This window comes from Peromyscus leucopus, chromosome 1 (genome assembly GCF_004664715.2).
Source record: "Peromyscus leucopus breed LL Stock chromosome 1, UCI_PerLeu_2.1, whole genome shotgun sequence".
NCBI classification, from domain to species: domain Eukaryota; kingdom Metazoa; phylum Chordata; class Mammalia; order Rodentia; family Cricetidae; genus Peromyscus; species Peromyscus leucopus.
In genome coordinates, this window is record NC_051063.1 from 118,864,022 (window position 1) to 118,936,110 (window position 72,089).

General features: G+C 37.2%; 1 protein-coding gene across 1 annotated transcript; it reads left to right on the plus strand.

Moving 5' to 3' along the window:
- The first annotated feature begins 10,977 nt into the window (after positions 1 to 10,977).
- Positions 10,978 to 29,638, plus strand: LOC114686437 (vomeronasal type-2 receptor 116-like). The gene is made up of 6 exons (XM_028861114.1): positions 10,978 to 11,177; positions 22,735 to 23,014; positions 23,383 to 24,189; positions 24,898 to 25,122; positions 25,532 to 25,655; positions 28,719 to 29,638. Exons 1-6 carry the CDS (start codon positions 10,981 to 10,983, stop codon positions 29,636 to 29,638), a joined length of 2,553 nt encoding a protein of 850 aa, XP_028716947.1. The 5' UTR covers positions 10,978 to 10,980.
- The last annotated feature ends 42,451 nt before the right edge of the window (positions 29,639 to 72,089 follow it).

Here is a 72,089-nt window from a genome sequence, read left to right on the forward strand (position 1 = left end):
TGAGAACAGGAGAGCTGGCCCCACCCATTCCCTCCAGCATGTGTTGAGAGAAAATATGTCACCTTTTCTTCATCCATCACCTGCTGTGGCAGATGAGAGGGGTGGCCCCTGGTCACAATAGTCAGAGGACTAAGGCTGACCATCACCTGCTGCAGAATGTGTGAGAGTAGGCTCTGTTTCCCATCTTGGCAGCACACTAGAGCAGACTCTGTTGTTGGGAATGGAATTGAGCCAGCCCTGAGAATGTGAGAGAAAGGGATCATAACCCACTGCACCCCATATGACCCCTACAGCAATCAGGAGAGAAGGCCCTCCACTTCCCCTCAGCAAAAGAGTAGAGCTGGTCCTGCTTGTGTGAGTGTGGATGAACCAAATATGAGGACCAGAGAGCAGGAGAACTGGTCCCATTCCTTGCTTCAGGCTGCATTGGTTGAACTAGCCAAGGCAGTGCTGGAGAGCTTACCTAGGTAGTGATGATGAGGGAAAGCTGGCAGGCTGATCAACCCAGCTACCACCCAGGCACAGAAGCAGGACTATGAGATTGACCACTCCAACATCCAGTGAATCTATGAATCTATGTTGGAGTATGTAAACAGGATGGACCTATAGGTCCAAAACAGGAGGATCTCAATGACACAAGAAAACAGCAGGACATTTGAGAGGAGCCCAAGTGAGAGCCCAATATCAGAAGTATAACAGAAACAAGAGATCTCTAGCCAGATCAATGACCCCAGGTAATGAACACTTGCAAGTAAAGATGAATGAACTAAAGGGATAACTGTGACTCAATAGATATAAAATCTGGCAGCTCTCATTGGACCAAGAAAGGCTTCCTGAGACACAGAATCTGTTACCTCTGACTGGACTGAGAGCCCCAATACGACCAAGAACAGCTCCACAAGTCACAGAAGCAAATAGCTTAGGTTAGGCAAAGAGCAGCTCCCTGAGATACAGAATCTGCCAGCTCTACTTACACCAAGAACCAAGATTGGACCCAGAGGGGCCCCCTGAGACACAGACACAAAAAAGCACAGAGTGGATCAATAGCAACTCAATCAGACACAGGCACCTCTTATACCTATTAGAGAAGGAGATGGGCAGATATTAAGGCAAAAATACATACAATAACAGGAAGAGCAATATGGCATCAACAGAACCTAGCACTCCTCGATCAGCAAGACCTGAAAATCACAATGTAGAAGAAGCAGAACAAATCTACCTCTACAAAAGCTTCATGAAGATGCTAGCAGCCTTGCAAGAAAAAATGAAAAATAAATTGAGGACAAAACAAATAAATTATTAGAATAAATCAATTAATCCCTTAAAGAAAGCCAAGAAAACCCTGAAAAAGCAATAAAAAGGTGAGGGAAACAGTTCAAGACCTGAAAAGTGAAAAAGAAACAATGAAGAAGACACAAACAGAGGGAATGCTGGAAACAGAAAATCTGAGTAAATGAACACGAAATACAGATGTAAGCATAACCCACAAAATTCAAGAGATGAAGCCGGGCGGTGGTGGTGCATGCCTTTAATCCCAACACTCGGGAGGCAGAGCCAGGCGGATCTCTGTGAGTTCAAGGCCAGCCTGGGCTACCAAGTGAGTCCCAGGAAAGGCACAAAGCTACACAGAGAAACCCTGTCTTGAAAAACCAAAATAAATAAATAAATAAATAAATAAATAAATAAATAAATAAAAAATTCAAGAGATTGAAGAGAGAATCTCTGGTGTAGAGGATACAATAGAGGAAATAGTTTCATCAGTCAAAGAAAATACCAAAGCCAAAAAAGTCATAACACAAAATGTCCAAGAAATATGGGACACCATTGCCACACCAACTCCAGTGTCATTCATGTGACATGAACAATTATGTCTATAATAGTGGATGGGAGATATGTGTTCCACAGGACTAAACTCCATGGAGGTCACTGGCAGAGTGCCTATATTATGCCTCCTTCTTGGAGAAGACATACTTCATGTATCATGAGCTCCCTGGGCTATGGGTTCTGTATAATTGCTTTTCTGATAATGTTCTAATTAATCTATGAAGCACAACCAAAATTAATAAATGCTTGGGTTGTGAACTATGGAGGAAAAGGGAATCTGGACATGGATTTTAATCAGCTATAACAGAATGAGCTATTTTTCAAGACCCCAAGCCACTAGATAAAGAAAGTATAATAGTTCAGGCAATTCTAGGGAATGAACACTCACCCACTAGGAATCCTTTAGGAATCCCAACTATAGTGATTTATGGCAAAAGACATTATCTCACAGGAGGCAGATGGTGGGCCTCTCTATTGAGGAAGTTCAGCGTGGAAAACTTAAGGACTACAGCAAAATCCCTTCCCCTTACAGGAGTAAAAGTACAAGAGTCCATATTCCAACAGATAAAAAGGTTTTATATTAAAAGAGATATGTGATAAAAAAGAAACTAAAGAAAGACTTAGAGAGGGTCTACAGAATCCAAATTGGCTAAGTGGGTCATGAGAACCAAAAAAGTAGAATTACATAATAAACTAGATAAGTTGAAGGACACAGCTGCAACCGCAAAGAAGTCTATACAAGTCTAGGGACTATACTAAGTTTGAAAAACACAGACTGCTCTTTGGGTCATAATGTTCTTGTGGGTAAAAGGATATGTCTAGCACAGATTAATAATTGTGTGCTTGCTGTTTTTTTAAAGATGATGTAATTGAATTATTGCCAAGCTCTTGTTCCTTGTATGACTTGATAGATTTCTTTTCTGTATATAAACTGCTGATTTGCAGAAGTAAAATTGCATCAGGTTCAAACCACTTCTGAGTGTGTTGTCTGTCTGTCATTCGCTGAATCCTTGCCTTCCTGACTACCCAAGCCATGGTTCCCCTATGGTTGTGGTACCCCCATGGGCCAGTCCATGGCACAACATGAAAAAACCAAACCTAAGAATAATAGAGATAAAAGAAGAAGAATACCAACTCAAAGACACAGAAAATACATTCAACAAGATCATAGAAGATAACTTTCCCAAATTAAAGAAGGAAATACCTATGAAGATACAAGAAGCCTATAGAACACCAAACAGACTAGAAGGCCTCAAAAAGTCCCCTCACCACATAATAATTACACAACTAAACCTACAGAATAAAGAAAGAATATTAAGAGCAGTGAAAGAAAAAGGCCAAGTGACTTACAATGGCAGACTGATCAGAATATCAACCAAATTGTCAATGTAGACTTTGAAAGCCAGAAGGACCTGGACAAATGTAATGCAGACACTGAGAGACCATGGATGCCAGCCTAGACTAATATACCCAGCAAACTCTTCAATCAATATAGATGGAGTAAATAAGATATTCCAAGACAAAACCAAATTTAAACAATACCTATCCACAAATCCAGCCCTACAAAAAGCACTAGAAGGGAAATTCCAACTTAAGGAATTCAGATACACCCATGAAAACACAGGCAATAGATAACACCACAGCAGTAAACCCCAAAGAAGAGAAGTACATACACACTACCACCAAAAGACAACAGGGACTTACAATCACTGGTCATTAATATCAGTGGATTTAATTCACCTATAAAAAGACACAGGCTAACAGAATGGATATAAAAGCAGGACCCATCTTTCTGCTGCATACAAGAAACACACCTTAATTTCAAAGATAGACACTACCTCAGAATAAAAGGCTGGGAAAAGTCTTTCCAATCAAATGGTCTTAAGAAGCAAGCTGGTGTGGGTATCCTAATATACAACAAAATAGAATTCTAACTAAAATAAACCCAGGACCAGAGGGTTTCAATGCAGAATTCTACCAGAACTTCAAAAAAGAGTTAATACAAATACAATTTAAATTGTTCCACACAATAGAAACAGAGGAACATTACCAAAATCCTTCTATGAGGCTACAGTTACTCTGTTTCCCAAGTCAAACAAAGATGCAACAAAGAAGGAAAATTACAGACCAATCTCCTTCAAGAACATTGATACAAAAACACTCAATAAAATACTGGCAAACAGACTCCAAGAACATATCAAAAATATTATCCATCATGATCAAGTAGGCTTTATCCCAGAGATGCAAGGTTGGTTCAACATATGAAAATCTGTCAATGTAATACACTATATAAACAAAACTGCAAGAAAAAAAAAAAACATATGATCATTTCATTAGATGCTGAAAGGACCTTTGACAAAATCCAACACCACTGCATGATGAAGGTCTTGGAGATCAGGAATACAGAGAATGTACATAAACTTAATAAAGCCATTTACAGCAAGTCAACAGCCAACATCAAATTAAATTGACAGAAACCAAAAGCGATCCCAGTAAAATCAGGAACAAGACAAGGCTGTCTACTCTCCCCATATTTATTCAATATGGTATAGAAGTTCTAGATAGGGCAATAAGACAACAAAAAGAGATCAAGGGGATAAAATTGGAAAGGAAGAAATCAAACTTTCACTATTTGCTGATGACATGATAGTATACATAAGTCACCCCAGAAATTTGACCAAGGAACACTTATAGCTGATAAACACCTTCAGTAATGTGGCACAATACAATAACTCAAAAAATAAGTAGCCCTCATATACACAAATGACAAATGGGTTGAGAAAGAAATCAGAGAATCATCACCATTTACAATAGCCACAAATAATATAAACTACTTTGGGGTAACTCCAATTAAGCAAATGAAGAACCTCTATGACAAGAACTTTAAGTATTTGAAGAAAGAAATTGAAGAAGATATCGGGAAAATGAAAGATCTCCCATGCTCATGTATAAGTAAATTAACATAGTAAAAATGGCAATCTTACCAAAAAGCAATCTACAGATTCAATGCAATCCCCATCAAAATTCCAACACAGTTCTTCACAGAACAGGAAAGAACAATACTCAGCTTCATGTGGAAAAAACAGAAAACTCAGGATAGCTCAAAGAATCTTGTACAACAAAGCAACCTCTGGAGGCATCAAAATCCCTGACTACAAACTCTACTATAGAGCTACAGTAATAAAAACAGCTTGGTACTGGCATAAAAACCAACATGTGGACCAATGGAATCGAATTGAAGACCCTCACATTAATCCACACACATATGAACACCTAATTTTTGACAAAGAATCCAAAACTATACAATAGAAAAACAGAAAGCAACTTCAATAAATGGTGCTGGCTTAAATGGATGTCAACTGTAGAAGACTGTAAATAGATCCATATCTGTCACTGTGCACAAAACTTAAATCCAAGTGGAACAAAGGCCTCAACATAAACCCAGTTACTCTGAACCTGATAGAAGAGAAATTAGGAAGTAGTTTTGATCGTAATGGCACCTGAGATCACTTCGTAAATATGACACCAGTAGCACAGACACTGAGAGCATTAATAAATTGGACCTCTTGAAACTGAGAATCTTTTGTAGGGTAAAGGACATGGTCAGTGAGACAAAATGCCAGCCTATAGAATGGGAAAAGATTTTCACCAACTCCATACCCGACAGAGGGTTGGTGTGATGGTATTGTGTTCCCCAAAACTTTGTGAACCCTAATAAACTTATCTGGAGTCAGAGACAAAATAGCCACAATATTAAACATAGAAGTTAGGTAATGGTAGCACATGCCTTTAATCCTAGCATTCCAGAGGCAGAAATCCATCTGTTCAAGGATACAGCTAAGCATGGTGACTCATGCCTTTAATCCCAGAAAGCAAGCCTTTAATCCCAGGGAGTGATAGTAGAAAGCAGAAAGGTATATAAGGCATGAGGACTAGAAACTAGAAGCATTTGCCTGGTTAAGCTTCAGGCTTTCGAGCAGCAGTTCAGCTGAGAGCCATTGGGATGAGGACATAGAGGCCTCCAGTCTAAGGAAACAAGACCAGCTGAGGATCCGGCGAGGTGAGGTTACATGTGGCTTGTTCTGTCTCTCTGACCTTCCAGCAGTTCACCCCAATACCTGACCCAGGTTTATTTAATTAATAAGACTTGCTAAGATTCATGCTACAGGTTGGTGTCCAGAATATATAAAGAACACAAGGAACTAGACATCAAAATACCTAACAGTCCAATTAAAAAATGGACTATAGAGCTAAACAGAGAACTCTCAACAGAAGAATCTCAAATGGCTGAAAGACATTGCTTAACATCCTTAGACATCAGGGAAATGTAAATCAAAACAACTCTGAGATACCATCTTATACCTGTCAGAATAGCTAAGATCAAAAACACTGATGACAGCTGATGTTGGGGAGGTTGTGGAGAAAAGGGATCACTCCTCCACTCTTGGTGGGAATTCAAACTTGTACAGCCACTCTAGAAATCAGTATGGCGGTTTCTCTGAAAATTGGGAATCAATCTTCCTCAAGGTCCAGCTATTCCACTTTTGGTCATATATCCAAGGAATGCTCGATCATATCATAAGGACACATGCTCAACTATGTTCATAGCAGCATTATTTGTAATAGACAGAATGTGGAAACAACCTAGATGCCCCTCAACTGAAGAATGGATTAAGAAAATGTGGTACATATACACAATGGAGTACTACTCAGCAGAGAAAAACAATGATATCATGAGGGTTGCAGGCAAATGGGGAGAACTAGAAAATATCATCCTGAGAGAGACAACCCAGACTCAGAAAGACAAACATGGTATGTAGTCACTCATGAATGGATACTAGATGTAAAGCAAAGGACACCCAGACTGCAACCCACACCTCCATGGAGACTAGCTTGTAAGTACGACCCCAGGATAGAAAAAGGGATCACTCAGTGATAGAGAAATGGATGAGATCTACATGAGAAAACTGGGGGTTTGGAGGTTTATGGAGCACAAGTGTCAGAGGAAAGAGAGCTTAGGGGAGCGGGGAGTACTAGCTGAATCAGGAATAGAGTAGGAGAACAAGGAAAGAAAGAACATGATAAATAAAGAAACCATGGGAATGGGGAGAAGCAGAGTGCTAGAGAGGTCCCCAAGAATCCACAAAGATGACTCCACTATAGACTACTGGCCTGGCAATGGTCAACAGGTTGCCTGACCAGACCTACTGTGGTGACTGGATGAGCAAACACCCTAACTGTCATGATAGAACCCTCATCCAGTGACTGATGGAAACAGATGCAGAGATCCACAGCCGGGTCCAAGATCGAGCTCCAGGAGCACATTTGACCAGAGAGAGGAGGAATGCTATGAGCAAGAAATATTGAGACCATGATTGGAAAAAGTACAGAGACAACTAGCCAAACTAGTGGAAACACATAAACTGTGGACCAATAGCTGAGGAGCCCCCATGGCACTGGACTAGGTCCTCTGGATAAGCAATACAGTTGTTTAGATTGAACTCTTTAGGGGGCCCCATGCAGTGGGACCAGGACCTCTCCTTAGTGCATTTTGGATACTGGTGCCTATGGTGAGACACTGTGCAGCCTTGGTGATTGGACCTGCCTCAACTGAGTGTACCAGGCTCTGCTGACTCCCCAGGAGAGACCTTTCCTTGGAGGAGGTGGGAATGGGTGGTGTATTTTTGGGAAAGAATGGGGGTGGGTTGAGGGAAGACAGGGGAATCTGTGCTTGATATGTAACATGAATAGAAAATCTCTTAATAAAAAATTTTTAATTTTTTTTAAATTAAAAAAAAGATTCATGTTACATTAGACAATACAAATCAAGAGAAGGAATAAAGCCCAAGAGAAAGCACAAGAATCAAAGACCCACTCATTCAGCCACCTGGGATTCACAGAAATAACACTAAACTGGGAGCCATAATGCAAATACAAAGGACCTGGTCCTGATCCATGCAGGTCGTGTGTATGCTATCTCTGTCTCTGAGTTCTTATGAGCTTTGGACATGTTGAATTTGGAGGGGATTGTTTTCTTGTCTTCCAAACCTTCTGACTCTTAGTCTTTTTCCTCCCCCCTGTGAGGAGCCCTGAGCTCTGAATGGAGAGATATATTTAGTGCTGGTTGTTTCAAGATCTCTCACCTTCTTTATATTTTCTGATGGTAGATCTCACTATTGGTAGCCATCAGCTGTAGGAAGAACCTTTTCTAATGACAAGAAAAGAGACACTGGTTTTTAAGATAGCAGAATATAATTAGGAGCCATCTTATCACTTACTTTTTTCTTTTCATAAATTGTATTACTTAATTTTATCCAATGTATCTGTGTTATCTAGACTCAGGGTCTTGAGCATGTAAGCAGTGTACGGTAAGTTCTCTCTTGTGGAGTGTGCCTTAAGTAAAATTAGTTATCTGTTGGTACTAGCTTTTTGTCACCATTGCCCCAGCTTATATTTCAGGCAGTATAGCATTGTGTGTATAAGGTTTGTAGTTGGCCAAGTGTTTACATTTTTCTTTTATGAGCTTACAGAGTAGCTCCTATAACAAATACACTGGAACATGGGAGAAAAGCCTCTATGTAGGGACTAGCTTGATGTCTCCATCTTCAATGAGTTCTGTAGGTGCCCTCTTCAGCAATGGAACCTTGGTGTCAGTTTGTGGAGAGCAATCTTTACTCTTAGCAACATCCTGGTTTTTTCTGGATCCCAGTGGGTCACTTTTGGCCAACAACTCAATTAGAAGTAACCCAATCCAGGTACAAAAAAAGCTTCATTTGGAGAAAAAAAAAGATGAGCAGTTGGGACTCTGTTATGGGGATACTTTATTTGTGCTGAAATGTGATTTTATTTGTATGTTAATAAATAAAGTTCCTGGAGATCAGAGGACATAGTGAGCCAGCAATAGCAGTCAGGCGGTGGAAGCCCATGCCTTTAATTGATCACTTGGCAGGCAGAGACTCTGTGTGGTCAAGGACACAGCCAAACCTGGTGAGAAGAGCCTTTAATCCCATTACCAACCATAGAGACCTGGAGATCTGTATAGAAAGGTAGTGACGAGGAAGTCATATGGTTGGGTTTAGAGCCAATGAAAAGGCATCAGAGAAAGGTACTAAAAACACAAGTCAGGCAGAAAGAAACTCTCTCTGTGGGGAAGCTATAACAGCATGACAGCAAGGTGGTAAGATAAAGTAGTTGTGCTGGGCACTGGTGGCACACTCCCTTAAATCCCAGCACTCAGGAGTCAGAGGCAAGCAGATCTCTATGAGTTGGAGACTAGACTGGTCTACAGAGTGAGTTCCAGGAAAGGCACAAAGCTACACAGAGAAACCCTGTCTCAAAAAAAAAAAGAAAAAAAAAGATAAGGTAGTTTTGACTCTCTGATCTCTTTGGCTATTTAACTCTGTATTTGGCTCCATGTTTCTTATTTACTAAGACTCTTTAGAATTCTGTCTACACTCTGTGTACTGTAATATTGACAATTTCATTAAAATACCTTTATGTACATATGTATTTGAGGAAGTTTAAACTGTAATAGGGTTCTATACTAACCTTCAAATGGCCCTTGATTTTAGATATTTCTCTCCATATTCTCTCCCATAACCTCTTCCCCCTTCCTTTCCCCACTTGATTCTCCCATTCTAGCCTACTACACTCAGCCATCCCTAATTGTCTATTCAATATTACTTTTCTAATGAGATCTAACTAATCCCTCCAGTCCCCTATCATGTGCATACTCCCTGTGGTTCCATCAATTTTAGCATTGTTATCAATGACTTCACAGCTAATATCCACATATAAGCAAATATATGCAATATTTATATCTCTGATTCTAGAATACCTCACTTGGTATATTTTTTTCTCATTCCACTCATTTTCCTTCCAAGTTCATGATGTCACTATTTTATCAGCTGAGTACTCCATTGTAGAAATGTTCCACTTTTCTTTATCTATTCTTCTGTTTATGAGAATCTATGATGGTTTTTAAATTCTGACTATTAATGGAGAAACAAGGAACATAGATGAGCAAGTGTTTCAGTGGTAGGATAAACATCCTTTGGATATATGCCCAAGCATGGTTTAGCTAGATCTTTTTTTTTTTTTTTTTGGTTTTTCGAGACAGGGTTTCTTTGTGTAGCTTTGCGCCTTTCCTGGAGCTCACTTGGTAGCCCAGGCTGGCCTCGAATTCACAGAGATCAGCCTGGCTCTGCCTCCCAAGTGCTGGGATTAAAGGCGTGTGCCACCACTGCCCAGTCTAGCTAGATCTTGAGGTGGATTGATTGCTATCTTCTAGACAAGCTGCCACACTGATTTTCATAGTGACTCTGTGGTTTTGCACTCCTATCTGCAATGTATGAATGCTCTTACTTCACATTCCTGCCAGCTCTACTTTCCTTTGTGTTGTGGATCTTTGCCATTTTGACAGGTGTAAGATGAAATCTCAGTGTAGACTGGATTTGTAATGATATGACTGCTAATGATGGTGAACTTTTCCTTAAGTGTTTCTCAGCCATTTGTGTTTCCTCTTTCTCATTCTGAAGGCTACTGCATGGTCTGAATGGCATTGTCCTTTGCCATGCACAAGCTTCTCAGACAGACAGACAAAACAGCATTCAAGCAGGCAAAGAACCTCCTCAATACAAACAGACAGCAAAGATACTTCTTCCTATCATGAACATTGCAGATCATATTTCCTGTATGTCTGTAATAAGCTCTGTCTAAGAAGAACTGTTTTTGATACAAAATTCATCTGTAATATCTGATGTGATCCAAGTCAACTACTACCAATGATAATCAGAGCTTGTTAGGAAATTTGCCTAAAAGGAATTGTGTCTGTGAGCTTCATGTCCAATTACATAGATCTAATCATAAGGGATATGGAGCAGAAGAATTATCATAAATGAAATTATTATCTTTTAGTTATCCCCTGGAATTAGGGACTCATACACAGAGCCACAGGCCAGAGAGTGATTATGAAACCCACAGAGACAAACAGTGTAATAAAAAAAATTACTTTTTGAAAAGTACTTCACTCCTTGCAGTAACTTGAATAATAAAAAGAGTCACATGGATGGGTTCATGCATAATTGATACACGGGCTTCTCCATGACACTTCATGCTGCACTTTGCTCAGGCTCTCTTCTCAGCTACATTACAAAGATGTTGTCTTTGATCTTTGTCTTCCTGGTCCTGAAGCCTGCCTTAATTCTCTGCAGTTTGACTGACCCTGTGTGCTTTTTCAGAGTAAAAGACAAGGAAAACCCAGAAGGAGATAAAGACATTGATTGTTCCTTTTTCATTTATACAGAACATGGAAACATGAAAAATGATTATTTCAGTGGGAATCTTGATAAGCAGTAAGTGGCTCTTTCACAAAGTAATTTTTGTTTATCATGGTAGATGATACATTCTAGGGCTGCGGATAGTTAGACCATTATTCTGTGTGTCGTCTTTCTGTCTTGTCCTCCCTCTTTTAGGACATTAACCAAATTTCTTTCATATTTAATGAAAGTTATTGTCCTGTTTCTTATGGTATAGGGGTTAACTTTTTTGTATTTCTCTCTCCTTCTCTCTCTCTCTCTCTCTCTCTCTCTCTCTCTCTCTCTATATATATATATATATATATATATATATATATATATATATATATATATATATATATATATCTGGTTTTTTTGAGACAGGGTTTCTCTTTGTAGCTTTGGATCTGTCCTGGAACCTGGAACTCATTCTGTAGCCCAGGCTGGCCTCCAACTCACAGATATCAGACTGCCTCTGCCCCCGAGTGCTGGGATTAAAGGCGTGTGCCACCACCACCCTGCTAACTTTTTTGTATTTCTCAAGTCACAGATTCTAGACAGGAAGCTGAATGAATGATCCATGCTATCAACTTTGCTTTTAGAGAAAATCCATTAATATGAAAATTCCCAATTGGTGTCATGTGATGTTCCTAAAAAAACATAGAACTAAACACTGCTCTTAGTTTATTTCATAGAGGCTACAATAAAGTGGTCTTTCTTTTGCCTGCTACAGTTTGTGTGTGTGTGTGTGTGTGTGTGTATGTGTGTGTGTGTTTTCATGAGCACAAAATGCCAAATTCCTATACAGTGGACCTTGGTATATTTGCCCTGACTTTTAGTTAAATATATTAAAAAGGTGGGGAGATATTATTCAAATAACATATTTGTCATAATTTTACAGCTGTTGTGTTCTTTGATTCCTGCTGCTGAAATCAGGTGTGGAAAAACCATATCTATTCCCTATTATAGTTTTATGCCACCTTTTCCTCTACAGTCGGTTACATATGCACATTCATCATTTTTGTTGAATAAACAATGTCAGAACTTCTTTCAAAGTTCTAGGTTAGAACCACATGAATCATTCCATTAGAGTGCCCCAGTAGTCAGTTTGTTCATCGCTAGAATAGATGGTACCGCTTCAAGCAATGATTTACTATTTTACTTTAGATGTGCTAGAATATAATGTGTTGTCTGTGGTACCTGCTAACAGTTGAGAGAGAAGTACTAAGGTAATAAATTCATCCAAATTTCTCAGGGATGAAGCCCATTTATTGATTACAAATTGCATATTTCATTTTGCTGAATATGCTTTCATTTATTAATTTTATTCCACATTTGAATCTCTTTCTCCCCATTCCCTAATTATATAAAATAAATTTGTTTATTGCAAGAATGAGTACACTACACAATAATTGTTTTATATTTTTGACCATAATTTTCCTTCATCAATGAGGTTACTGATTGATATTTCAGCTGACAGAATTGGTACAATGTCTCTTGGAGTTTGATAGGGAAGCTATCAAAAATAACATTCTAAATTTGGGTAAAAACACATCTCTAGGTGTGGCATTGTATATGTTTGAGAATTATCACAGTTTTTAGTTTTAGATAAAGGTTATGTTCAGTTTTTGATATCATATCTTAGTATGAAATTCTACACAGAGAAGAAAGTTTGTGGCTGTATTACAAAATAGAAAAATTTCAGAAGAATTTAAAAACCATAGAAGAAGTAAAACAAAGTGTTTTACTATGTGTTGATCATTCATCTGTTTATCAAAAATATCCTTAGGTTTCAAGGAGAATTTAGAGCAATGAGCAAGTGATCATATAATAGTTATAAAATAATTTTCATGGTAATACGGAATATGGAGAAGATGACCCAGACATCCAAATGATCAGATACAAATGAGGAAAAATGAGGCAATTTGAGTAGAATTTGAACTAAAAAATGTTCACCAATACCTATATCATGTCTTCCATAAACCTATGATTGTCTCCACATTGCAGGCAGGCTGTGCCTTGAAAGTCATGGACAGGATGTTTTTAATTCATTTCACTCACTCAAATTTCACCAGCTAATGAATTAATATGCCTCAGTGATGTGACCTCCTATTTTAAGATGATGGGGAATTTTATGTCTGAAATTCTGGAACTTGAAATTGCATAATCATTCTACATCTATGCTTATATATTTACATGACACAAGATGAGCATGGTCCAGAGAAATGTTTTAATTTCTCTTAATTTATGATGATTAATGAAGAAAATGGCAAGGCAAATGTCTTCTTCCTAGATTCCTTTGTCTGGATTTTTACTAATACAAAGTAATTGATTAGTATAGAAACTTTCTCATGGAGGCATAAATGCCTCACTTCTTAAACAATGGTTCTGACCATATCCTGAATTTTCTTCATATACTTATATCCTTATTACAGACAAGATATTTTGTATCTTAATAGCTATTAAGTCTTATTTATTATATAGCAAACATGTTTCCAGATTAATGTATGTTTCTCTTTCTGTATTGTGATTAAACAGCAGTTTTTCTTTTATGGCTATTCGATATGATTTTCTAAGCATTGTTTACATGGTTCTACCATGATTAGAAACAAAGATATCACATTTGTAAAGCAAATGAATTTACAGAAGTAAAATATGTGATTATTTATGCACCTACATGGTTTATTATCTGAATAAATAAATATATAATTTAGACCATTGTGAATAAAATATGAAATTCTGAAACATGGCCAGGATGAATGAGATTCAGCAAAACTAAACACATATTCATCATCTCAAATAAGACTCTTCTGTGGAACTATAAATTGGTATTACAAAGAGACATTCTGCCTATGTATCTATTAGTAAAATCTTTAAGGTTATTGTTTAGCTCTATGTGAATAGCATGGATAAGGAAAGCAGCACACGAATTTTAATGGAAATTACAATATCATACATATTTTGTCACACTATTACTACTAATGTCCTATACCATCACAGTGAACATAGAGGAGAAGTGGTAGTCCAGTGATTTGTTTTCATGTGCTTTGTAGAACATCTGGAACTTACTTTGTGGCGTTAGAAAATTTAATATAAATTTATTGTATATGTATACACTTTAATGTAGAAAATGAATAGTATGTTCCATTAATTCGCTAAATTCTATGGATCATCATAGCTGTCATCAGATGTAATTTGTCAGTAGTATTGTTTGTTTATACAGTTCCTGGTCATTTTACAACACTTATTTGAATGAGCATTTAGATGTGTCATTTAACAAGCAAAATTTCAAATACTCCAATTCCTCTGTTGACATTCATAATGAGAATTTATGACTGAGAAAAGGATTCTTCTTGTGGTATCTATTATTCTTTATAAGCTGGAATTTGATTGACATAAGAGAGGAAAGTAAGGTTATTATATGTATATATTCTGTATATTTCTAAAGTTGTTGGAGACTAAATGTGAGGGATACACAAATGCTTGAACTGTATATCATGATCTTCATGTTAGCATTGTTTGTATATAACAGGAAACTAACTCCCTCCACTGGAGTTAGGATCACAATTTTGCCTATAATTTTCTACTATTTGTCCAAACCATGCTGAAAATGTTCTAGTCATACATATTTCCCATATGGATGTATAGTGATGAGAGGTAACCAAAGCAATCAATCAATCTCCATTCAGATTGAGTTCAATCTCCAAAACTGTGAGCTTTCCTGAACAATGCAGGAAGGATTCACTTATTTTCTCACATAACTACACCAACTGTGTTACATATCTAAAATTTATTACTAAGTTGAGGGTTGAATGAAATGTGTTATGATCATATTTCCAACCTTCCAACAACTTCCTAAGATCCATGCCACTTTCTCCAACCACCCTACTTTGTCTCACTTCTTTTAATGCATCACAGGTCTAAAATGTACCGTCCAATTTCTCTTGAAAAAATGGCTTCCACTGGAAAATGTTTAACCATCAAAGTGCGATAAACTTTAAAAAAAATTAAAAACTGGCCTCCATCTTTCAGTTATTTATCAATTGCCAATATTGTTTTAGTTTCTAGTCATCTGTGTGAAGAAAACATTGGAGTAAGTTTCTTTCTTTTTTCTAAATATAGTGATATTTTACAGAATGGTAGGGGGCTTGTGACTCATTAGAACATTTAAGTTATAAAGTTCACAATGCCACTTCACTTTCATAGATAGTGTCCTGCATCCCAGAGGAAAACCTTATCTGATAAACTCCAGGATTTTTAAGGTTAAAAAGAAAAATAACAACTGATAAGTAGAGGCATCCCAAGCAGATGAAAAAATGTAGCATCATTGATGATGGCACAAGGTAGCAATGGATACTTTTTGAAATAAAGCAATAAACCTTTGAAGATTTTATATAGAAAACTCTCAATATAAAATTATTAAATAATAAAATTGTTAATTTAAATTGACCTATGATTCCAAAGGGGAAAAACACAAATCTAAAATAGGTAATTTGTTTAAGCCTTTTGTTTTTGTTTCTGTTACGATACATTTTATAGTCTACTTGTTTAAAAGAATGAGTGAAATGAAGTACAGATGTGTGCATCCATCCCCACAGTCATGTTCAAAATATATAGAACATTTCACAAGGAATTATGAATAATGTACTGCTCAGCTGTCAACATTTTTCCCCTTATTTCTACATATTCCTGAATCTACATTCTATCCTATAAAGTTCCAGTTGGGCTTTTCACATGAATGAGATAATCTGCTTTTTTAACCTAATATGATATTTTCCCAGGGCTATCTACATTACAACACGGATCAAACTTATATCCCCTGTATTTTTTATTGAAAAATCATTTTCATGCATTATATTCTGATTATAGGTTTCACACCCCCAACTCCTCTGAGATCCTCTGCACTGCCCCTCCTCTCTGAAACCATACCCTTTCTTTCTCTTGATGGAAAACAAAGAATCTTCTAAATAAGAGTTAGAAAATAAGATGAAACATATAACAAATCAAATGGGTAACACAATCATCAAACAGAAGAAATAAAAAGAATGAGATACACAAATAGATAATAAGAGACACACATTCTTACGTACAGGAATCCCATAAAAACACAAAACTGGAAGACATAATACAAATCCAAAGGATCTTAAGGATAAATAATTTTAAAGTCATGAAAAATATATTATTATACAATGAAGTCGCACAGATACCATTGAGTTTATATTCGTTTGGCCATTTACTGCCCTTTGGGCCAGCCCCAAATGGTGGTTTGTGTCCCCAGGGACACTCTTTTCAAGAGAACTAAATTTCTGTTTGCAAGTAGATATTGATAGGAGATACTTTCTGAATTTAGGATAGTTTTTCCACTGAGCAATGGACTCCATCTGACACTGATGTGAGCAGGTCTTGTGTATGCCGCCTAAGCTTCTGTGAGGTCATGTGCATTAGTCCTGAGCATAGTATACCATATTTATTTTGTGTTCTCAATCCACTCTAGCTCTTACAAATCTTTCCACCTCTTCTGCCATGGAGTTTCTTCAGCTCTGTGGGATGTGTTGGTGCATTTGTTGGAGACATCACATGTAAAAGTTGTGCAAGGTCTCTCATTCTATGTACACTGTACAGCCGTGGATCTTGGTATATATATCTATATACTCTGGAGGAAGAAACTTTTCTGACAATGTCTGAGTAAGGAACACGTCAATCACCATGTTTGAATGAAATTAGCATTCATTTTATGTCCTTTACCAGAGCAATGGTCTTTGGTTTTTCCCCCTAGGTCCCTGTCCTATCTTTTGTGAGGTTCTTAGCCAGCATTGCAGTGTCAGACATATATTTGATCCCTTGGAATGGACCTAAACCAAGTCATTTATTATTTGGTTACTCCCATCAGCTTCATGCCACTGTTTCACTAGCACATCTTGCAGGCAGTCACCATTGTAGATGTTTAGGTTTGTGTTTACCTTTCTTGTTTTTCAGAGAACTTTGAGTACTATGAGCAGTAGTTAGCAGACATAAACACTCTAGGAAGGCAACAACAACTTGATTTCTTCATTTTTACTCAGTTGTGTAGGTGTCATCTTCAGCCATAGGGCCTTATCCCCAGTTTAAAAAGAGGAGCCTATAGCCTTGGTAGCAGCCTGTGCTATTGGAAAGTCCTTTTGGGGCTGATTGGCTAACTATTCAATAAAATGTAACCCATTCTTGGTGCTATAAGCTCCCTGTGTTTATAAGTCCTGTCTGTATATTTGCTGCTTGATCTCAACTGGTATTTCTCAGTTTCATTCAGGTTGCCTTCATAAATGCATGTTAGGAATGTTACACTATTTTAGATTTCCATCCTATGAACACAGGCAAAAAATATCTCTATAGTAGGAAGCAGAGTCTTTTGGGTGTATGAACAAGAGTGGAATGCTAAAAATTTATGTCAACTAGACACAAGCTAAAGTCATCTAAGATGAGGTACACTCAGTTAAGATAGTATCTCCATGATATTGGTTGTGGGCATGTCTGTGGAACATTTTCTTAATTAGGGATTGTTGTGGGAGGGCCCAGCCCATTGTGAGTTGTGCCATCTCTGGACTCGTAGTCCTGGGTCTATAAGAAAGCAGGCTGAACAAACCATGAGAAGAAAGCCAATAAGTAGTACCCCTCTATGGCTTCTTCAACAGCTCCTTTCTCCAGTTTCTTACACTATTGGTGTTGTGTCCTGACTTTCTTCTTTCATGAACAGGGATATGGAAGTATATGACAAATATACTCTTTCTCTATTAGTTTCCTTCTTGGTCATGGTGTTCCACTGCAGCATTAGAAACCCTGACTAAGACAGGTCAGATATCTGGATCTTGAAGTAGATCTATACCAAGATTCCTGAGGAAATACTGCATTAATCTTCATAAGGCTCTACAGGTTTGCATTCCCACAAGCAATGGGTGAGTCTTCCCATTAGTATGCATTCTTGCAGCATAAACTAGAATTTGTTTGATTGATGTTGGCCATACTGTATATAGTTGGATAAACTTTCAAAGTACATTTAATATAGGTACCCTGATAAGTAAGGATCTTTTCTCATTTTCCAGTCTGCCACTCTATCCTAATGGTGGTAGGTTTTTGGTTTGTTGTTGTTGTTATTGTTGTTGTTGTTTTGCCATACAAAAGGTTTTCAGTTTCATGAGGTCTCATTTACATATCGCCATTTTGGTACCTTTGCTATCAGTGTTCTGTTCAGAAAAAAAAAAAACTTTCATGGAAACCATGAGTACAAGACTATTCCTCAATTTTCTCTTTTAAGAGCTCTAGCATATCTGGTCTTAAACTGAGGTCTTCTATCCACTTGAATTTGAGTTTTGTGCTGGGTGATAGGTATAGATAAATTTGTGTTCTCCATGCATCCATTCAGTTTGGCTAGCACCATTTATTAAAGATGTTTAGTTTTGCACAGTGTATTTCTGGCCTCTTTATCATAAAATAGATATCCATAGGTGTGGGAGAATTCAATTTTAACAATGCATACCCATCTCCAGTGGAATGGCAAGGGCCTCGATAATGTGACTTAACTTCAAGTCTTTCTGAAAGAGATAATTGTAAGAAATAAAAGAATATGACAAAGCTAAAGAAAAAGATTCAAACACAAACATGAAGAAATTATGAGAAAAATAATCATTCAATCAATTCCATGCTAGCTTCACAGCCCATGTCATGTCTAGTTACTTGAACATGTATTTAGTCACAAAGCAATACAGAAAATATGGATCATGCTAACACAACTTGTGAATCCAGCTCCTAGAACTGCTCTAGGGTTGTAAATAGAATGCCTTCAGACTAGTGGGATTTTAAAAAACTTTTTTTTTTATCTGAGGGTCTTTAGGAATAAGTCTCTATCTATTTGAGGGAAGCAGACTCATATATAGGATATGAGGGTCATGCTCTTTATTTCTCCACAGCTTCAAATCTATCTCAAGTTGCAATTCTCTTGCTCTCTTTGTCGTACACAGCTATATACATGTTTAACTAGAGGCTTTTTGCAATAAAAAGGAAAGTTACAAAATCTGCATCTGAAGGTCATAGCAGATCCATTTACTATGACTATGCTTAGGTCGCAAATGTAAAAATATGTTTCTTTGTCCTGGAGCTAGAGAGTTTCTCTCAGGGTCCTGCCAAGCCCTGGCAGTCTGACATCAGACTTATAAAATAAACACACAGACGTTTATAGTTTTTAAACTGTTTGGCCTAATGGCTCAGGCTTCTTGTTAACTGTTCTTATATCTTAAATTAATCCATTTCTATTATTCTATAAGTTGCCACGTGGCTCATGGCATACTGGTATCTTAAGATCTTCTCATGACAGTGGCTGGCAGCATCTCTCTGACTCAGCCTTCCACTTTCCAGAATTCCCCTCTCTGCTTGTCTTGCCTATGCTTCCTCCCAGCTACTGGCCAATCAGCATTTCATTTATACAGAGCAATATCCAAAGCATTTCCCCTTTTCTTTTTGTTTCAAAAAGGAAGGTTTTAACTTTCACATAGTAAAATTACAGATAACAAAATAATTATCAAGCAAGAATTATAGTTATACTGTTTAGTCTATTAATAATGTCTAGTCTATTTCTATTTGGCAAAATTAAAGAAGACATCCTATCTATCTTATATTTGTGAGTTTAAGGTTTTATATCTAACTTATCTTTTGTCATAACTAAGGAAAATTGTAACTATCTAGCTTCAACTACATCAAAGACCTCAGAAGGATATACTATTACCTGAGAAACAGGAGAAGGATGAAAACAATTTCGGTAGTCTTGCAGGATAGACAGAGACAGCTGGCAGCCTGGCCAGTCACCTAATGTTGCTTTGTAAAGTTGAGGCCCCTCAGTCATTTTTCTCAGTGTCCTGTAGAATGTCTGGCACTTTCCTCTGTGAAGCAGGAACTTGAAGGACCATTTTGTCAAGCAAAGTTCAGTGGTCACCTTTCTATGGGTCCTGCATGTCCAGTCAACCAAGCAGTCCAGGAAAGAACAGTTTATTACCCAAATGGCTATTTTTGCCAAGGTGAAGATAAATTCCATATGGAGTGTCTTTGATGTTCATCCTTCTCTCTGAAGTAAATCGGTACTGCCAGGAGCAGACATGTCTCATTGTCTAGAAAGTCTGAATTTTTTTTTTTTTGATTTTTCGAGACAGGGTTTCTCTGTGTAGCTTTGCGCCTTTCCTGGGACTCACTTGGTAGCCCAGGCTGGCCTCGAACTCACAGAGATCCGCCTGGCTCTGCCTCCCGAGTGCTGGGATTAAAGGCGTGCGCCACCACCACCCGGCTTGAAAGTCTGAATTTTTAAAACATTTTAAATTTCATATTCTGTAAGTCTTTGAAGTATTTGAAGATTACCTATCTCTCTGAAATATATCTATGTATACCTAGAAAACTTAACTAACATGTTACAAGTTTGACTATCATAGACGACTAATTATTAATCTGTATTTCTTAATTATCCTTTACAATCTAAATGAGTTACATAAACATAATACCTCAAACATACATATATATATATATATATATATATATATATATATATATATATATACTGTATAACAAAATTAAGGTTAAACTTGTATCTATGGACTAAAATCTATACCAATGTAAAACATTTTAAACAAGTTGTTGCTCTTTAAAAGTAGGTTTGACAATCTGCCCTTTTATCCTATCGTATCTATATCCTATATATCTATATCATTATCCTCTTTGTAACCCCCAATCATAAGAAAAGGACTTGTAATTCTATATAGAAGGCTGTGAAGCCAGACCATTTTCTGTAGCCCTTCCTAATTTTGATTTTTTTTTCCACATAAAGCTGTTTCCTTTGTGACTTGGTTAATTGTTACTTGTTATTTGGGACTTAAACAATAAACAATTACTTAGCTGAAAGTTTAGTTTTATTTATATATTGAGGTTAGGAGTTTGTAAAAGTGTTAATTACCAAAGAATGTAGTAGGGAGTAAATGCTGGACTCTGTGATCAATGAGGCCTGACTAGAGAAACTAGGATATTATTTTAGTTTACTTTGTGATGAATAACCTTGGTTAGACTTCTGTAACTCTCTCTTTGTGCATATCTATGATGTTTAACTTATGGTCCATTTCCAGAAACATTCAGTCTAGTTTGAATTTGATCTGAGGCCAAAAATCAGCCAAAAGTATGTGGCTCCTCTTAGAACTGAGAAGAAATTGCTGTTTTTTAGGTCAGTCTTGCTAGTGATAAAAAAAAAAACAGGTCCTAAAAGATTTATAAACCTTGTAGAATAATAATCTTTTTATGCAGCATATCCTAATATATTTTCTGTATATTTAAATTATACAACTTAATGAGAAGCCATCTTCCTGACCATCCACAGATATATGTGCCCATAATATTGAGATGGAATCAAGAGATTACATATACACATCAGTTGAGATTACACATTACATTTTAGGTATTGGGGAGATACCATAGCTATTTATGCACAAGTGAAATTACAGACAGAAGCAACAATGTCCAGAGTCTGTGGCCCTTTAAGCTGCGTCTGAAGAGGTTCTGCCATCAGAGAATTATTGATCTGGTGAGATGACACCTGAACTATGAATTGCCATCTGCTGTATATACTTGAGCTTCTAGTAAAACCATTGATACCAGCAGCTCTCAGAATGAGGCAATATCTAAAATACTCATAAACAACAAACACACTGAAATGAGATGTTAATGTTAAATAAGATCAAACTCTATATAAATGTATCAACACATTTACATTCTATCAAAATAACTCAATGAAAGAGAGACGCTAAAGTAAGTGTATTACACAGGACATAACAGGACAAGTCTAAAACAACTCTATGCAAGACCTGTTCTGTAATACAAAGCTGAGTATAGAGGTTGAAAGGCATCAGAACAGGCTAAGGGTCCACATAAAGAGAAGGTAATTCATTCCTCACTGGAAGCAGGTATAGTTATATACAGTCTTATATCACTAAATATTGGACATCCTCAAATACAAAATGAAATTAAGAAAGAATGTGAAAGGAAAGAGGGAGTATAAGAATTATTATGCTATTTGCATTACCTATGAATCCTTCAGCCTTTTCAGAGCTCTTGACACAGGAAGTTGGTGTACCCAGTCTTCATATCCTTACCAAAAAATATCTTTGTCCAGTGATGCCTGTGTATAAAAGTATAGCATTGGAGATAGCAGATAATACCCATTTATTTTCCACATATGTTCAATGTTAGAAGTACAAGATGATGGCATGAACAGATTCAATGGTAGCCAGTACAATATTTTCTAGTCCCTGATGGCATGCATACATTTTATGATGGTTACAGAAAATAGGCTGGAACTTTAAGAAAATTCAAAGTAAAAGAATCAATCACATTGGTATGAAATCCACCCCCCCAACACACACACACCAAAAAAGCCTTGAGAATCCTAATATTCTCTCAAAGGTATCACATCCTCATACATCAAAGAAATAGTACTTATGTGACCTACTAAAGAGACAAAGACAGACAAAAAATCAGTGCAATTCTTACATTGAGTGTGATTTAAAATTGTCATGCTGGAACCTAATCTCTCATGAATAGTGTGCTCTGTTTTCAGGATGACACCAAAGAATGTCCACTTGATTTTCTCTCTTTATTTTGCCATGGAAGAAATCAATAGGAACCGTCTTATTTTACCAAACATTTCTCTGCTAGTTAACATCAAATGTAACATGATGGAGGAGAAGAATAAATATGGTCTATCTCCAAAAAGAAGTGAAAACTTTCCTAACTACTACTGCAAAAATCAGAGAAAATATTTAATTGTACTTACAGGACCCACATGGGGAGTTTCTGCAAATTTTGGACCATTCCAGTACATGTCTAGAACTCCAGAGGTGAGTTGAGGTGGGATAATTTTAATGAAATACTTTCTCCTTCAAGTTGACTTTCTGAGTACCAAAAAGTTTAAAAGGCAGAGACTGAGTTTATATCTATTCAGTTCTATCAAAAATAGAAGGTCAGATACTTTCAGCATAAAACATAACAACTTTATCACAAAAAGACAGCAGAAGTCTGAAATATTTAACCAGAAAATTTAGTGTATTTGTAGTTTTTAGACAATCACAAGAAATGAGATTTTAATAATGAGGATAAGAATTCACATTTTCTAACACCCCCAGCATTTGCTTAGTACATGTAGGTCTTAGACCAAACATTATTTATTATATCTTCTTCATTTATGCTTATGTTCTATGTCCTCTAGCTCTACTATGGTTATTTTCAACCTCTCCTGAATGTCCATGAACAATTTCCTCATCTCTACCAGATGTCTCCCAAGGACACATCTCTACCACTAGCCATGGTGTCCCTACTGGTTCACTTCAGATGGAACTGGGTGGGAGTAATCGTTTCAGATGAAGACCATGGACTTCAGTTTCTTTCTGAATTGAGAGAGGAGATGCAAAGGAACATTGTCTGTTTAGCATTTGTGAGTATTATCATCCATGGAAATTTGTCATTCCTTAAAATGGCTGAGAAGTACTTTAACCAGATCATGATGTCTTCAGCAAGAGTTGTGATTGTTTATGGAGACAAAGACTCTACTGTTCAATTGAACTTTATACTATGGAAATCTGTAACATTTAACAGAATCTGGGTCAGTATGTCACAATTTGATAGAATCACAATTAAAGGAGATTTCTTGCTTAACTCACCCCATGGAACTCTCATTTATTCACATCAGAATTCTGAGATATCTGGTTTTAAACAATTTATGCAAAGAGTGCACCCTTCAAATTACAGTAATGAAATTTCATTGGTTAGACTATGGTGGATTTATTTTAATTGTTCTTTGTCATCATCTAATTGTAAGAAACTGAAAAATTGTTCTACCACAAATTTATTAAACTGGTTGTTTAGGCACCAGTTTGGAATGTCCATGAGTGACTCAAGTTATAACTTATACAATGCTGTGTATGCTGTGGCCCACTCACTCCATGAGATGCTTCTGCAACAAGTAGACATATGGTCAGAGAATGCTGGGAAAGGACTGGAATTGGACTCATGGAAGGTATTATTCTTGCATTGAACAGCCTGTATGTCATAGATATGACTTTGTTGAAGGGAACCATAGTTTTCTAAATGTAGGCAAACTACAAACTTTTCTTCCAGATGCCTATAATTCTGAACAATTTCAGTGCATATGATGAAGATCATGTTAGTGTCATAAATTTTATTACAGATGATACTGGCACAAGTCTGCCTTTTACATTCTAAGGGAAGAAATTTTGTCCAGAATATTTCAAACACAAACATTAATCTTATGTTTTTAAAATTTGGAAGGAAAATATTTTCTTGTGAATTCTTACATGATGAGAAAATGAATTTAGTTATATGATCAAAAAGTTGCTCCTCATTGGAATAAGTAGATTTCAGTTAATACTAATAATACTGCTACTTTTTGAACTATTATGGAACACAGTTACCTAGGTTATGATCAAATAACAATATTGCCAGGAAGAAGTAGAGAATTCATCTCTGATCTATGAGCATATAATTTAGGATGCACATGTTAGAGTATCAACACCAGTGAGAAAAATCTAACTTTAAAGTGTAGTGAACTTTAGGTTTGTATGTAATTTCTTTTATTTACTACTGAGTACTTCTAATAAAGTTATATTTTAGGAGAGGCAAATGAAAATTACCAGCATTATAAAATTCATATTTTCTGTCCTACTGTATAGGTATAGTTAAAACTAAAATAACAAATGTGTTTTAGATATTTTCTTATTTGAAGAACATACAATTTGTTAATACTCCTGGAGATCTGGTGAATATGAACCAAAAGACAAAACAGGATACAGAGTATGACATTTTCTATATCACAGATTTTAACCACTTTGGACTTAAAGTGAAAATAGGAAAGTTTTCTGGACATTTTCCAAGCAATCAACAATTGTACATATCTGATGAAATGATAGAGTGGGCCACAGATTTAAGACAGGTAATTTGGTCTTAACTCAAATGATTTGCATGTAGCACAAATATTCTAAAACAGCATGCTTCATCTTTGGGATAAAAGGTTTTGACATTTATTCATTTATTGACTCACTTCCACCCTCTATATTCTCTCTCTCTCTCTCTCTCTCTCTCTCTCTCTCTCTCTCTCTCTCTCTCTCTCTTTCTCTATCTATCTATCTATCTATCTCAATCTCTCTCCCTCTCTCCCCTCTGTGGGCTTCACAATACTTAAATCACCATACATTCATAATATTTGTCATAAAAACCAATGGATTTTTACTTTGTAACATATGTGTTTAAAAAGAGAATTTTCAGTGCTTCCATGTTGTGAATCACTGCAGCTTTTGCAACTCTCATTAAACCGTGTCTAAAATTTATCTGATTTTCCTCAGATTCCACCTTCTGTATGCAGTAGACCCTGCAGTCTAGGACACAGAAAATCCCCTCAGAAAGGGAAGGCTGTCTGTTGTTTTGATTGTAATCCATGTCCAGACAATAAAATTTCCAACATGACAAGTAAGGAAATTATATCAACAGATTTCTTATATTATCTCATATTTACATAGTTCTCAAACAGTCCTTTGGGAAAATGGAAGAGATGAATCTCACTAAGAAGTTGAAAGTATAAGTATCACTGCTATTTGAAATAATATACTCTGTCTTTTAAACTGCATTTTTGTGTCATTATTCTAGAAATCATGAATGTAATATTTTCTCCTGCACATTACTTTAGAGCACTAACGGTTACTATGGCAACTCATCTTCATCCTAATAGTCAGCATTTTGTAATAAGTTGTATCTATCTTTCACTTGATTTTATCCTTATACAGTGTACATACATATGTTCCTAGTTCGCCCTTCCCAGTTTTTCTGAGGAGGAGTAGATGTTCAGTAGCATTGTACCATGTTTTAGAAACACTCTTATTTGTACTGTGTGCAAATGTAGATCATGCTATGTAGAAATGTAGAATATATTAATATAGAAACATTATCATTGGTAGCTTGTATTTTCAGTTTTACTGTATTTCATAGGTGAGTTTGGATGCCATAATATTGAACTCTGAATTAAATAGTTTATTATAATATTCATAACAAGTAAATCAAAGAGACTTTTTTTTTTGGTTTTTCAAGACAGGGTTTCTCTGCATAGCTTTGTGCCTTTCCTGGAGCTCACTTGGTAGCCCAGACTGGCCTCGAACTCACAGAGATTCGCTTGGCCCTGCCTCCCGAGTGCTGGGATTAAAGGCGTGCACCACCACCGCCCGGCAGAGACTTTTTTAATTAAAGAGGGCGATTAATCCAATTTGAGGTACAGAAACTGAAAACATCAATTTGGTAGTGTATGAGATAACAGAAAGGTAGAATTAATAAGTGTAGTAGTGATAAGAAATAGCTAAATAGTTAACTGACAGTTTCACTTAGAGCCAGAACATCATGTAAATGATTCTACATGAGTTAAACTTGAGGATTATAAAAAAATTATAGTGCAGGATTTTAAAAATTACACTAAAATAATAAACATATTTGAATACAAAACCCAGTGTATAATGTGAGAAAGTAAACTACTTGAATAGAATAATGCACAAAAAGAAAATAAAAATTATTTAGTTCAAGTGATACACACACACATACATATATATGTATATATACATATATATATATATATATATATATACATATATATATATATATATATATTCCAAATTAACTGATCAAATATTGACTTTTGTGTTGGTTAACTACAAAGATTCTATACTCGATTTTTTAATTCCCCTTCACTTACTTAAAAAAGCATGAGAGGAGTGGACAAAGGGGAAACTATGGTAAGGGTGTATTGTACAGGAGAAGAATATATTTTCCATACAATGAAATAAATAGGATACTTTATAATTAATTTTAAAAGAATATTAAAAATTAAAGCATTATAATGCTCCTAATAAATAGTTTAGATGACACTCCTTAGCAATATCAGAGAGGACTGAAAAACTGAAGCCAAATAGAAACTTTTTGATGGATAGACTCAGTGCTGAAATGGAAACATCACTTTTCAGTCTGGTCTGTTGTGTCAAAGAAAATGGAATAAAAAGAAATATGTTGAGGTATAAATCACAAATTGTCAGCATCATCTAGTACTATCTTTCAAAATCATGCCATTGAGATTTAGAATATTATCTAGATTTAGGTGTTTTCTCAATAAATACTGTAACCTTGGGAGTATTGCACGGCCAAACATCATAGAAATTTTTAAAATTTGCAGATTATGTGCACAACTAAGTTCAAACATTGAAGCCCAAAACTAAATGGGATGTTTTTGACATGTAGAGAATTTAGATGGGAATTTGTTCATGTTGTTTCTTCATTCCTTGATAGTGCTGGATATTTTTTCTGTTTCTTCTCTTTTTTATTTTTGATATCATAATACAATTATATCACTCGCCATTCCCTATCATTCCTTAAACACCTCCAATAAAGATCCCCAGAATCTCTTTCAAATCTATAGCCTCTTTTCTCATTAATTGTTGGTATGTGTATTTGTTTTATGTGTAGGAGTATGTAGATATATTTCTAAATTCAAACTCTTCAGTCTGTGCAATATTACTTGTATGTTTTCAGGGCTGACCATTTTGTTTTCCAAAAATAATTAGTTGGTGTGCTTTACTCTGGGAAAGACATTTCCTTCCGCTCTTTGATGCCTGTAACACTCTTTCTAGCATTGTGGCCTGATGGTCTTTTCCCCATTCACTTTGCCACATCTATTGTTTTTGTATTCACCTGAATTTTAAGCAATCATGTTGGTGTGACTTTATGGCTGTAGCTTGTGACATTTATAGGAGATACTGACTCACATCAAGTTCCCTGATGCCCTAGCTCTTACAGTCTTTCCATCTTCTGCATTTTTTTTCCTGAGCCATTAAGTGGCAGAGTATTATAATAGATGTACCCATTGTACTTGGTGGCACAAGTCTACATTTTAAGGGGCTGTTATTTTTCCCTAGTAGCCTCAATGATAAGAGTCCTTGATAAGGGGACAAGAGTTTACTAATATGTGTGTAAGCACAAATATTTTGAACAATGTTAGGTATAATATTGTAATCATAATATCGTACATGTGGGTTCTAAGATATGGACTGAGTAGAATTTGATATCCAAAGTGCCCCATAAGGTCATTTATGTGTGGGATCTAATTTGTTGCTGATAGATTAATTATAATATGCAGTGAACTAGCTCATTATCAGTTCATGTTTTGTATATAGTACAAAAAACTATGAATAACAAATGTCTTTTTTCATGAATGATTCAATCCAAGGTTGGTTACTGTGGTTATGTGAACATTATTTAAAAGTGTATTATTGATTTTTTAAATGTTGACGGGTAAGTAAGATAAATATAAAAAATCCTTTGCATTAAGATGAAAGGCAACAGAAATAGAATTAAATCCTATGCATCAAAGATATTTAGTTTCCATATAACAAAAGATGTAAATAAAATTTAGCTATGACTTCCTAATTCATTAATGTGTCATGTTTAATGAGTACTAGGGAAAAATTAAAACTCAAATTACTTCCCTTCCTATACTAGACATGGACGATTGTGTGAAGTGTCGAGATGATCAGTACAGCAATGCAAAACGAACTCACTGCCTCAAAAAAGTTGTGACCTTTCTCGCTTATGAAGACCCCTTGGGAATGTGTCTGGTTGGCTTGGCTCTGTGTTTCTCTTCTCTTACAGCTATTGTACTAGCTATCTTTTTGAAACATCAAGATACACCCATAGTTAAGGCCAATAACCGAGTTCTCACCTATGTCCTCCTCATCTCCCTCATATTTTGTTTTCTCTGTCCCTTGCTCTATATTGGCCATCCCCATGTGGCCACCTGTATCTTGCAGCAGACAACATTTTCAGTTATTTTCACTGTGGCAGCATCTTCTGTCTTGGCTAAGACAATTACTGTGGTACTAGCATTCAAAGTCACTGTTCCAGATAGAAGAATGAGATGGTTCCTGGCATCAGGTGCACCTAACTTCATCATTCCCATCTGCACTGTATTCCAACTGATTATTTGTGGAATCTGGATGGGAACTTCTCCTCCATTTGTTGATGAGGATGTACATGCTGAACATGGCCATATTTTGATTGTCTGCAACAAAGGTTCAGTTATTGCCTTCTACTGTGTCCTGGGATATTTGGGCTCACTTTCCCTGGCAAGCTTTACTGTAGCTTTCCTGGCCAGAAATCTGCCTGACACATTCAATGAAGCCAAGTTCCTGACATTCAGCATGATGTTGTTCTGCAGTGTCTGGATTACCTTCCTTCCTGTCTACCAAAGCACCAAAGGCAAGGCTACAGTAGCTGTGGAGATTTTCTGTATCTTGGCCTCAAGTGCAGGGCTACTTTTTTGCATCTTTGCCCCAAAGTGCTACATTATTTTGTTCAAACCACAGGAAAATTCTTTTCATAAAATCACCAAAACACATTCTAAAAATGAAAATATCCATTAAATATAATAACTTATTCCCTATACAATACATGCCTACAATATCACAAGCATCCTATCTGCTAAGCAAATATGTCAAAGTAAGAAGTTTGATCTTATGGAAACATGTACAAAATAAAATGCATAATAAAATTTAAACACAAAATCTGAATTTCAGTTCTATTAAATCAAACATTATAATAAGTCATTTTTACTTGTGTAATTCTGCTTTTTGTTGTTGTTTATTATTGAATTGTGTTGTATCTGAGGACTGGCATAGAAAATTTTACATTATTTCATTTGACTGCAGTATTCCACTACTAATTATTTGTTATCTTTACATTCCCAAAATTTTGGGAAAAAGTGTATATTCAAAATATATTTAACTATGAAACAATCCATATTTATCTAGGACTGTAAAGAAAGCTACAAAAAAGTAAATTATGTTTTATGTAAGGATATAGACCAGACCATGGGATAATACAAATAATGATGCCAGGAGGTATATGATGCTAAATGCTTTCTGACTTCACTTGAAGCTTGAACAATAGTAAGATATTTCATGTCTTAATTTGTAAGGCTGTTGAATATCTCAGAGCTGGAAATGGAAAAGAGCTCAAGTATAACAGTCTATTGTTAGTTTGCTAAGTGACAAACTTATCACAGTATCAAATGCCTTTTTTAATATTTATGCATATATCTGGAGACCTAAGCTGCTCTCAAACTTGGTCATATAAGATTATTCATGTAATAGAAGTCAAGGGAGAAAATTATAATAGTTTGAAGTCCTAAGAACAGACAAAGTGCCCTGACCTAAATAGGACATCTAACCAAATCCTTTCATCATCATGGCTTAGGGAAATCTTTAAATAGATGGCAGAAGGATTTAAGAGACAACAGGTAAGTAGTTCAGGAAAGTCATCTTTATAACAAGATGTTTCTATTGTATTTCTGCTTACTTGACACAATCTCCACAAGAACAAACAAGTGAAAATACTGGCAAAGACTCAGTAGATCTTCTTTAGGAACCCATCCCAGCACACTGATGAGCCATAGGCAATTGATAGTGGCTATGGGAGGAAAAGTTCTTTTGAGGTTGTGTATTTTGTAAAAATTCTAATAAATGGCCCCAAACTCATGCACATGTTACCATCACTAATTGAGCATACTGTGTTATAAAAATCAACAGTCAACAATTTGGGAAAAGGTTCTCTTTTGATGAGTGGAATATTGTATGGAGAAGCAAGTAGATATGATTCTGTTACACTGATTAATGACATTCTCAAAAATAAATAAATTTAAAAATGTTCTCTATGAGATTGTTCATCATTCATCTATGAATTGAAGCTGACTGCTCCCAGAAATAAACTTAAGAGTCTGTAGGATTGAAATTAACCTGTGCCCTAAAATATTCTTGGACTTTCTAAGGTCAGAAGTCCTAGAGCCTAGATGATCTAGCAAGTGAAGTAAATAGAGAGTTCCTACTACCTGAATGTTAACAGAACCTGGAAATAGACAGAATAGGCAAATGAATGCTGATTACAACTTGAAATTGGTGGTGCTTTTTGTCATCTTTAAGAACCTGAAGTTTTTAAAACTACAGTATAAAGTGGGACCACATATCCTTTATAATCCTCTAGCTCTGGAATGTTCTGTAAGATTTTTGTGACATTTTCATGGACTTGAAATGGCTTTGTCATGAAGTGTGCCATGTGTGTTGTGGCTAGTAGCCAAGAATTTAGAAACTGGTTACCAATCTTTCCTTGATTCATGATTTTAACTTTATTGTCACATTCAGGAAAGTCATTGGTTTCTTTGAAGAACATTGTGACAGGAATATATCCTAGGGAAATTCCAGGTCTGTAGACATCCTTTTGTGGTAACATGTTGGACAATGTTAGAAGTTATAAGAAAGACTGATTGTCTTTTCTGTGATCTCCCCAAATAGAAGGTATAATGATAAGAACTTTAATGGGAATTGAAATCTCAAAAAATTTTACATATCCTGAGTTTTGTTCTGTGACATAGATCTGGTCTGGTCTCAGAGTCTTCTTTGCAGCTTTGATCCTCTGAGAGACTTCTTTACAGCTTGGCTTAATTTCATCCTAGAAAGTTTCTCATGTTTGTTTGATTACATTGTCAGGGAGGGGTCCTGTGAACCTCTTAAGTATCAAGAATTCCCTGAAGCTACTTTGAGTTGTGTATCTCCCTTATTAGGAGCTCTGAATATGTTGGAAATTTTAATTGTAGAGGAAACTGTTACACAGCACACCACTCCCTGCTATATGTCTTATATTCTTTCTGTACACGCTTCTGCAGTGATCCATGAGATTTTGCATCAGTGACTACAAGTGTCCACAAATAATTAATAGCCTACCATCTCCCCCAAACAGGTCATTGTTCCCAGGAGATTCACCAGAAGTTGTGAGTTGTGGCTGACAATAACAGTGATCTATGGGTAAAAGCACAACTGTTCATAAGGCAGTTTGACAGGCACCTAATGTCTATCAAATAAAAGTATAAAAATTGTTTCTTCAACCCCAGATTTTTGCTTTGACTTACATTACCAGGCTTGAACTCTCTCTTGTCTACTGGACTGTCTGCTCTTTTGACTGTAATCCCTGTCCAGAAAATGAAGTTTCCAACATGATGAGTAAAGATGTAATTTACCAAAATAATCAATAGATTGTTTATTTTCTCCCAATAAACTAAATAAAAGTGTTTATTTAGTTCCCAAGGAGTCCTTTGGGGAAAAGAAAGTTTCATTATGAGTGTGAAAGCATCAGTAACAGTGCTATTTGAAATACTACACTCATTTTTTAAGAAAATTTTTTTCATTCAATTTACACATCAATCAAAGATCCTCCTCTTCCCTCCTCCCACCCCTTAGCCATGCATTTCCATCTTCCAACCCCACCCCACAAAAAGGCAAGGCCTCCCATTGGGAGGCACATCCAGTAGAGGCAATTTTAAGCCCTTCTCCCACCTCAAGCCTGCATGAGTTGTCCTATCATAGGTAGTGGGCTCTAAAAAGCCCACTCATGCACCAGGGATGCATTCTGATTCTATGCCAGAGCACACCACAAAGAGATCAAGCTATACAGTTGTCTCAACATGCAGAGAGCCTAGTTCAATCCTATGCAGGCTCCACTGCCATTGACCCATCTTTCATGAGTTCCCACTAGTTTGGTTTTATCATCTCTGCATGTTTTCCAATCATGATCCGGATGCACTTGCTCATAGAATGCTTCTTCTATTTCTCCAACTGGTCTATTGGAGCTCAGACTGGTGTTTAGCTGTGGATCTCTGCTTCTGCTTCTATGAGTTACTGAAGAAAAGCTCTGTAATGACAATTAAAGTATTCACTGATTTCATGACTGGGCTAAGCCAGTTCAGTTCAGGCACCCTCTCCACTATTTCTAGTAGTACAAGCTGGAGTCATCCTTGGGGATTCCTGGCAACTTCCCTAGCACTGGGTTTCTCTCTATCCCCTTGAAATCTTCCCCTATCATTGGATCTCTTTCAATGCTTTCCCATTCCATCCCTGTTCCAGCTTGACTATCCCATTCCCTAATGTTCTCATCCCCTATCACATACCAAACATTGCCCACCCCTCATCCTGAATATTTATGCAGATCTCATCTAGTTCCCCTTCACCGCGCAATCTATATAGCCCTCTTTGGGTATTCGTTGTTAGCTAGCTTCTCTGGAGTTGTGGGTTGTTGTATGGCTATGCTTTGCTTTATATCTAGTATCCACTTATGAGTGGGTACATACCATGTGTGTCCTTCTGAGTTTGGGTTACCTTACTCAGGATGATATTTTCTAGCTTCATCCATTTGCCTGCATATTTATGATGTCATTGTTTATTCCTGCTGAGTGGTATTCCATTGTGTATTATGTACCACAGCTATACCATTCTTGGGCATATATTCAAGAAATGCTCAATCATACCAAGGGACACATGCTTGACTATGTTCTGAGCAGGATTATTCATAATAGCCAGAACCTGGAAACAACCTAGATGCCCCTCAACTGAAGAATGGATTAACAAAATTTACTACACTCTCTGTCTTTTTAACTACATATTATCGAAACAGTCTAGACCCATGAAAAATAACATTTTCTCCTGTATATTATATGAGAGTACTAAACATTTCTACTGCAATCATTTTCATCATAACATTCAGCATTTTTAATACATTGTATCTACTTGGCAGTTTATTTAATGCTTATATGCTGTGCATCCTAATAATACTGTACCTCCCAAGTTCTCTAACAAGAATAGAATATTCAATGATGTTCTACCATTTTTTAGAAATGTTCATTTTTGTACATTGTGCGATGGTAGATCATTGCTATCACTCACTGGTAATTTATATTTCCAGTCCTACTCTATTTCACAGGTTAGTTAAGGTGTCATCATATTGAACTCTTCATTAAGTATTTTCTTATAATATTGATAACAAGTATTTCACAGAATATTTTTGAATTAAGTAGGTAGTAGGATCAACATGGATGTCCAGAAATTTTAAAAACTATATTGTATATACTATACCAGCTTCTGAAGAATGGAATTAATGGCTATTGTAATTAAGATAATAGCTAAATAATTAACTGTCAGTTTCATTTAGAACCAGACCAGCATGTAAATACAATTCTATTTGATTTGAACACGAGGAATGTGAAGCAGTAGCACAGGTATTTAAAAAGTTATACTAAAATTATAAACATATTTGACTATAAAAACCAGTGACTAATTCAAGAATATGAAACACTTGAATAGATTAATGCATAATAAATATATTGATTCAAATGATACTGTCACATATATAACAAATCCAAAATTCAAATATATTGACTTTTATGTTGGTTGAACACAAGTTTACAATACTCATATTTACTTAATCCACCTTGCTGCTGCTTAAAAAAGCATGTGTGGAGTGGAAGGAATGGGAGACTGTAGTCATAGTATATTGTACCAGAGAAGAATATATTTTGATTAAAAATGAATAAATATAACATTCTTCTACTTAATTTTAAATACATATTAAAATTGAAGAATTTGAATAATCCTACACATGAGTTTAAGTAACATTATTTAGCAAAATCAGAGAGGATTGAACAACAGAAATGGAATGTAAATATTCTGATGGATAGACTCAGTATTGGAATGTCATCTTTTCCATTTCATCTTTTGGGTCAATGCAATTGAAAGAAAAGTGAATATATTGTGATATAAACTACAAAAATATAAGTGGAAGAAAATTCTCAGCCTCATCCAATACTATCCTTCAAAAGTATGCCCTTGAGGAATGGAATGCTCACTACATATTGATGTTTCCACAATAAATACTGCAACCTTGGGAGCATTGAACTATCAAATTTATTGAAATTAGTAAAATTAGCAGATAATGTGGCCAAGCAAAGGTCAAACAGTGAAACACAAATATATATGTCATATTTTTGACATGTAGAGAATTAGGGTGATAATTTGTTCATGCTGTCTCTGCTTTCCTTGCAATTATCAGTGCAAGCTTTTTTTTGGCCTCTTTTATTTTTTTTTTGTATTTTTAGATTATAATACCATTACATCATTTCCCCTTCCCCCACCATTCCTCCAAATCCTCCCACATATGCCTTCTTGCTTTCTTTTAAATTTATTGCCACTTTTCTCATTAACTGTTGCCATAGGCATATATTTTGTGTAATACATATATATTTCTAAATACTAACTCTTCATGCTGTACAATATTAATTGTCTGTTTTCAGGATTGACCATTTTGTTATCCAAAGATAATCAGTTTGTACGCCATGCTCTGGAAAAGGACAGTTTCTCCCATGCTCAATATTCATTAGGTGCCTATAGTTCTCTATGTATTGTTGAAGCCTGATTGTCTTTTTCCCTACAACTTTGTCACATCTATTATTTGTGTTCTTGTTCAACTTATGTTTAAGCAGTCATGTTTATGAGACTTTATGTTTGTAGCTTGTGACATTTCTATGAGACACCTACTCACATCAAACTCCCTGATCTCCTAGCTCTTACAATCTATACATTTACATCTTCTGCAATGTTTTCTGAGACATAGTTGAGGGAGTATTATTACAGATGTATCTATTAGATTGTGCTCCAACACTCTACATTTCACTGGTTGTGATTTTCTCTAGGGGTCTCTGTCTCACAGATAAGTTTCCTTGATGAGGGAAGAGTACTTTACTAATATGAGTGTAAGTAAATATTTTGAACATTGTTAAGAATTGTACTGGTTTAATAATTTGGTAGATATAGGTTCCTTCCAAAATATGGAGTGGGCAATGTTTGTATGCCAAAGGAGCCATGTGAGGGCAATTTTATGTAGGACCTAACTTTCTCCTGATTGATCATAATATGCAAGGAAATACCTCATTCTCAGTTCTTGTTTGACATTGTATGCAAAACTCTGAATAACAACTGTGTTTCTATGAATGACTCATTTCAAGATAGGTTACTGAGGCTACCTGCATATTATGTAAAAGTGTATTATTGTCTACAAAAATACTAAATGTTCTTGGATACTTAAGATAAATATAAACAAAACCTTTGCATTAAAATGAAAATCAACGAACTTAGAATTAAATACTATACATCAAACACATTTAGTTTCCATATACTACAAGAGGTAAATAAATTCATCATAACTTTCCAGTTCATTAATATAAGTAGCATGCTTCATGAACAGGGAAAAATTAAATCTTAAAATGCATCCATTCCTAATCTAGCCACAGATCATTGTGTGAAGGGTCCAGATGACCAGTATGCCAATACTAAACGAACTCACTTCCTCAAAAACTTGTGACCTTTATGGCTTATAAGTAACCTTTGAGAAATTCTCTTTCTGGCTTGGAACTGTTTATCTATTCTCTTACAGATGTACTAACTATCTTTTTGAAGCAACAAGATACTCCCATATTCAAGACCAATTACCAAGTTCTCAGCTATGTACTACTCATCTCCCTCATATTTTGTTTTCTCTGTCCCTTGCTTTGTATTAGGCATCCCTATATAGCCACCTGTTTTTAGTAAAAGACCTCATTTCCAATTGTCTTTACTTTGGTGGCCTCTTATGTCTTGGCTAAGAAAATTACTGTGGTACTAGCATTCAAGGTCACTTTTCCAGACAGAAGAATAAATTGGCTGCTGGCATCAGGTGCACCTAACTTCATCATTCCCATGTGTACCATTGTCCAACTGATTCTCTGTGTAATCTGGCTGGGAACTTCTCTTCCATTAGTTGATGATGATGTATACAGTGAACATAGCCATATTTTGAAAGTCTGCCACAAAGGTTCCGTTATTGCTCTCTACTGTGTCCTGGGATATTTGGGCTCCCTTGCCCTGACAAGTCTTATTGTATCTTTCCTGTCCAGAAATCTGCCTGTCACATTCAGTGAAACAAAGTTGCTTACATTCAGCATGTTGGTGTACTACAGTGTCTGGATCACCCTCCTCCCTATCTACCAAAGCACCAAGGGCAAGTCTACAGTAGCTGTGGTGGTCTACTGTATCTTGGCCTCCAGTGCAGGGCTGCTTATTTGCATCTTTGTCCCAAAGTTTTACATTATTTTGTTCAAACCACAGGAAAATTCTTTACATGAGGTCAAGGAAACATATTCTAAAGCTAAAAATATCTCTTAAATTTAATTAACATAAATCCTATAGCAGACATGCCCACAAAATAACAAGGCTCCTTTCTGAGAACGGAATACTGTATCAAAATGTGAAGTTTGATCTTATAGAAAATAAGCTGCATGATAAAGTTCAAACACAAACCCTGGACCTCAGTTTGATTGGATAATATTAAAATAAGCCATTTTTATTCCTGTAATACTATTCTGTATTATTTCTTATTGACTTCAATGTTATCTGTCAATTGGTGCTGAACTTTGTACAGTATTTAATTTCCTGGGAGTTTTCCTTTACAAATTGTATGTTACTGTTATATTAAAACATATTGCCATGCAGTTTCTCAGAAAATTGGGAATCAATCTCCATCAAGATCCAGCTATACCACTCTTGGGCATATATCCAAGAAATGCTCAAACTTACAACAAGGACACATGCTCAACTGTGTACATAGCAGAATTATTCTTAAAAGCCAGTACATGGAAACAACCTAGATGCCCCTCAACTGAAGAATGGGTAGGGAAAATGTGGTACATATACACAATGGAGTATTACTCACCAGTTAAAAACAATGACATCATGAAATTTGCAGGCAAATGGATGGAACTAGAAAATATCCTGAGTATGGTAACCCATACTCAGAAGGACAAACATGGTATGGACTCACTCATAAGTGAATACTAGATATAACCAGGATAACCATACTGCAATCCACAGCTCCAGTGAGGCTAGCTAGTAAAAAAGTACCATAGGAAGGACGTATGGATCACCCAGGGATGGAGATATGGATGAGATCTACATGAGCAAACTGGGAATGACAGGGGTAATAGAGTGCAAAAATGGTGTTGAGAATGTAAGGAAATTAGAGGTTCGAGCGAGCTGGAACAGTGGGAGAGCAAGAAAAGAGATACCATGATAAATGAAGGAATAGGAAGAAACAGGGTGTTAAGGAAGTTCCCAGGAATCTACAAGGATGACCTCACGATAGACTACTAGCAATGGCTGAGTGGGTGCCTGAACTGGTCTACTCCGGTAACCAGATTAGTGAATACCCTGTCATCATAGAGCCTTCATCCAGTTACTGATTCAAGCAGTTTCAGAGTTCCATAGCCGGGCACCAGACAGAGCTCCAGGAATCCAATTGAGGAGAGAAAGGAGGGATTCTAAAAGCAAAGGACATCGAGATCATGATGGGAAAATGTACAGAGATGAAAAGCCACACTAGTGGAAACCCATGAACTGTGGACCGTAGCTGTGGAGCCCCCCTAAGACTGGACTAGGATCTCTGGAGATGTGAGATAGTTGTTTAGCCAGAACACTTTGGGGGGGCACCAAGCATGGGGATCAGGATCTGTCCCTGGTGCATGAGAAGGCTTTTTGCAGCCCAGTGCTTAAGGTGGGACACTGTAGCAGGAAGCTTAAAAGTTTTTATTAATCAAATCAAACTTGAAGCCAGTTATTGGGGTGAAAGCTGGAAGATCAGAGAAGCAGAACACGCCACCGCTACCTCACCTTGCCAGTTCCTCAGCTGATCCTGTTTCCTCAGACTGGAAGCCTCTGAGTCCTCATCTAGAATGAATCTCAGCTGAACTGTGCTGCTAAAAGCCTAAAATCATAACCAGCCAAATGCTTCTAGTTTCTGGTCTTCATGCCTTATATATCTTTCTGTTTTTGCCATCACTCCCTGGGATTAAAGGCTCACTTCTTGGGATTAAAGGCATGTGTCACCATGCCTGGCTCTTTCTAATGTGGCCTTGAACTCACAGAGATCCAGAGGGATTTCTACCTCTGGAATGCTAGGATTAAAGGTGTGAGTGCCACCATTTTCCAGACTTTGTGTTTAGTGGCTGTTCTGTCTTTGACCCCAAATAAATTTATTAGGGTGCACAATATTTTGGGGAACACACTACCATCACATGACACCTTGCACAGCCTCCATACAGAGAGTGGGGCTTGGACCTGCCTCAACTGAATGTATCAGACTCTGCTGACTCCCTGTGGAAGACCTTGAATTGGAGGAGGTAGGATAGGAGGGTGGATTGGGGAGGTAGGAAGGGAGGCAGGAAGAGGGAGTAGGGCAGATCTGTGGTTGGTATGTAAAATGAATAGAAATTTTCTAACAATAAAAAATTGCCATGTAGAGAGTAGATCCAAATAGGATTTAATAAGGAAACGCTTCATATTGATATAGGACTGTGAAAAAAGTTACAAAAAGATAATTAAATCATGCTCTGTGTGAGGTTATAGGCCATAACATGGGATAAAGCAAATGATGATGTTAGGAGGTAACTAAATGTTTTCTGATTTAATTTGAATCCTAATCAATGGGAAGATGCTTCATGCCTGATATTGTAATGTTGTTGAAAATCTGATACCTGAGGATCAAAAAGGGCCCATAGTATGACACTCTGTTGATAGTTTGCAAAGCGACCATAGAATCAAATGCCTTCCTAAATATTTATACTTATGTCCAGAGACATAGGCTGCAGTCAACTTTAGTCATAGAATTTTACTTATATAATAGAAGTAGGGAGAAATCATAATTGTTTTAATTCCTGACAATAACAGATTAAGTGCCCTGATGTAAAAAGGACATCTAAATAAATTCCCATTCTTCATGGCTTAGGGAATATATTGGCATAAGTGGCAGAAGGATTCAAGAGCTAACATGTTAGTGCTGTGAAGTACCACCTTTATAACATCATGTTGCTATTGTATTTCAGGTTACTTAAGAAAATCCTCTGAAGAATAAAAACTAAATATCCAAGCATAGATTCAATAGATCTTATTTAGCAACCTGCCACATCACACTTATGAGATATAGGCAGTAGATAATGCCTGTGTGAAGGAAAAAATTTTGAGTCTGTGGTTTCTGTTAGGATTCTCACTCTCCAGTAAATGTCCCTACCATGCACATGTTAACATCACTACCAAAGCATACTGTGATATCAAAACCAAAAGCTAAGAAGCTGGGAGAAGAGTGTGTTTTATGCATGGAAAGTTGTATGGAGAAGCAAGAATTATATATGTCTCTGTTAAATTGATGCCAAAGGGAACAAAAAAAACCCAAAAAACAAAAACACCACAATGTAAAAATGTTGTATAGGCAATTGTTTATCTGTCATCTATGAACTGAAGCTGATTATTCCTGGTGTTAAAATTTAAGGGTGCATGGTAATGATGTTAAACTCTGTGATTAAATCTTTGGGCTTAATAGGAATTCCTAAGGTTCCATGCTTTAGGGGCTAGATGATCTACTATTTGACCTAAATGGAGACATCCTACTAATTGAATACATACAATAAACACACCTCAACTTCAAATATGGACACTACCTCAGAGATCAAGTAGGACATTACATACTCATCACAGGAAAGACCACCAAGATGAAGTTTCAATTTTGAACATTTATGCTCCAAATACAAGGGCACCCACATATGTAAAAGAAACATTACTAAAGCTTAAATCATACATCAAACACCACACATTAATAGTGGGAGACTTCAACACTCCACACTCACCCCTGGACAGATCTGCCAGATCGAAGCTTAACAGAGAAATAAGAGACTTAACTGATGTTATGAATTAAACAAACTTAATCTATATATACAGAATATTCCACCCTAACAAAAAAGAATATGCCTTCTTCTCAGCAGCCCATGAAACCTTCTCTAAAATTGACCACATACTGGGTCACAAAGCAAATCTCAATAGATACAAAAAAATTGGAATAACCTCCTGTGTTCTATCAGACCACCATGGTTTAAAGTTAGATTTCAACAACAACAAAAAGTACAGAAAGCCTACAATCTCATGGAAACTGAATAATTCCCAATGTAATCAGCAATGGGTCAAGGAAGAAATAAAGAAATAAATTAAAGAACTCCTAGGGATCAATGAAAATGAATGTACTACATACCCAAACTTATGAGAAACCATGAAAGCAGTGCTAAGAGGGAAATTCATAGCACTAAAGGCACACATAAAGAAGTTGGAGAAATCTCACACTAGTAATTTAACAGTACACCTGAAAGCTCTAGAACAAGAAGAAGCAAAGTCACCCAGGAGGAATAGACACCAGGAAATAATCAGATCGAGAGCTGAAATCAATAAAATAGAAACAAAGAGAATAATACAAAGAATCAATGAAACAAAGAATTGGTTGAGAAAATCAACAAGACAGACAAGTCCTTATCCAGACTAACCAAAAGGGAAAGAGAGAGAATCCAAATCAACAAAATCAGAAATGAAAAGGGAGACATAACAATTGACAACAAGGAAATGCAGGAAATCACCAGGTCATACTTCAAAAACCTGTACTCCACAAAATTGGAAAATCTAAAAGAAATGGACAATGTTCTGGATAGGTACCACATTCCTAAGTTAAATCAGGACCAGATAAACTTTTAAATAGACCAATAACACCTAAGGAAATAGAAACGGTCATTAAAAGTCTCCCAACCCAAAAAAAAAAAAAAAAAAAAAAAAACCAAAAAAAAAAAAAAAAAAAAAAAGAAAAACCAGGAACATATGGTTTCTATGAAGAATTCTACCAGATCTTCAAAGAAGAGTTAATACCAATTCTCTTTTTTTTTCAGGACATTTTTTTTATTTCAAACTCAACCTGTGCTGCATAACAAGACTCACAGTGCAAAACAAACAAATAAACAAACAATACATTAAAGTTTGAAGATTATGTAGACACACTAGAACTTTCCAATGGTAGCATAAAATAATACAATACTTTTGGAAAAGTATGTCAGTTAAAATTGTTAAACACATCTTCTTATATGATACAATAAATGATACAATAATTCCATTCTTGGTATTTTTTCAAAGTGAAATTAAAATGGAAAAAACAGGGCTGGAGAGATGGCTCAGAGGTTAAGAGCACTGGTTGTTCTTCCAGAGGTCGTGAGTTCAATTCCCAGCAACCACATGGTGGCTCACAGCCATCTGTAATGAGATCTGGTGCCCTCTTCTGGCCTGCAGTCATACATGCTGTATACATAATAAATAAATAAATCTTTTAAAAAATGGAAAAAACATGAGTACTCATAGCTCAGCTGTATTTATTAGTCTCTTACTGAAAACAACTAAGATGATGGTCCATAGATGGATGAAAGAACAGTTCTGACATAATAACCCACAGTTCCAGGGAACATCCTACTGTGATATGTGACAGCAGATGAATCTCAAGAACATTCAATGTTAAAAAAGAGTAAAGACTATGTTACTCATTTATAAGAAATTCTAGAATACGCAGAACTTCTCCATGGAAATAGAGTATCAGTGACTTCTTGGGGTGGAGAGTACTTATCTCAAAATGTACTCATTTCAAAGGAGTATAGAATTCCAGGGTGCTGGAAAATTCTATGTCTTAAAGAGGGTTGTTACTACACAGAGAATTCCATTAAAAAGCAAAATTCCCCCCAACTCAGAGGAATAGAAAAGAAAAACAGTTGCATTACTGAATAAGCATTGACTCAGAGCAAGTGAGAAGCAAAGATGGGGAGAATTCCAGGTCCTCCACACAGCCCATCAGATGCTGCCCATTGTGTATATTCTCAACATAAACAATCCCCAGTCACTAAAGAGAGAGGTGCTGCATTTGTCTTACAGGGTTCATCCTAGGTTCCAGGTTCCATTAGTAATTTGGGTGGCCATCTGCATTTGCTAATTGGTTCCATCAAGGGAAACATACATCTCACATGACCATGACAAGAGGCAGTTTTGTGACTTAGAGCTAGGTGATAAATGTGACTTGGATTCGGGTTCTTGCTCTCCCACAGGTAGTGGGAGGTAAGATTCTGGCTTCCCCTTGTGACTGTTTCAAACAAATGGCTCTCATGTCTCGGGGGGTTGCGGGCATCACTAGGCCCTCACATGGCAAAGGTGTGATCAGTTTTTTTAGGATGTACATACATCTCAAAGAGACAGGAAGGAATGAAGATTAGTTAGTCCTCTGTGCCTGCATGGTTCATGTCTACAAATTTAAGCAACCATATGGAAAATATTTGGAAAGAAGGTACCTGAATATATACATATTTTTTTCTTGCTGTGATTCTTTAAATAGTAATGTAGACATCAGTTTGGCAGCATGACCATTTAGAAAAATAGCAACAGCAAGTTTATCCTAGGGCCCATGGCCTCTCTAGCCAAGGCCTTTCACCAGAATTACAGTATCAGGAAGGAAATTCCTTACTGTGGAGCATATGTCAAATCCTATCAGAAATCAGTTAATTACCTATAACAGTCATGGCAGTATTGCACTAGTGGACCAGTTTGTCTGGAAAATTGGTATTCTAGCATTTGAGGGTCTAGTGCTGGATAAAACAATCGATGTCTTCATTCTCTCAGCAGTCCATATTGCACTTCCTGGCACTACCAAAGCATGTAATGATGATGGGTAACCAAGGCCAACAGAGTAGATAATCTTCATGCCTACTGCTTCCTGGGGATCTAGTGGTCATTGATAGTTCCTGGGAAAGAACAGTCATTCTTTTTTTGGAGAATGTGGCAAATAATAGGGTTCCCATACTTCAGTGGATGTTTCCACCTACTTGGACATATGGGTGGCAGTACTTGGGCTTCAGCAGGGAGTGTGAAGCTTCTTATTTTTTGTTTGTGTTTGCCTTCATAGAAGTTCATATATGAAGTCCAAGTTTCTCTGTGCCTCTTCATATATGAATATTATGCCTAAGAAACAGGAGAAGGATGCAAGCAACTTTCAGGAGTCTTGCAAGCGTAGATAGAGACAGCTGGCAGCCTTGAAAGTCATCCAAATTTCCTCTGTAAAGTTGGAGCATCTGTCTTCAGCCTGCAGGCCTAGAGTCTCTCAGTCACATCTCTCTGTGTCCTGTCGAATGTCTGGTATTTACCTCTGCAAAGCAGGAATCTGAAGGACCATTTTGTGAAGAAAAGTTCAGTGATCACTTTCCTATGGGTCCTGTAAATCCAGTCAATACATTTTTTAAGCAGTCCAGGTAAGAACAGTTTCTTGTCCAAATGGCTATTTTGCCAAGAAGAAGATAAACTCCATATGGAGAGTCTTCGATGCCCATCCTTCTCATTGAAATAAATCAGTGCTGCCAAGAGCAGACATGTCTCACTGTCCAGAAAGTCTCTTAGTCCAATCGGATGCTCGCGGACTCTCCTCAGGGAAAAGTTGCAGTCTCCAACAATACTCTTCAAATTGTTCTACACAATAGAAACAGAAGGAAAATTACCAAACTCATTATATGAGGGTACAGTTACTCTGCTTCCCAAGCCAAACAAAGATGCAACAAAGAAAGAGAATTAGAGAAAAATCTCCCTCATGAATGTTGATACAAAAATACTCAAAAAAGTATTGGCAAACAGACTCCAAGAACACATCCAAAATATCCACCATGATCAAGTAGACTTCATGCCAGAGATGCAAGGTTGGTTCAACATATGAAAATCTGTCAATGTAATACATCATATAAACAAACTGAAAGAAAAAAAAAACCCACATGATCATCTCACTAGATGTTGAAAATGCCTTTGACAAAATCCAACATCCCTTCATGATAAAAGTCTTGAAGATATCGGAATAAGGGACATACCTAAACAAAATAAAGACAATTTACAGCAAAACAACAGCCACAGTCAAATTAAATGGAAAAAACTCAAAGCGATCCCACTAAAATCAAGAACAAGACAAGGCTGTCTGTTCTCCCCATATTTATTCAATGTAGTACTTGAAGTTCTAACTAGAGCAATAAGACAACAAAAGGAGATCCAGGGGATACAAATTAGAAAGCAAGAAATCAAACTTTACTATTTGCAGATGATATGATAGTATAAATAAGTGACACCAAAAATTCTACCAGGGAACAATTACAGCTGATAAACACCTTCAGTAATGTGGCATGATACAAAATTAAGTAAAAAAAATCAGTAACCCTCATATATACAAATGACAAATGGGCTGAGAAAAAAATCAGAGAATCATCACCATTTACAATAGCCACAAATAATATAAACTACTTTGGGGTAACTCTAACTAAGCAATTGAAGGACCTTTATGACAAGAACTTTAAGTCTCTGAAGAAATAAATTGAAGAAGATATCAAAAACTGGAAAGATGTCCCATGCTCAAGGATAGGTAGGCTTAACAGTAAAAATGGCAATATTATCAAAAGCAATCTACAGATTCAGTGCAATCCCCATCAAAATCCCAACAAAATTTTTCACAGACCTGGAAAGAATAATACTCAACTTCATATGGAAAAGCAAATAACCCAGGATAGCTAAAAGAATCTTGTACAACAAAGCAACCTCTGGAGGCATTACAATCCCTGACCTCAAGCTCTACTATAGAGCTACAGTAATAAAAAGAGCTTGGTACTGGCATAAAAACCAACAGAATGGAATTGAAGACCCTGACAATAATCCACACACATATGAAAACCTAATGTTTGACGGAGAAGCCAAAACTATACAATATAAAAAAGAAATCATCTTCAACAAATGGTGCCTGAGTTGACCTACTTTGGTGATTAGATGGCTGAATATCCTAACTGACATCATAGAATCATCATTCAGTGACCGATGGAAGCAGATGCAGACATCCACAGATGGGTACCAGACAGAGCTCCAGGAGTCCAATTCACCAGAGAGAGGAGGGATGCTATGAACAAGAAATAATGAGACCATGATTGGCAAAAGAACAGAGACAACTAGCCAAACTAGTAGAAATGCATGAACTGTGGACCAATAGCTGAGGAGCCCCCATGGAACTGGACTAGGCACTCTGGATAAGTGAGACAGTTGTTTAGCTTAAACTGTTTAGGGGGCCCCCAGTTAGTATGACTGCAACCTGTCCCTAGTGCATGATGCAGGTTTTTGGAAACTAGTGCCTATGGTAAGACACTGTGCAGACTTGGTGCAGGGAGGAGGGGCTTGGACCTGCCTCAACTGAATGTACTAAGCCTGGTGACTCCCCATGGGAGAACTTGCCTTGGAGGAGGTGGGAACTGGGGGTGGATTGGTGGGGAAGACTCGAGGGTGGGCAGAAGAATAACAGGGGAATCTGTGGTTAGTATGTAAAATGAATAGAAATTCTCTTAATAAATTTTTTTTAAATAAAAAGTGTTTAAAAAATTGAAAAAGATTTGTGTTATATTGGACAATACAAATCAAGGGAAGGAAAAAAGTCCAAGAGAAAGCAAAAGAATCAGAGACCCACTAATTCACCCTCTCAGGATTCACACAAAGACACAAAACTGTGAGCCACAATACAAATACAAAGGACCTGGTCCTGATCCATGTAGGTCCTGTGCATGTTATCTCAGTCTCTGAGTTCTTATAAGCATTGGACATATTGATTTAGAGGGCCTTGTATTCTTGTCGTCCAACCACTCTGACTCTTCTTACACTTTTTGCCCCACCCCCATGAGGAGCCCTGGGCTCTGAATAAAGAGATTTATTTAGTGCTGGTTGTTTCAAGATCTCTCAGCTCCTTTCTAGTGTCTGGTGGTGGATCTCACTATTTGTATCCATGTGTTGTAGGAGGAACCTTCTCTGATGACAAGGGAAGAGACACTAATTTTTAAGTATAGCGGGAATTCATCAGGAGTCACCTTATCACTACTTTTTTTTTCTTTTCATAAATCAGTATTACTTAATTTTATCATATGTCTCTGTGTTATCTAGACTCAGGGTCTTGAACATGTAAGCAGTGTAGGCTAAGTTCTATTTTGTGGGGTGTGCCTTAAGTCAAATCAGTTATCTAGCTTTTTGTCACCATTGCCACAGTTTATCTTTCAGGCAGTACAGTATTGTGTGTATAAGGTTTATAGCTGGCCAAGTGTTTACATTTCTCTTTCGTGAGCTTACAGAGTAGTTCCTATACCAACTACACTGGAACATGGGAGAAAAGACTATGTAGGAACTGGTTTGATGTCTCCATCTTCAATGAGTTCTGTAGGTGCCCTCTTCAGCAATGGAACATTGTGGTCAGTGTGTGGAGAGAAATCTTTACTCTTAGCAAACTCCTGGTTTTTTTTTTTTTTTTTTTTTTTTTTTTCTGGATCCCCGTGAGTCACTTTTGGCCAACAACTCAATTAGATGTAACCCAGTCTGGGTACTAAAAAAAATTCATTTGGTGAAAAAAATATGAGCAGTTGGGACTCTGTTATAGTGATATTTTATTTGTGCTGAAATGTGATTTTATTTGTATGTTAATAAATAGTTTGCCTGGAGATCAGAGGTCATAGCAAGCCAGGAATAGCAGTCAGGCCGTAGTAGCCCATGTTAATCTGATCACATTGTAGGCAGAGGCTAAGTGTGGTCAAGGATACAGCCAAGCATGGTGAGATGAGCCTTTAATCCCATTACCAACCATAGAGACCTGGAGATCTGTATAGACAGGCAGTGACGAGGAAGTCATGTATTGGGGTTAGAGTCAATGAGAAGGCAGAACTGAAAGACAATAAAAACACAAGTCAGGCAGAAAGAAACTCTTTCTCTGGGAAAGCTATGGCTGTGAGGTGGTAAGATAAGGCAGTTGTGATTCTCTGATCTCTTTGACTATTTAACTCTGTATTTGGCTCCGTGTTTTTATTTACTAAGACTGTTTAGAATTTTGTCAACACTCTGTGTACTGTAATACTGACAGTTTCATTAAAATACCTTTATGTACACATATATATATATATATGAGGAAGTTTAAACTGTAATAGGGTTCTATACTAACCTTCAAATGGCCCTTGATTTTAGATATTTCTCTCCATATTCTCTCCCATAACTGCTTCTCCCCTTCTTTTCCCCACTTGTTCCTCCCATTCTAGCCCACTACACTTAGCCATCACATTTGTAAAGCAAATGAATTTAAGAAGTAAAATATGTAATTTTTTTATACACCTACATGATTTATTATCTAAATAAATAAATATATAATATAGACTATTATGAATAAAATATGACATTCTGAAACATAAACAAGATGAATAAGATTCAACAAAACTAAATCCATATTCATCATCTCAAATAAGACTCTTCTGTGGAAATATAAATTGGAATTACAAAGAGATATTCTGCCTATGTACCTAATAGTAAAATCTTTAAGGTTATCATTTAGCTATAAAAATAGTATGGTTACTACAAATGTCTTATGCAATCACAGTGAACATAGAGGAGAAGCGATAATCCAGTCAATTATTTTCATATGCTTTGTATAACTTCGGGAACTAACTTTGCCGCAAGTTAGAGAATTTAATATAAATTAGTTGTATATGTATTCACTTTAATGTAAAAATGAATAGTATGTTCCATTAATTCGGTAAATTCTATGGATCATCATAGCTATCATCATATGTAATTTGTCAGTAGAATTGATTGTTATACAGTTCCTGGTCATTTTACAACACTTACTTGAATGAGTACTTAGGTGTGTCATTTCACAAACAAAATTTCAAATACTCCAATTCCTCTGCTGACATTCTTTTTTTTATTTTATTTTACAATACTATTCAGTTCTACATAATAGCCACAGATTCCCTTGTTCTCTCCCTTCCTGCCTCCTCCCCTCCCCCCCAGCATACCCCCCATTCCCACCTCTTCCAGATCAAGGTCTCCCCTGAGGACTGGGATCAACCTGATAGACTCAGTCCAGGCAGGTCCAGTCCCCTCCTCCCAGATTGAGCCAAGTGTCCCTGCATAAGTTCCAGGTTTCAAACCGCTATCTCATGCAGTGAGCCCAGGACCTGGTACCACTGCCTAGATGCCAACCAAACAGATCAAGCCAATCAACGGTCTCACCTATTCAGAGGGCCTGATCCAGTTGGGGGCCCCTCAGCCTTTGGTTCATAGTTCATGTGTTTCCATTAATTTGGCTATTTGTCCCTGTGTTTTATCCAACCTTGGTTTCAACAATTCTCGCTCATACAAACCCTTCTCTTTCTCACTAATTAGACTCCCAGCACTCCACCCGGGGCCTAGCCATGGATGTCTGCATCCAGATTCCTCAGTACTTGGATGGGGTTTCTGGTACAAGTATTAGGGTGTTTGGCCATCCCATCACCAGAGTAGGTCAGTCCCAGCTGTCTCTCGACCATTGCCAGCAGTCTTTTGTGGGAGTATCTTTGTGGACTTCTGTGGGCCTCTTTAGCACTTTGTTTCTTCCTTTTCTCATGTGGTCTTCATTTACCATGGTCTCCTATTCCTTGTTCTCCCTCTCTTTTCCTGATCCAGCTAGGATCTCCCACTCTCTTTCCCTTCATTGTTCCCACTCATGACGAGGCTGTTCATGTAGATCTCATCCATTTCTCCGTGTCTTTCATGGGGTCCTATTTTCCAGGTAGCCTCACTGGTGATGTGAGTAGCAGTCCAGTCATCCTTGTTCCACATCTAGTATCCTCCTATGAGTGAGTATATACCATATTTGTTTTCTGAGTCTGGGTTACCTCACTCAGCATGATTTTTTCTAGATCCATCCATTTGCCTGCAAACCTCATGATGTCATTGTTTTTCTCTGCTGAGTAGTATTCCATTGTGTATATGTGCCACAATTTATTTATCCATTCTTCAGTTGAAGGGCATCTAGGTTGTTTCCAGGTTTTGGCTATTACAAACAATGCTGATATGAACATAGCTGAGCAAGTGCTCTTGTGGTATGATTGAGCATTTCTTGGGTATATGCCCAAGAGTGGTATAGCTGGATCTTGGGGGAGATTGATTCCCAATTTTCAAAGAAAGCGCCATATTGATCCAAAGTGGTTGTACAAGCTTGAATTCCCACCAGCAGTGGAGGAGAGTTCCCCTAGTTCCACATGCTCTCTAGCATAAAGTGTCTTCACTGTTTTGATCTTAGCCACTCTGACAGGCATAACGTGGTATCTCAGAGTTGTTTTGATTTGCATTTCCCTGATGATTAGGGATGTTGAGCAATTCCTTAAATGTCTGTCAGCCATTTGATTTTCCTCTGTTGAGAATTCTCTGTTTAGTTCTAAAGCCCATTTCTCAATTGGACTGTTGGTCATTTTGATGTCTGATTCCTTGAGTTCTTTGTATATTCTGGATATCAGTCTTCTGTCAGATGTGGGGTTGGTGAAGATCTTTTCCCACTCTCTAGGCTGTCGCTTTGCCTTGTTGACCATAACCTTTGCTCTACAAAAGCTTCTCAGTTTCAAGAGGTCACATTGATTGATTGTTTCTCTCAGTGTCTGTGCTACTGGTGTTATATTTAGGAAGTGATCTTTATGCAAATGCGTTCAAGACTCCTTCCTATTTTCTCTTCTAGCAGGTTTAGAGTAGCTGGATTTATGTTGAGGTACTTGATCCACTCAGACTTAAGTTTTGTGCACGGTGACAGATATGGGTCTATTTGCAGCCTTCTACATGTTGATATCCAGTTATGCCAGCACCATTTGTTGAAGATGCTTTCTTTTTTCCATTGTACCCTTTTGGCTTCTTTGTCAAAAATTATATGTTCATAGGTGAGTGGGTTTATATCAGGGTCTTCAATTCGATTCCATTGGTCCACATGTCGGTTTCTATGCCAATACCAAGCTGTTTTTATTACTGTAGCTCTATATGCCTCCAGAGGTTGTTTTATAATCAGAATTTCTGTGACTGAGAAAAGGATTCTTTTTGTGGCATCCATTATTTTTTATAAATTGGAATTTGATTGATATAAGAAAGGAAAGCAAGGTTTTTATATGTATTTTTCTCTATATTTCCAATGTTATTGGAGATTAGATGTGAGGGATACCCAAATGTTTGTACTGTAATCATTGTTTTTCACGTCAGCATTGTTTGTATATTACAGGAAACTACGTTATTGGTATGTATACCCTCCACTGGAGTTAGGATCACAATTTTGCCTATAACTTTCTACTATTTGTCCAAACCATGTTGAAAATGTTCTAGTCATACTCATTTCCCATATGGATATATAGTGATGAGAAGGAACCAAAGCAATCAATGAATCTCCATTCAGATTGAGTCAAAATCTCCAAACTGTGAGCCTACCTGAACAATGCAGGAAGGATTCACTTATTTTCTCACATAACTACACCAACTGTATTACCTATCTAAAATTTTATTACTCAGTTGTAGATTTCATGGGATGCATTATGATCATATTCATGCCCTTCCAACAACTTCCCCAGATCCATGCCTCTTTCTTCAACCACCCAAATTTGTCTCATATTTTTTAATGCATCACAGGACTAATACATACTTCTAATTTCTTTTGAAAAAAATGGTCTTCCACTGGAAAATATTTAACCTTCAAAGTATGATAAACTTAAAAAACATAAAAAGTAGCCTCCATATTTCAGTTATCTATCAATTGACAATATTGTTTTAGTTTCTAGTCATCTGTGTGGAGAAAACATTGGAGTAAGTTTATTTCTCCTTTCTAAATATAATGATTTTTTTTACAGAATGGTAATTGGCTTGTGACTCAATAGAACATTCAAGTTATAAATTTCACAGTGCCACTTCACTTTCATAGATAATGTGCTGCATCCCAGAGGAAAACTCATCTGATAAACTCCAGGTTTTCCACAGGTTAAAAAGAAAAAGAACAATGGATAAGTAGAGGCTTCCCAAACAGATGAGAAAATGCAACATCATTAATGATGGCAAAAGGTAGCAGTGGATAATTTTTGAAATGTAAGGCAGTAATCCTTTGAAGATTTTATATAGAAAACTCTCAATATAAAATTTTTAAATAATAAAATTTTTAATTTAAATTGAACTATGATTCTAAAGGGAGGAAAACACAAATCTAAAATAACATTTTGTTTTAGGCATTTGTTTTTGTTTCAGTTAAGATATATTTTATGTTTAAAATAATGAATGAAACATAGTCAGATGTGTGCATCCATCACCATAGTCATGTTCAAGATATATAGAACATTTCACTAGGAATCATAAATAATGTACTGTTCAGCTATCATCATTTTATCCCCTCATTTCTACATATTCCTGAATCTACATTCTATCCCATGAAGTTCCAGTTGGGCTTTTCATATGAATGAGATAATCTGCTTTTTGCTCTTTCATGTTTTTTAACCTAATGTGATATTTTCACAGGGCTATCACATTACCGCACAGATCAAACTTATATCCCCTGCATTTTTATTTAAAATTTATTTTCATAAATTATATTCTGATTGAACTTTTTACTCCCCCAACTCCTCTGAGATCTTCTGCACTGCCTTCCTATCTGAACCCACACCCTTTCTTTCTCTTGATGGAAAACAAAGACTCTTCTAAATAAGAGTTAGAAAATAAGATGAAACATATAACAAATCAGAATGGGTAACACAATCATCAAACAGAAGAATTAAAAAGAATGAGATACCAAATTGCTTAGTATATATATGCAGCATGGACTTCCTATTCTCAATGCTGCCAATTTAAACATTTAAATAAATACAGCTTGGAAAGCTTGTGTGAATAAGAGCCTTATTATCTAAGCTGTTTATTTTATGATGTCCATCTCTTTCCTAATTCATAGTTTAAATATACACTTTCCCCCTGTTTCTCCAAATTCATCCACCAGGACTGTTGCTTATATTTATAGATATTAAAATGTCACTCAAGTTCTATTATGCTTGTTTTCACATTTCTGTTATCACATCCATTGATATAAAAACTATAAAAATGTGAAAAAGCAAAAAAAAAGAATGAGATACAATTTAGAGAGTATTGGTATTAACTCTTCTTTGAATATCTGGTAGAATTCTGCGCTGAAACCATCTGGTCCTGGGCTTTTTTTTTGTTGGGAGACTTTTAATGACTGTTTCTATTTCCTTAGGGGTTATTGGACTATTTAAATAGTTTATCTGGTCTTGATTTAACTTAGGTATGTGGTACCTATCCAGAAAAATGTCCATTTCTTTTAGGTTTTCCAGTTTTGTGGAGTAGAGGTTTTTGAAATATGACCTTATAATTCTCTGGATTTCCTCAATGTCTGTTGTTATGTCCCCCTTTTCATTTCTGATTTTGTTGATTTGGATTCTCTCTCTCTGTCTTTTGGTTAGTTTGGATAAGGGCTTGTCTATCTTGTTGATTTTCTCAAAGAACCAACTCTTTGTTTCATTAATTTTTTGTATTATTCTCTTAGTTTCTAATTTATTAATTTCCCTCTCACTTTGATAATTTCCTGGCATCTATTCTTCCTGGGAGACTTTGCTTCTTCTTGTTCTAGAGTTTTCAGGTGTGCTGTTAAGTCACTAGTGTGGAATTTCTCCAACTTCTTTATGTGGGCATTTAGTGCTATGAATTTCCCTCTAAGCACTGCTTTCATAGTGTCCCATAAGTTTGGGTATGTGAAGGAACATTACCAAACTCCTTCTATGAGGCTGCAATTACCCTGATTCCTAAACCAAACAAGGATGCAACAAAGAAAGAGAACTACAGACCGATCTCCCTCATGAACATTGATGCAAAAATACTCAATAAAATACTGGCAAACAGACTCCAAGAACACATCAGAACAATTATCCACCATGATCACGTAGGCTTCATCCCAGGGATGCAAGCGTGGTTCAACATATGAAAGTCCATCAATGTAATACACCATATAAACAAACTCAAAGAAAAAAACCACATGAATATCTCACTAGATGCAGAAAAAGCATTTGACAAAATCCAACACCCCTTCATGATAAAAGTCTTGGAGCTATCAGGAATACAGGGAACATACCTAAACATAATAAAGGCAATTTACAGCAAGCCAACAGCCAACATCAAATTAAATGGAGAGAAACTCAAAGCAATTCCATTAAAATCAGGAATGAGGCAAGGCTGTCCTCTCTCCCCATACTTTTTCAATATAGTACTGGAAGTTCTAGCCAGAGCAATAAGACAACATAAGGAGATTAAGGGGATACAAATTGGAAAGGAAGAAGTCAAACTTTCCCTATTTGCAGATGACATGATAGTATACTTGAGTGACCCCAAAGATTCCACCCAGGAATTGATAAAGCTTATAAACACCTTCAGCAACATAGCAGGATACAAGATCAACTCAAAAAAATCAGTAGCCCTCCTATATACAATGGCCAAAGAATCTGAGAAGGCAATTAGAGATACATCACCATTTACAATAGCCACAAATGACATAAAATACCTTGGAGTAACACTAACCATGCAAGTGAAGGACCTATATGACAAGAACTTTAAGTCCCTCAAAAAAGAAAATAAAGAAGATGTCAGAAAATGGAAAGATCTCCCATACTCATGGATAGGCATTGTTAACATAGTAAAAATGGCAATCTTACCAAAAGCAATTTACAGATTCAATGCAATCCCCATCAAAATACCAACACAATTCTTCACAGACCTGGAAAGAATAATACTCAACTTCATATGGAAAAACAAAAAACCCAGGATAGCTAAAAGAAACCTGTACAATAAAACAACTTCTGGAGGCATCACAATCCCTGAATTCAAGCTCTACTATAGAGCTACAGTAATAAAAACAGCTTGGTATTGGCATAAAATCGACATGTGGACCAATGGAATCGAATTAAAGACCCTGACATTAACCCACACACCTATGGACATATAATTTTTGACAAAGAAGCCAAAAGGGTACAATGGAAAAAAGAAAGCATCTTCAACAAATGGTGCTGGCATAACTGGATATCAACGTGTAGAAAGTTGCAAATAGATCCATATCTGTCACCATGCACAAAACTTAAGTCAAAGTGGATCAAAGACCTCAGCATAAATCCAGCTACTCTGAACCTGCTAGAAGAGAAAGTAGGAAGGAATATTGAACGCATTGGCAAAGGAGATCACTTCCTAAATATAACACCAGTAGTGCAGACACTGAGACAAACAATCAATCAATGGGACCTCTTGAAACTGAGAAGCTTTTGTAGAGCAAAGGATACGGTTAACAAGGCAAAGCGACAGCCTACAGAGTGGGAAAATATCTTCACCAACCCCACATCTGACAGAGGACTGATATCCAGAATATATAAGGAACTCAAGAAATTAGACATCAAAATGACCAACAGTCCAATTGAGAAATGGGCTTTAGAACTAAACAGAGAATTCTCAACAGAGGAAAATCAAATGGCTGACAGACATTTAAGGAATTGCTCAACATCCCTAATCATCAGGGAAATGCAAATCAAAACAACTCTGAGATACCACCTTACGCCTGTCAGAGTGGCTAAGATCAAAACAGTGAAGACACTTTATGCTAGAGAGGATGTGGAACTAGGGGAACTCTCCTCCACTGCTGGTGGGAATGCAAGCTTGTACAACCACTTTGGAAATCAATATGGTGCTTTCTTAGAAAATTGGGAATCAATCTCCCCCAAGATCCAGCTATAACACTCCTGGGCATATACCCAAGAAATGCTCAATCATACCACAAGAGCACTTGCTCAGCTATGTTCATATCAGCATTGTTTGTAATAGCCAAAACCTGGAAACAACCTAGATGCCCTTCAACTGAAGAATGGATAAATAAATTGTGGCACATATACACAATGGAATACTACTCAGCAGAGAAAAACAATGACATCATGAGGTTTGCAGGCAAATGGATGGATCTAGAAAAAATCATGCTGAGTGAGGTAACCCAGACTCAGAAAGACAAATATGGTATGTACTCACTCATAGGAGGATACTAGATGTGGAACAAGGATGACTGGACTGCTACTCACATCACCAGTGAGGCTACCTGGAAAATGGGACCCCAAAAAAGACACGGAGAAATGGATGAGATCTACATGAACAGCCTCGTCATGAGTGGGAGCAATGAAGGGCGACGGTCGAGGGAAAGAGAGTGGGAGATCCTAGCTGGATCAAGAAAAGAGAGGGAGAACAACGAATAGGACACCATGCTAAATGAAGACCACATGAGAAGGGGAGGAAGCAGAGAGCTAGGGAGGCTCACGGAGATCCACAAAGATATCCCCGCAAAAGACTGCTGACAATGGTTGAGAGACGGCAGGAACTGACCTACTCTGGTGATGGGACAGCCAAACACCCTGATAGTTGTGCCATAAACCCCATCCAAGGACTGAGGAATCTGGATGCAGACATCCACGGCTGGGCCCCTGGTGGAGCACTGGGAGTCTAATTATTGAGAAAGAGGAGGGTTTATATGAGCGAGAATTGTTGAAGCCAAGGTTGGATAAAGCACAGGGACAAATAACCAAATGAATGGAAACACATGAACTATGAACCAAAGGCTGAGGGGCCCCCAACTGGATCAGGCCCTCTGAATGGATGAAACAGTCATTTGGCATGATCTGTTTGGGAGGCAGCTGTGCGGTGGTGCCGGTTCCTGGGCTCGTTGCATGAGTTGGCTGTTTGAATCCTGGGACTTATGCAGGGAAGCTTGGCTCGGTCTGGGAGGAGGGGACTGGACCTGCCTGGACTGAGTCTATCAGGTTGATCCCGGTCTTCGGGGGAGACCTTGATCTGGAAGAGGTGGTAATGGGGGGTAGGCTGGGGGGAGGGGGAGGGGGGCAAGAGGGGGAGAACAGAAGAATCTGTGGCTATTATGTGGAACTGAATGGTGTTGTAAAATAAAAAAATTAATAAAAAATACCTAGATTAAAAAAAAAGAATGAGATACACATATAGATAGTATGACATACATTCTTACACACAGGAATCCCATAAAAACACAAAACTAGAATACATAATATTAAACCAAAGAACCTTAAGTTTAAATAATTTAAAAGCACTGAAATATATATTATTATACAATGGAGCTTCAGAGTTGACATTGAGTTTATATTGTTTTGGCCATATATTGCCCTTTGGGCCAGCCCCAAAGCGTGGTTTGTGTCCTCAGGGACACTCTGTTGGAGAGGACTAAATTTCTGTTTGTAAGTAGATATTGATGGGAGCTATCTCTTGAGTTTAAAATAGGAGCTTTTTCCAATTTTTCACTGAGCAAATGGACGCCATCTGGACTGATGTGTACAGGTCCTGTGCATACCACCTAAGCTTCTGCAAGGTCATGTGCATCAGTTCTGAGCATAGGGGGCCTTTTTTGTTTTGTGTTCTCAATCCACTCTAGCTCTTACAAATCATTACTTCTCTTCTGCCATGAAGTCCTTGAGCCCTCTGGGGTATGGTGGTACATTTGATGGAGATACCACATGTAAAAGTGGTGCAAGGTCTCTCATCCTCTGTACATTAACCAGATGAAGGTCTCAGTATTTGTCTATATATGTTGGAGGAAGAAACTTTTCTGACAATGTCTGAGCAGTGAACAGATCTATGACTATATCAGATGATGTTAGGAGTCACTTGGTGGCTATGTTCCTTTATTGGAGCAGTAGTCTTGGTTTATGCCTAGGTCCCTGTCCTGTTGTCATGTTCTTATCCAGCAGTGTGGAGTCAAACATGTATTCCATCTCTTGCAATGGACCTTAAAACAAATCACTTATTATTGGTTACTCCCATCAGGTTTGTGCCACTGTTTTACTAGCACAGCTTGTAGACAGTCACCATTGTAGATGTTTAGGTTGTGTTTACCTTGATTGTTTTTTTCAGAGAATTTTGAGTACTATGGACAGTAGTTAGCAGGCATAAACACCCTAAGTTTTGACTGTAATCCCTGTCCAGAAAATGAAGTTTCCAACATGACAAGTAAAGATGTGATTTACCAAAATAATCAACAGATTGTTTATTTTCACCCATATTTAAATAGTTTGTAAAGAGTCCTTTGGGGAAAAGAAAGTTTCATTAAGAGTTTGAAGGCATCAGTAACAGTGCTACTTGAAAAACTACACTCTCTTTTTATTTATTTTTTTATTAAGAAAAATTTTTCATTCATTTCACACAACAAAGATCCCCTTCTTCCCTCCTCCCACTCACCAGCCACCCTCTTCCAACCCTCCACACAACCCCACAAAAGGCAAGGCATCCCATGGAGAGGAACATCCAGTAGAGGCAATTCCAAGCCCTTACTCCATCATCAAGGCTGCATGAGTTGTCTGATCACAGGTAGTGGGCTCCAAAAATCCCACTCATGCATGATTCTGATTCTACTGCCAGAGGACCCCACAAACAGATCAAGCTACACAGTTGTCTCAACATGCAAAAGGCCTAGTTTAGTCCCATGTAGGCTCCACAGCCATTGATCAAACTTTCATGAGATCCCACTAGTTTGGGTTGATCATCTCTGCCTGCATTCATTTCCCCATCATGAACCTGATGCACTTGCTCATAGAATCCCACTTCCCTCTCTCCAACTGGACTCCTGGAGCTCTGCCTGGTGTTTGGCTGTGGATCTCTGCTTCTGCTTTCATCAGTCACTGGAGAAAAGCTCTGTGATGACAGTTAAGGTATTAACAGATCTCATGACTGAGATAAGGCTGTTCAGTTCAGGCACCCTCTCCAATATTTCTAGTAGTTCAAGCTGGAGTAATCCTTGGGGATTCCTGGCAACTTCCCTAGCAATGGGTTTCTCTCTATCCCCTTGAAATCTCCCTCTATCATTGTATCTCTTTCATTGTTTTCCCATTCTATCCCTGATCCAGCTCAACCATCCCATTCCCTTATGTTCTCATTCCCTATCACCTACCCTCCATTGCCCACACCTCATCCTGTATATTCATAGAGTCTCATGTATTTCCCCTTCACAGGGTGATCTATACATCCCTCTTTGGGTCCTCCTTGTTAGTTAGCTTCTCTGGAGCTCTGGGTTTTTGTCTGGTTATCTTTTGCTTTACATCTAGTATCCACTTATTAGTGAGTAGGTACCATGTTTGTCCTTCTGTGTCTGGGTTACCTCACTCAGGATGATAATTTCTAGTTCCATCCATTTGCCTGAAAATTTGTGATGTCATTGTTTTTCTCTGCTGAATAGTAGTCCATTGTGAATATATACCACAGCTAAACCACTCTTAGGCATATACCCAAGATATGCTGAATCATACCACAAAGACACATGCTCAACTATGTTCATAGCAGCATTATTCATACTAGCCAGAACCTGGAAACAGCCTAGATGTCCCAAACTAGGTTTGACTATAAAACCCAGTGACTAATGCAAGAAAATGTAACACTTGAAAAGACTAATGCATAAAAATTATATTGATTCAAATGATACTATCACACATATAACAAATCCAAAATTCAAATATATTTACTTTTGTGTTGGTTGAACATAAGATTACTGTACTCAAGTTTACTTTGTTCCACTTCTTCCTACTTAGGAAAGCATGGGTGGAGTGGAGGAAACAGGAAGCTGTGGTCAGAGTATATTGTACGAGAGAAGAATATATTTTCAATAAAAATGAATAAATATAACATTCTTCTACTTAATTTTAAATACATAGTAAAATCAAAACATTTTAATACTTCCACCCATCAGTTTAAATGACATTGCTTAGCAAAGTCAGAGAGGATTGAACAACTGAAATGAAATGTAAGCATTCTGATGGATAGACTCAGTATTGTAAGGGCATCTTTTCCATTTGATCTGTTGTGTCAATGCAATTGAAAGAAAAGTGAATTTATTTTGATATAAACTACAAAGATATAAATGGAAGGAAATTCTCAGCTTCATCCAGTACTATGGTTCAAAATTATGCTCTTGAGGATTGGAATGCTATCTCCATATTGATGTTTTCACAATAAGTACTGCAACCTTGGGAGCATTGAACTATCAAATCTTATAGAAATTAGAAAAATTAGCAGATAATGTGCTTAACCAAATATCAAACAGTGAAATATAAAAATAGATGCGATATTTTCAACATGTAGAAAATTTGGTTGATAATTTGTTCATGTTGCCTCTGCTTTCCTTGGAATTATCAGTGCAGGGTTTTATTTTTTGCTTCTTATCTTTTTTCTTATTTTTAGATTATAATTCCATTATATCATTTCCCCTTTCCCCACTATTCCTCCAAATCCTCCCACTAATCCCTTCTTGCTTTCTTTCAAATTGATTGCCACTTTTCTCATTAACTGTTGGCATATTGTTTACAAATACTAAAAAGTTCTTGGATAAGTAATATAAATATAAACAAAACCTTTACATTAAGATGAAAGTCAATGAAACTTAGAATTAAATACTATACGTCAAACACATTTAGTTTCCATATATTACAAAAAGTAAATAAAATTCATCATAACTTCACAATTCATAAATATAAGTAGCATGTTTCATGAAAACTAAGGAAAAAATAAGTCTGAAAATGCTTTTCTTCCTGTTCTAGCCATAGATCATTGTTTGAAGTGTCCAGATGACCAGTATGCCAACACAAAATGAACTCACACCCATTAAAAACTTGAGACATTTCTGCCTTAAAAGGATCCCTTGGGAAAATCTCTGGCTCTCTTGGAACTGTTTTTCTATTCCCTTATAGCTGTTGTACTGCTATCTTTTCAAAGTATAAAGATACTCTCATAGTCAAGGGCAATAGCCAAGTTCTCAGCTTTGTACTATTCATCTGCCTCATATTTTGTTTTCTCTGTCCCTTGCTTTATATTGACCATCCCCATATGGCCACCTTTATCTTGCAGCAGACTTCATTTGAAATTGTCTTCACTGTGGCAACCTCTTCTGTTTTGGCTAAGATAATTACTGTAGTACTAACACTCAAGGTCACTGTTCCAGATAGAAAATGAAGTGGCTGCTGGCATCAGGTGCAACTGAATTCATCCTTCCCATCTGCACTGTGATACAACTGATGCTCTATGAAATCTGGATGGGAACTCTCCTCCATTTGTTGATGAGGATGTACATGCTGAACATGGCCATATTTTGATTGTCTGCAACAAAGGTTCAGATATTGCCTTCCACTGTGTTATGAAATACTTGGCTCCCTTGCCCTGGTAACTTTTGCTGTATCTTTCCTGCCCAGAAATCTGCCTGACACATTCAATCAAACAAAGTTCCTGGCATTCAGCATGCTGGTGTTCTGTAGTGTCTGCCTTACCTTCCTCCCTGTTTACCAAAGCACCAAGGGTGTAGCTGGAGTTTTCCTGCCTTGCCCACAGTCAGGACAAATCTTTGTAACCCAGCAGTCCCACAGCCGCTCAGACCCAACCAAGTAAACACAGAGACTTATATTGGTTACAAACTGTATGGCCTTAGCAGGCTTCTTGCTAACTGTTCTTATAGCTTAAATTAATCCATTTCCATAAGTCTATACCTTGCCACGGGGCTCATAGCTTACTGGCATCTTCACATGCTTCTTGTCATGGTGGAAGCTGGCAGTGACTCCTTCCGCCTTCCTGTTATTTCTTTTCTCCTCTCTGTTAGTCCTGAATATACTTCCTGCCTAGCCACTGGCCAATCAGTGTTTTATTTATTGACCAATCAGAGTAATTTGACATACAGACCATCCCACAGCACCAAGGGCAAGGCTACAGTAGCTGTGGTGGTCTACTGTATCTTGGCCTCCAATGCAGGGCTGCTTATTTGCACCTTTGCCCCAAAGCACTACATTATTTTTCAAACCACAGGTAAATTCTTTTCATAAGGTCAAGAAAAGACATTCTGAAGCTGAAAATATCCCTTAAATTTAATTAACTTAATTCCTATAGCAGACATCCCCACAAGATGACAAGGCTCTTTTCTGTAAACAAAATACTATTTCAAAATTTGAAGTTTGTTCTTATGGAAAAATGTAGAAAATAAGCTGCCTAATAAAGTTCAAACACAAAACCTGGACCTCAGTTCAATTGGATAATATTAAAATAAGCCATTTCTATACCTATAATCCTATTCTTTATTATTTATTATTGACTTTAGTGTTATCTGTAAATTGGCACTGAATTTTATACATTATTTCATTTGCTGTAAGTTTTCCATTACAAATTGTATGTTACTGTTGCATTAAAAAATATTGCCATGTGGTTTCTCAGAAAATTGGGAATCAATCTACCTCAAGACCCAACTATAACACTCTTGGCGATATACCCAAGGAATGCTCAATCTTTCCACAAGGACACATGTTCAACTGTGTTCATAGAAGAATTATTCATAATAGCCAGAACCTGGAAACAACTTAGATGTTCCTCAGCTGAAGAATGGATAAAAAAATGTGGCACATATACATAGTGGAGTACTAACCATCAGTAAAAAACAATGATACCATGAAATTTTCAGGCAAGTGGATGGAACTAGAAAATATCATCCTAAGTGGGGTAACACAGACTCAGAAGGACAAACATGGTATGTACTCACTCATAAGTGGATACTAGATATAAAGCTAAGAATAACCAGACTACAAGCCATAGTTCCAGAGAGGCTAACTAACAAGGAGTACCCTAAGAGGGACACATAGATAGCCCAGTGAAGGAGAAATAGGTGAGATCTATATGAATAAACTGGGAGTGAGGAGGTAGTAATGGAAGGCAAATAATGGATGTCGCAGGATGTCCTGTATGTTGTGAATAAATAAAATGCTGATTGGCCAGTAGCCGGCAGAAAGTATGGGATAGGCAGAACAAACTGAGAGGAGAGGCTGGGAGGTGGAAGTCTGGGAGAGATGCCAGCCTGCCATCCAGGGAGCATCATGTAAAGGCAGCAGGTAAATTCACAGAACACTTGGTGACATATAGATTAACAGAAATAGGCCACATAAAAGAGTAATAGCTAGACAATGGTAGGTCTCAACTAATGGCCAAGCAATTTAAATAATATAAGCATCTGTATGTTTATTTTACAAGTGGGCTACAGGACTGCTGGGTCTTGGCAGGACCCAGAGAGAAAAACTCTAGCTACAAATGGCACCCAATGGGTTGACAAGAGTTTCCACCTAAAACCTGAGAAAACAGATTCTAAAACAGAGCTAAAAACAACTTTCTAGTTGTCTCTCTCAAGTTAGCAGCAGCCTGCAGGTTTGAGCTACTATGGCAGGTTCATAGCATGAGACCATAACCAGCAGTATGGCAGGAATGAGGAGTCTGCAAGCTTCACATTACACTGCTGTTGTGGGGTAGATTTAGCCTTTGCTGGTACATAAAACAAACAAACAACAAAAAAAGAGATTTCTGGGTCACACGCTGATTGGATAGAAGCATAGAACTACTGTTTCTAAGAGTTGATGGCTCCCAAAGCTGGGGGTAATTGTACAACCACCATATTGGGAAGCTCCGGTGGGCAGAGCCACCAGCCAAAGCTGCTATTTTAGCCCTGGTAATGCTACAGTTTAAAACAATAGATTCACAATAAGACAGATTAAGATGAAACAAGACTTTAAATGCTTTACAGTGTGTATAAAAAATGTACATAGGCTTGGAAGAGAGAGAAAAAGGAGTATATACAGTTATATAAAAAATGGATAATTTTTAAAAATAAAGTCTTTAAAGAGACAGTAAAAGTAGTATAAAATAAGCCATGTAAAATGGATATTATACAAAAAATATGGATAGTGTTGTCTTTGGAATTCTTAACTGCAGAAAAACATTTGATTGTAAAAGCTGTTGAGTTAAGCCAATATGTATATTTTAAAGGTACCTTGACTTCAAAATTTGGATGCAAGGATATTTTGCTTTGGAAAGGAGTCTCTGATTTTGTTTTCACAGAAAGCCAGAGGCTATGGATTTGTTCCAGATTAAGGTACATCAGGTTTGACCAGCCAAGACCCCCTGAAGGGTCTCTGATGACACCATGGCACAGATGATCCAATATCCAGAACGGTTTCAAGGCAACTGGCTCAGATGATACACCCATGCAGACTACTCCATAATCCTAAAGTTGTCTTTGTGTCCCCATAAGATACAACACCCCCCTCCAGCAGAAAGTAGTAAGAGAAGCTATGCCCCAATTCCCAAATATACCAAGCTGGCTTTTGAGATGGAATTGGCTCACTCCTCTAAACCCAAACATATTGCTTAAAAAAGGTTGAGAGATTCTTTTGTTCCATGTCAGAAGAGCCTTCTTGTGTGGCATAGAGAGAAACCAATATTTTTATTTAAATCAGGTTGATTATTAATGTGATCTCTTTTAAAGAAGAAAAGGGGATATGATATAGATATGATAGGAAGAAAGATTAGATCTCCAAGCATCTCCACACTGTGTCAAGGTAGAGCAAAGTATGCCCCCCTAGGGAATATTTCCCAAAAAGCCATGCAGAAGGGATAAGTTCTGGTTGCATTGTCAGTGGTTCCTAAACTGATCTAGCCTAGCCACATCATTGTCATTCAAATTCAGAGGATCTAGTTCGGTCCCATGTAGGTTCCCTAGCTAACAGGCCAGAGTTCATGAGCTCCTATCAGCTTCAGTCAGCTGTCTCTGTGGTTTTCCCCATCATAATCTTGACATCACTTTCTCCTGTGATCTCTCCTAACTCTCTTCAACTGAAGTCTAGGAGTTCACACCAGTGCTTGGTTGTGGATCAGTGCATCTGCTTCCAACAGTTACTGAATATAGGTTTTATGATGACAATTAGAGTAATCACTAATCTGATTATAGGGGAAGATAAATTCTGTACAAGCTTCGTGTTGCAACCCAACTCTGTGTCAGTTGCCAGCCAGCAAAGAAAACTCCTGCAGGAAGTCCCCTCCCTCACCAAAACGTTCCATCAGATCCTGAAATCTACAAGTCCACACCTAGCAATGATACACACCTGCATGTGACCCCATTAACTTCCTGAGGCATGGAATCCAAATTGCTAGCTCTCATTGAACCAAGAGCTCTCATTGGACCAAGAATAACTTCTGGAGACAGGGAATCTGCCAGCCCTCATTGGAACAAGAAAGGCTTCCCGAGACACAGAATCTGTTACCTCTGACTGGACCATGAGCCCCATAAGACCAGGAGTGTCTTGTGAGTCACAGAAGTATCTAGCTTAGGTTAGGCAAGAGCATCTCCCTGAGATACAGAATTTGTGATTTCAAATTAGACCAAGAGCCAAGATTGGACCCAGAGGAGCCTCCTGAGACACAGACACAACAAGCACAGAGTGGACTAATAGCAACTCAATCAGAGACTGGTATCTCTTATACTTATTAGAGAAGGACATGCCCAGACATCAAGGCAAAAATACATACAACAACATGAAGAGCAATATGGCATCACCAGAACCTAGCCTTCCTCCAACAGTAAGACCTGAACATCACAATGTAGAGGGAGCAGAAGTAAGCGACCTTAAAAACAGCTTCATAAAGATGCTAGAGGCCTTGAAAGAAAAAATGAAATTGAAGAAAAGATGAAAAAAATGGAAGAAATCAGTAAATCCCTTAAAGAAAGCAAGAAAACCATGCAAAAGCAATTAAATGAGTGAGGGAAACAGTTCAAGACCTGAAAAGTGTAATAGAAACAATGAGGAAGACATAAACAGAGGGAATGCTGGAAATAGAAAACCTAAGTAAATGGACAGGAAACACGGATACAAGCATAAACAAAAGAATTCAAGAGATGGAAAAGAGAAACTCTGGTGTAGAGGATACAATAGAGGAAATAGTTTCAGCAGTCAAAGAAAATACCAAAGCCAAAAAATCATAATATAAAATGTCCAGGAATTCTGGGACGCCATGAAAAGACCAAACCTTAGAATAACAGAAATAGAAAAGGAGAAGAATACCAACTCAAAAGCACAGAAAATATATTCAACAAGATGATAGAATTAAACTTTCCCAAGTTAAAGAAGGAAATACCTATGAAGATGCAAGAAGCCTATAGAATACCAAACAGACTAGATGCCCCCCCAAAACATGCCCTCACAACATAATAATTAAACAACTAAACCTACAAAATAAAGAAAGAATATTAAGAGCAGCAAAGGAAAAAGGCCCAGTGACTTATAAAGGCAGACCCATCAGAATAACACCCAACTTCTCAATGGAGACTTTCAAAGCCAGAAGGACCTGGACAGATATAATGCAGATACTAAAAGACCATGGATGCCAGCCTAGACTAAAATACCCAGCAAAACTTTCAATAGCTATAGAGAGAGTAAACAAAACATTCCAAGACAAAACCAGATTTAAACAATACCTATAAAAAAATCTAGCCAGACAGAAAATACTAGAAGGAAAATTCCAACTTAAGGAAGTCAGATACACCCATGAAAACACAGGCAACAGTAAATCCCAAAGAAGAGAAAGACACACATACTACCACCAAAAGATAACTGGAATTAACAATCATTGGTCATTAATATCCTTTAATATCCATCGACAATTCACCTATAAAAAGACACAGGCAAAATAACGGATACAAAAGCAGAACCCACCATTCTGCTGCATACAAGAAACACATCTCAAATTCAAAGATAGACACTACCTCAGAGTAAAAGGTTGGGCAAGATCTTTCCAGTCAAATGGTGTTAAGAAGCAAGCCCATGTAACTATCCTAATATCTAACAAAATAGACTTCAAACTAAAATCAATCAAAAGAGGTTGAGAAGGACAATATATACTCATCACAGGATCACCAAGATGAAGTTTCAATTCTGAACATTTGTGCCCCCAATACAAGGGTACCCACATATGCAAAAGAAACATTACTAAAGCTTAAATCACACATCAAACCCCACACATTAACAGTGGGAGACTTCAACACCCCACTCTCACCACTGTACAGATCTGCCAGATCGAAACTTAACAGAGAAACAAGGGACATGACTGATGTTATGACTCAAATAGACCTAATTGATATCTACAGCACAATCCACACTAACAAAAAAGAATATACATTCTTCTCAGCACCCAATGGAACCTTCTCTATAATCAACCACATACTTGTCCACAAGGCCAATCTCAACAGATAAAAAAAAATAGAATAACCTGTATTCTATCATGTTTTAAAGTTAGTTTTCAAAACATCAAAAATTACAGAAAGCCTCATGGAAACTGAATAATGCCCAACTGAATCACCAATGAGTCAAGGAAAAAATAAACAAATTAAAGACTTCCTAGAATTCAATGAAAATGAATGTTACTATATACCCAAACCTATGGGACACTATGAAAGCAGTGTTAAGAGCAAAATTCATACCACTAAATGCCCACATGAAGAAGTTGGAAAAATCTCACACTAGTGGCTTAACAGCACACCTGAAAGTTCCAGAACAAGAAGGCAGAGAGAGAGCATCCAAATCAACAAAATCAGAAATGAAAGGGGAGACATAACAACTGACCATGAGGAAATCCAGAGAATTATCATGTCATACTTCAAAAGCATGTACTCCATAAAATTGGAAAATCCAAAAGATTTGGATATTTTTTCCTGGATATGTACTACATTCCTAAGTTAAATCAAGACAAGATAAATTATTTAAATAGACAAATAACCACTAAGCAAATAGAAACAGTCATTTAAAGTCTCCTAATGGAAAAAAAAGCCCAGGAACAGATGGATCCAACACAGAATTCTACTATATCTTCAAATAAGAGTTAATATCAATACTCTTTAAAGTGTTTCACACAATATAAACAGAAGGAACATTACCAAACTCTTTTTATGAGGCTACACATACTCTGTTTCACAAGCCAAACAAAGAAGGAAAATTACAGACCAATCTCCTTCATGAACATCGATGCAAAAAGACTCAATAAAATACTGGCAAACAGACTCCAAGAACATATCAAAAACATTATCCACCATCATCAAGTAGGCTTCATCCCACAGATGCAAGGTTGGTTCAACATATGAAAGTCTGTCAATGTAATACTCCATATAAACAAACTGAAAGAAAAAAACACATGATCATTTCATTTGATGCTGAAAAGGCCTTTGACAAAATCCAACACCCCTTCATGATAAAGGTCTTGGAGAGATCAGGAATACAGGGAATATACTTAACATAATAAAGGCAATTTATAACAAGCCAACAGCCAACATCATATTAAGTTGAGAAAAAATTAAAGCAATCCCACTAAAATCAGGAACAAGACAATGCGGTCTACTCTCCCCATATTTATTCAATATAGTACTTGAAGTTCTAGCTAGAGCAATAAGACAACAAAAGAAGATCAAGGGGAAACAAATTGGAAAGGAAGAAATCAAACTTTCACTATTTCCTGATGATATGATAGTATACATAAGTGACCTCAAAAATTTGTCAGAAGAATTCTTACAGCTGATAAACACCTTCAGTAATGTGGCAATATAGAAGATTAACTCAAAAAATCAGTAGCCCTCATATATACAAATGACAAGTGGGCTGAGAAAGGAATCAGAGAATCATCACCCTTTACAATAGCCACAAATAATAAAAAATATCTTGTGGTAACTCTAATTAAGTAAATGAAGGACCTGTAGAACAAGAACTTTAAATCTCTGACGAAAGAAATTGAAGAAGATATGAGAAAATGGAAAGATCTCCCATGCTCATGGATAGGTAGGATTAACATAGTAAAAATGGCAATCTTAACAAAAGCAATCTACAGAGTCAATGCAATCCCCATCAAAACACCAACACAATTCTTCATAGACCTGGAAAGAACAATACTCATCTTCATATGGAAAAACAAAAAACCCAGGATGGCTAAAAGAATCGTGTACAACAAAGCAACCTCTGGAGGCATCACAATCCATGACTTCAAGCTTTACTATAGAGGTACAGTAATAAAAACAGCTTGGTACTGGCATAAAAACCAACATGTGGACCAATGGAATCTAATTGAAGACACTGACACTATTCCACACATGTATGAACCCCTAATTTTTAACAAAGAAGCCAAAACTATACAATAGGAAAAAGAAAGCAACTTCAATAAATGGTGCTGGCATAACTGGATGTCAACATGTAGAAGACTGCAAATAGATTCATATCTGTTACTGTGCACAAAACTTAAGTCCAAGTAGATCAAAGACCTCAACATAAACCCAGTTACTTAAAACTGATAGAAGAAAAAATAGGAAGTCTTGAATGCAATGGACCCTATGATCACTTCCTAAAAATAACACCAAAAGCACAGACACTGAGAGCAACAATTAATAAATAGTACCTCTTGAAACTGAGAAGCTTTTGTAGGCCAAAGGACATGGTCAATAAGACAAAACAACAGCCTACAGAATGGGGAAAGATCTTTACCAACTCCACATCTGATAGAGGTTTGATATCCGGTATACATAAAGAACTCAAGAAACTAGACACCAAAATACCTAACAGTTCAATTAAACAATGGGCTACAGAGCTAAACAGAGAATTCTCAACAGAAGAATCTCAAATGGCTGAAAGACATTTAAAGAATTGCTCCACATCCTTAGTCATCAGGGAAATGCAAATCAAAACAACTCTGAGATACCATCTTACACCTGTCAGAATGGCTAAGATCAAAAAACACTGAAGAGAGTTTATGTTGGAGAGGATGTGGAACAAGGGGAAGTCTCCTCCACTAATTTTGGGAAAGCGAACTTGTACATCCACTCTGGAAATCAGTATGGCAGTTTCTCAGAAAATTGGGAATCTTAATCTTAATCTTCCACAAGACCCAGCTATACCACTCTTGGCCATATACCCAAGGAATGCTCAATCATACCACAAGGACACATGCTCAACTATATTCATAGCAGCATTATTTGTAATAGCCAGAACCTGTAAACAACCTAGATGCCTGAAAACTGTAGAATGGATAAAGAAAATGTGGTACATATACCCAATGGAGTACTACTCAGGAGAGAAAAACAATGACATCATGAGGGTTGTAGGCAAATGGGAGGAACTAGAAAATATCATCCTGAGTGAGGCAACTCAGACTCAGAAAGACAAATATGGAATTTACTCACTCATGAATGGATATTAGATGTAAAGCAAAGGATACCAATGCTGCAACCCATGCCACCAGAGAGACTAGCTTGTAAGTACAACCACAGGATAGAAAAAGGGATCACCCAGTGATGGAGCAATGAATGAAAGCTACTTGAGAAAGGTGGTGGTTTGGGGGGTTATGGAGGGCAAGTGTCAGGGGAAAGAGAGATTAGGGGAACGGGAGGTTCTAGCTGAATCAGGAACAGAGTAGGAGAACAAGGAAAGAGACACCATGATAAATTATGTAACCATGGGAATAGGAAGAAGTAAAGTGTTAGAGAGGTCCCCAAGAATCCACAAAGATGACTCCACTATAGACTACTGGCACTGGTCAAAAGGGTACCTGACCTGACCTACTCTGGTGATTGGATGGCTGAATACCCTAACTGTCATGGTGAAACCCTCATCCAGTGACTGATGGAAGTGAATGCAGAGATCCATGGCCAGATCCCAGATAGACCTCCAGGAGTCCAATTGATGAGAGAGAGGAGGGATGCTATGAGCAAGAAATATTGAGATCATGATTGGAAAAAGTACAGACAACTAGCCAACCTAGTGGAAACACATGAACTGTGGACCAACAGCTGAGGCACCCCCATGACACTGGACTAGGCCTCCTGGATAAGCGAGACAGTTGTTTAGCTTGAACTTTTTAGGGCCCCCCCAGGCAGTGGGACCAGGACCTGTCCATAGTGCATCAGCCAGCTTTTGGCAAGGTAGAGCCTATGGTGAGACACTGTGTAACCTTGGTGCATGGAGGAGGGGCTTGGACCTGCCTTAACTGAGTGTACCAGGCTCTGCTGACTCCCCAGGAGAGACCTTGAATTGGAGGTAGCAGGAATGGGTGGTGGATTTTGGGGGATGGCTGAGGGTTGGGAAGAGGGAGGACAGGAGAATCTGTGGTTGATATATAAAATGAATAGAAAATCTCTTAATAAAAAAATGCAATTTTTTTTAAATTAAAAAATAGATTTGTGTTACTTTGGACAATACAAATAAAGAGAAGGAAAAAAGCCTAAGACAAAGCACAAGAATCAGAGACCCACTCATTTAGCCACCTAGGATTCACACAAAGACACTAACCTGAGAGCCACAACACAAATACAAAGGACCTGTTCCTGATCCATGCAGGTCCTGTGTGTGCTATCTCAGCCTATGAGTTCATATGAGCTTGAGACATGTTGATTTAGAGGGGCTTGTTTTCTTGTCTTCTAACCACCCTGACTCTTACAATCTTTTTCCTCCCTCATGTGAGGAGCCCTGAGCTCTGAATCGAGAGATTTTTTGAGTGCTGTTTGTTTCAAGATCTCTCACATTCTTTATAGTGTCTGGTGGTGGATATCAACAGTTGTACCCATCGGCTATAGGAGGAACCTTTTCTAATGACAAGGGAAGAGACACTAGTTTTTAAGTATATCAGAATATCATTAGGAGTCATCTTATCACTACTTTTTTCTTTTCATAAATCTGTATTACTTAATTTTATCCTATGTCTCCGTGTTATCTAGACTCAGGGTCTTGAGCATGTAAGCAGTGTAGGGTAAAATCTATCTTGAGGGGTGTGCCTTAAGTCAAATCAGTTATCTGTTGGTTACCAGCTTTTTGTCTCCATTGCCCCAGCATGTCTTTCAGGCAGTACAGCATTGGGTGTATAAGGTTTGTGGCTAGCCAAGTGTTTACATTTCACTTTTGTGAGCTTAAAGAGTATTTCCTATACCAAATACACTGGAACATGGGAGAAAAGACTCTATGTAGGAACTGGCTTTATGTCTCCACCCTCAATGCGTTCTGTAGGTGCCCTCTTCAGCAATGGAACCTTGATGTCAGTTTGTGGAGAGCAATCTTTACTCTTAGCAACATCCTGTTTATTTTCTGGATCCCAATGAGTCACTTTTGGTCAACAACACAATTTCATGTAACCTAATCCAGGTACTAAAAAGCTTCATTTGGTGAAAAAAGATGATCAGTTGGAACTCTGTTTTGGTGATATTTTATTTGTGCTGAAATGTGATTTTATTTGTATGTTAATAAATAAAGTTTGCCTGGAGATCAGAGGTCATAGATAGCCAGGAATAGCAGTCAGGCGGTGGTAGCCCATGCCCTTATTCCGATCTCATGGCAGGAAGAGTCTC

Coding starts and splice junctions, on each gene's coding strand:
- LOC114686437 (XM_028861114.1), top strand. CDS start 10,981: ATGTTGTCTTTGATCTTTGTCTTCCTGGTCCTGAAGCCTGCCTTAATT. Junction 11,178..22,734: donor AGTGGGAATCTTGATAAGCA/GTAAGTGGCTCT, acceptor CTCTGTTTTCAG/GATGACACCAAAGAATGTCC. Junction 23,015..23,382: donor ACATGTCTAGAACTCCAGAG/GTGAGTTGAGGT, acceptor TATGTCCTCTAG/CTCTACTATGGTTATTTTCA.